The following is a 72089-nucleotide window of genomic DNA, read 5'->3' as shown; positions in this document are numbered from 1 at the left end:
AACCAGCGCAGGCTTCATAAATCACAAAAAGCGATTAAATAAATAAAATAATACTAAATAATACTTTTGAAGATCTTCCTTTGTTTGCAATCCCAAGGTGTCACGTTCCTGACCTTATTTCCTTTGTTCTGTATTGTTTAGTTGGTCAGGACGTGAGCTGGGTGGGCATTCTATGTTATGTGTTTCTATGTTGGGTTCATTGTTAATTAGCCTGATATGGTTCTCAATCAGGGGCAAGTGTTTTAGGTTTCCTCTGATTGAGAACCATATTAAGGTAGGCTGTTCTCACCGTTTGTTGGTGGGTGATTGTTCCTGTGTCAGTGTTTGTGCCACACGGGACTGTTTTCGTTGTTTTCGTTTATTTCATTCGTGTGTTCCTTCCTGTTCGTGCGTTCATTTTATATGTTCACAAGTTCAGGTCTGTTCTCGTCGTTTATTGTTTTGTAGTTTGTTTAAGAGTTTTTCAGTCTTCGTCTTTCTTAAATAAACAAATATGTATTCAACCCACGCTGCGTTTTGGTCCGATCATTGCTCCTCTTCAGACGAGGAGGAAGACGAGCGTTACACAAGGGTCCCAGCTACAACATGAATGGTCGTTTTGTTAGATAAAATCCTTCTTTATATCCCGTTTAGTTGGCACCATCAATTTCAGTAATCCACTTGTTCTACATGCAGACAAAGGAGTCTATAAAGCTACGGCTAAACTTCGATCAAACAAGTAAAACGACGTTTCTATTTAATCCTCAGGTACTCTTTGGTGCAGTCATACGCAGTGTTCTTGGTTGGTCATCAATCTACAAGATAATTGAAAAAAATCATGCTTATTTTATTTCATAATATACATCATTTAAAACGGCCAAGTTCTATTCACAACGGTATTCAGTTGGTACGAGACAGACATTCCGTAAATACTAGGAATAGATTGTCCTCCATCTATGCGTTATCCAGACAGAAAAGAGAAATAGGCAAAATAACATTTCGATTTAGAGCAATTAAGAAATTGAATAAATTAACTGAGCAAACTAGAAACGTTTCAATATATAAATGTAAACATTATTTTAAAACAATTTAAATATAATACATAGAAATGTTGTGGGACTATAGTAGATGAAGAATCAATATTTTTTAGATTGAGTATTTATTGGGTCATTATGTTAATATATTATGTATGCCTGTAATAGTATGTTATATGTGAAAATGTGTTTGTATTATAAATTGTATTTTAATGTTTAAGGACTCTTGGAAGAATAGTCCAAATGGGAACTAAAATCAAATCAAATAAATGCAATAAAATCAAATAAATTTTAAAAAAAGTAATAAAATCAAATAAATGTAATAAAACAATATTTCATACTGAAAGTAGTATCTTCAATAGGAAAGGAAAATTAGTAAGCGCACGCCCTCTCCCTCGCGCTCCGAAATGCTGAAATTGTTCCGGTGCTCTTCTCACCAAAACTCCAAATTCTTGCTTGTTTTTCAAAAACCAAGCCTGAAACCTTGAATAAAGACTCTCGACCTCTATTGGAAGCCATAGAAAATGCAATCTGGGAGACGGATTTACATAGGAACAATAGTTTTTCATTATAAGAGCCTGGGACCTCCCCAAAAATTATTCTGGTTGTATTTTTTGGGGATTTTCATCTGCCATATCAATTCTGTTATAGTCTCAGACATTATTTTAACAGTTTTAGAAATTTCAAAGTGTTTTCTATCCAATGCTCCCAATTATATGCATATCCTGGCTTCTGGGCCTGAATAACAGGGAGTTTACTTTGGGCACGTCAGTCAGGCGAAAATTCAGGAAACTAGACCCTATCCCAGAGAGGATTTATGACTAAGGAAATGAGTGGGCTTCTAGAAATCCTGGACAGAAGTGCTGTTCCTCAGAGTGGTGCTGCATTGAGCTGTGATGTACATGAACTTGGATCTGTTCAGTAGCCATGCATTGCATGACACTGTCCATGGTGCCCCTAACAGTGCCACAGACCCCTTGAAAGAAGTTTTGATTTAACTTCCTCAGTGTTGCTGTTTCAAGGTGTTGAAGACTGTGAAACTTGCCAAGTACATACTATCCATGGGTTTTAGTCAGTGATCATGGGATGAGGTTGTGGCTGACAATTCATCCAACCACCTTTTTATGGCTACACATACACTGAGTGTTCAAAACATTAGATACAGCTGCTCTTTTCATGACATAGACAGACCAGGTGCATTCAGGAGAAAGCTATGATCCCTTATTGATGTCACTTGTTAAATCTACTTCAATCAGTGTAGATAAAGATGAGGAGACAGGTTAAAGAAAGATATTTAAGCCTTGAGACAATTGAGACATGGATTGTGTATGTCTGCCATTCAGAGGGTGAATGACAAGACAAAATATTTAAGTGCCTTTGAATGGGGTATGGTACTAGGTGCCAGGCACATCAGTTTGAGTGTGTCAGGAATTAAAACGCTGCTGAGTTTTTCACGCTCAACAGTTTCCCGCGTGTATCAAGAATGGTCCACCACCCAAACGACATCCAGCTGTGGGAAGCATTGGAGTCACCATGGGCCACCATTCCTGTGGAATGCTATCAATACCTTATATTCCATGGCAGACGAACTGAGGCTGTTTTGAGGGCAAAAGGGTGTGCAGCTAAATATTAGAATGGTGTTCCTAATGTTTTGTACACTCAGTGTAGACCCAAACAGTACATTAAGTTGTTCTTTCACTATGCTGAAAACAACAATTGAGACGCAATGCAGTTGGGAGCTCTTACAGGAGAAGATCCCCCACCCACTATACACATTAAAAGGTAATGCCTTTTGTCAGCATTGGTTGCTTGCCTGCATCACAGACCTACATTTTCTTTCATCTTCCTCTGCTTTCCATCATGGAATCTCTATCCATAACCCTGTCGCTGTCTCTGCCTGACTTTATCAGACTAAATGGGCTAAAGGGACCAGACCCACTCATCCCGCTACCCTCAGCTTCTTATTGATAGTAATAACCACATGAATGTGTGTGCACTGGACTGCAGCACCATTAATCCAAACAAAGCATTCGGCAAATTCTGCATGCTTCTTTAATTTTCCAGTACTGACAAATTGAGATAATGGTAAGCCATACTTAATAGGCCTAAAGCTTATTTTCACGTTAAATGGGGACCCATACTGTGCAATGTTATTACAACCAAATAAAGGAAATATTTATGGAAATCGAAATGGGACAAGAAGTAACATTATACCGTGGTCATGTTAAGATCTGATTGTTTTTATTTACAAAATGTACTTTGCAGAGGATATTCTTGTATTGTAAAGGGGATGAATGAGGGGTACTGTATGTAAGTAATGCGTTGAGGGATCACTTTTTCAAAAACAGTAGGCAGTCTCAGAACACTATATGAATCAACACAAATTCTAGTGCACTGCAGGAGAGAAAGAGGGAAAAATACATACAGAGCTGTTCGGGATTTAGAATTTTAGTAAAATTGTGTTGTGTAAAATGGTCTACCTGAAAAGATATGATGATGGCCATGTTGACAAACAAAGCATCGTATTGATTGAATGAATGATACAGATTACTATAGCATGTCACATTTTCATTTACACTAAATACATTTACTCATAGAAATACAGGAGGATGAGTGGGAAACTTTAAGTTCTCAGATTACAGGTAACAAGACACATGGCCATGGTCATTTTGCATTCATAAATAGACATTTCTCCCTGTATCTGCCGTACTGTATGAATGACACAATAACAGTAATATCATGTTTTTCTAAATCACTGTAGGCTTGGGTCAATGGTAAGCAGTGAAGATTTTAGCATGTGAATCTTGGTGGGGGGAAAAAAAATCTAAGTGGGATGCATGCCAGCAAAGTCACTAAACAACACAACACTAAACAATACATTAATTGTGGTGACAAACAGTGCCCACAAACTGTTAGGGCCTACATAAAGCTGCCCCACCAGCAGTGTCCCAACAGCAGTCCCAACACCTGCTACACCTAGCTATCAGCGGAGCCTTGTCTGGCAGCAAAACAGTTCATTCAGCCTCATTTACTGGCTTTAAAAAAATATATATATATATATATATTTTTTTTTTTTTTTACCTTTATTTAACTAGGCAAGTCAGTTAAGAACAAATTCTTATTTTCAATGACAGCCTAGGAACAGTGGGTTAACTGCCTGTTCAGGGGCAGAACGACAGATTTGTACCTTGTCAGCTCGGGGATTTGAACTTGCAACCTTCCGGTTACTACTATGGCTGACTTGCTTAAACAAATGTGGTTTCTACTGACAATTGAGATGTGCAAACTATGGCAAAAGGGGACGGCAAGCGGATAAGAGGCAATCCATAATTTCGATTAAGACATTAATGAACGAGCCAGGACAGGCGTAGTCAATGTATCTGTATGTTCAGCACTTTTGAAATGTACAGCGACAGAATTCAGAACATGGGACGTTCTTACAGTGTTTTCCCTGTACACCAAGTCAGAACCGTAGGATAAATAAAGGGGGCATATAACCAGATAATGAAAGCTCTTACAATATGCAATGATTGCATTTCTCAAATCAGGTTAAAGGCTACATGTGCACCATTGAGTCAAAACAGTAACATTAGATGAAATTAAGAGGTGAAAACAGAACAAATTATTAGGGTGAAGCACATGTGCTACTAAAAGCTTACTACACAAGATACACTTAGTATTTCTATCTTATCTACAGTATAAATATCTCCCTTGCATATTACATAATTTATGCAGCAGCATATAAGAAATTTTTGGACTCACCTTGTTGTGATGTGCTCACTTGAACAGGAAGGTGGCGCAGCCGTACTTCATGGGGAAATTTTGTCGTCAAAGAAAGAAAAAGAGGCTAGATTTACAATTCCGGTTGGATTTGGATGACCGTTCAAAACGTATTTTCCCAGTCTGAGTTCATTTATTCCCGACATCCTAGTTGCAATGCTTGCAGTTAGCCACTGCGACCGATTCCTCCCAAACCCCTCATTGTTGAATTTGAGATTTCCAACTTGTTGTGTAAAGTTTATGTCCAATCTCAGTTGAGCACCGATACGTTTTATCTATAATTTCTCATCATTATTTATCTTCATATGACAAGGATTAAAAAGGATTTGCAAGTAGATTGTCGAGTTGATTCATGATGATGACTGCTAGCTAAGATTTTGAAAGTAAGATGTTGACATGATCAGTCCAATCAAAGCTACTGTACATATACTGTGATTTGACATCATTTTACCTGTGGCCTATGACCTTGAGGCTTTTTGGAAGGGCACTACTCATGTAATTCTACGGCAGGAGCCAAAGGGCTTGAATTTTCTATGTCCACCCTTACTACTTGGCCGTGACCTAGTGTCCCCATGAGTGTCAAAACACTGAGCCAATCATGGCGCAACGCTCCTATTTTCTGCTGGCTAGCCCCACCACAGAAAGCACTGAGGTAGGCTGAAACACTTGCATTTTGGAGCTGCCTTACTCATGCGGCTTTATTAACCCGATGATATATATTATTTTTTTACATTGTTTGCAAACTGACATGTGACCTGTATTAATGACAGTATTAATGCCAAAATAACGTGAAAAACAGGCAAGCCCCCCCCCCCCCCCCCCCCCACACACAATATTTATATTTTTTTACTGGAAAAATGTGGGGCTTAAAACAGGTGGGGCTCATGAAATGTAACACTTGTAAAACAAAGTAAACAAGGGCAGTAAATAAAGTGTTATTTTGTCTAAACAGTCCTTGATGTCCAAATGAAGATGCTCCTTATTGGGTTTCATATCTAGATTTCCTCTCCTCATTGTGCTCTTGGATCCATTGGCAGGCATTCCAGGAATCATAAGAACAATGGGTAAGTGTTCCAGGAAAAATAACTACCAGCCTACTGTATCTGCAGGTTTGGATATACTATATGGTATACTAGTTTGAAAAGCCATTGAAATATATTGACCCAGTGCTACTTCATTTGACACAGAATCCTGGAAAATGATGACAGGAGATGGACCAACATAGGATTTGTTAGGAGAATGTATGGCTGCAGCTGACGCTCAGTGATGCATTTGTAATAAAGCATTTGGTCAGAATAACAATATATCTGTAAAACAATATAGAAGTATTACTCTTTTTTCTCTGTTTTTACACTCTTTATTTTGGTATCTTACCTGGCCAGAAGCTTTCTCCGTGTCCAGTGGTGAAAATGTTTTGTCTATTCTCTCTGCGAGGCCCCTGGCTGGAGTTTGAGACATTCTAATTTCAGTCTGAGAGAGTATGAATGGGGAGGTGGACACAGCACTAGCTCAGGAAGATGGATTGTGGCTTCCTTGGGAACTAATTAGCCAATGTTTTTCAAGGGTCATGTTGAAATGCCAGGGCCTAGAACAGCATGTGAAGAATAGCTGGGGGAGAGATGGACAGGGGAAGGAATCACAAAATAGAGGCGAAGTACAGTATAACCTAATAGGAGTTACCAATTGCCCACTTTAAAAGGCCTCTGTACCAGTTAAGAGAGTTTGGAGGTTGGTTGATTCTGCTAACTCTGAGGTCCTGTACTGCCTTTAACAACTACACTTTCTGTACTATGTCAAGGAACTTGCAGGTAATCGATCTTGTATGGAGCAAATGAAAAGGTCATCGCTCCATCTGCAGCATTTAAACCCTCAGATTCCAGAACAGACGAATCATGATTTATCCTCATGAAGCCACCCATAATAACACATCAACAACACAAACTATAATTATATAAAACAAGAATTGTTCAAAGTTTACCAAAGTAAATCCCAGTGAAAATGTACACAATTTCCCTGTTGCAAGCAAGTACATGCAGTACATTATAAACTACATATTTAGTTATGTTTGTGGAAAGCAGAATGAACAATGCTAAGTACCTGAATGTATACATACCTGTACCCGTTACAAGGTCATTACATACAGTACCAGTCAAGTTTGGACAAACCTACACATTCAAAGGTTTTTCTTTATTTTGACTATTTTCTACATTGTAGAATAATAGTGAAGACTTCAAAACATAACACATATGGAATCATGTAGTAACCAAAAAAGTGTTAAACTAAAGATTTGAGATTCTTCAAAGTAGCCACCCTTTGCCTTGATGACAGCTTTGCACACTCTTGGCATTCTTTCAACCAGCTTCATGAGGTAGTCACCTGGAATGAATTTCAATTAACAGGAGTGCCTTGTTAAAAGTTAATTTGTGGAATTTCTTTCCTTCTTAATGCGTTTGAGCCAATCAGTTTTGTTGTGACAAGATTGGGGTGGTATACAGAAGATAGTCCTGTTTTGGTGAAAAACCAAGTCCATATTATGGCAAGAACAGCTCAAATAAGCATAGAGAAACAACAGTGCATCATTACTTTAAGACATGAAGGTCAGTCAATCTGCAGAATATCAAGAACTTTGAAAGTTTCTTCAAGTGCAGTCACAAAAAACAACAAGCGCTATGATGAAACTGGCTCTCTGGGTCTTCCTTTCCTGTGGCTGTCCTCAAGAGTCACCTCTGCTGCAGAGGTTAACCTGTCTAGAAAAGGTTAACTCGCCAACAGCCAATGAAATAGCAGGGCGCCAAATACAAATCAACAGAAATCTCATAAATCAAATTTCTCAAACATACAAGTATTAGGTACTATTTTAAAGATACAATTCTTGTTAATCCAGCCCCAGTGTCTGATTTCAAAAAATGCTTTACAGCGAAAGCTCCACAAACAATTATGTTAGGTCACCACCAAGTCACAGAAAATGCCAGCCATTTTTCCCGCCAAAAGAGAGGAGTCACAAAAAGCACAGAGATAAAATGAATCACTAACCTTTGATGATCTTCATCAGATGACACTCATAGGACTTCATGTTACACAATACATGTATGTTTTGTTCGATAAAGTGTATATTTATATCCAAACATCTCATTTTACATTGGTGCATTATGTTCAGTAGTTCAAAAACATTTTGCATTTTGCTATGATTTTGCAGAGAGCCACATGAATTCACAGAAATACTCATTACAAATGTTGATGAAAATTCAAGTGTTATGCATGGACCTTCAGATACACTTCTCCTTAACTCTTGACGCTAGGGGTCAGAATTTTTATTTTATTTTAAATAACGTTCCCAAGGTAAACGGACTGTTTCTCAGGTCCAGATCGTAGAATATGCATATAATTTATAGATTAGGATAGAAAACACTCCAAAGTTTCCAAAACTGTCAAAATATTGTCTGTGAGTATAACAAAACCGATTCTGCAGGCGAAAACCTGAGGAAATCTAACCCGGAAGTGATTTTTTAAATATTTATCTGTTTCCTGGCCCGTCTTTCTTCCATTTAAAGGGGTATCAACCATATTCTTTTTTCCAATGGCTTCCTCAGGCTGTGACCAGGCTTTAGACATAGTTTCAGGCTTTTATTTTGAAAAATGAGCGAGATTTTTCAAAACTAGTCAGTCCTATGATTAGTTCCTGTGTGCGAGAGGGGTAGCTCTTCCTTTTCTTTTTCTCTCTTATTGAATAGGTTACGGTCCGGTTGAAATACTATCGATTATGTTTGTTAAAAACAACCTAAGGATTGATTATAATAAACATTTGACATGTTTCTACGAACATTACGAATACTTTTTGGAATTTTCGTCGAACGGAACGAGGCTTTGGTTTTCTGAACATAACGCGCAACCCAAATTGCGTTTTTTGTTATAAAAGTAATATTTATCGAACAAAAATAACATTTGTTGTGTAACTGGGAGTCTCGTGAGTGCAAACATCCGAAGATTATCAAAGGTAAGCGATTAATTTTATTGCTTTTTAAATTTGGGGATAGCTGTTGTAGCATTGATTGATACACTCACAAAAGTTTGGATTGCTTTCGCTGCAAAGCATATTTTCAAAATCTGACACGACAGGTGGATTAACAACAAGCTAAGCTGTGTTTGGTAATGGTTGGAGTTCTACCCTGTTACTGTCATTTTGAGCTATGGCTAGGTTAAGCAAAGCAAAGCTACTATTTAATTGAGTTATTTCAAGTGTCTTTTTCATGAATTTCTAAATCAAGCCTGTGTGTTTTATGAACTGATTCTGGACCTTTCTTTGATAAGAAATAAAACAAAAAAAACTAAGGCACTTCTAGGATGAAGAAATGGCAGTAGGGCAAATTGGATAGCAATCTTGTGATTGCATGATTATAAATATTTTTTGTAATATTTTTGAATCTGTTATACGTTTGGGAATTTTCTTCTTCCTTTCAGGACCGGAACGAGGCTGTAGATTTCTGAACATAACGCGCAACCCAAATGGCGTTTTTTTTGTTATAAAAGTAATATTTATCGAACAAAAATAACATTTATTGTGTAACTGGGAGTCTCGTGAGTGCAAACATCCGAAGATTATCAAAGGTAAGCGATTAATTTTATTGCTTTTCTGACTTTTGTGACCATGCTAATTTGGGGCTAGCTGTTGTAGCATTGATTGATACACTCACAAAAGTTTGGATTGCTTTCGCTGCAAAGCATATTTTCACAATCTGACACGATAGGTGGATTAACAACAAGCTAAGCTGTGTTTTGGTATATTTCACTTGTGATTGCATGATTATAAATATTTTTAGTAATATTTTGCGCCCTGCAATTTAGCGGTTGTTTAGGAAAATGATCCCGTAAAAGGGATCCGTAGCGCAGAGAAGTTAATGAAACCGCTGTGTCAGATTTAAAAAAAACTTTACCGAAAAAGCATCATTTGAGAACGGCGCTCAGAGGAAAAACCAGCCAGAGAAATATCCGCCATGTTGGGTAGTCAACATTATTCATAAATAGCATTATAAATATTCACTTACCTTTGATGATCTTCATCAGAATGCACTCCCAGGAATCGCAGTTCCACAATAAATGCTTGTTTTGTTCGATAATGTCCATCATTTATGTCCATTTATGTCCAATAGCTTCTTTTGTTTGGGCGTTTGGTAAACAAATCCAGAAGCGCGATCTGGTCCATTCGGACGAAACGTTCAAAAAGTTATATTACAGGTCGAAGAAACTTCTCAAACTAGGTATAGAATCAATCTTTAGGATGTTTTTATCATAAAAGTTCAATAATGTTCCAACCGGAGAATTCCATTGTCTGTAGAGAAGCAATGGAACGAGAGCTAACTCTCAAGTGAAAGCGTGTGACTGAGAACGAGGCTGTAGGCAGACCCCATCCGAATGCGGGCTGTAGGCAGACCCCATCCGGCCCCATCAAACAGCTCCCATCCGGCCCCCCTTCATATGAGAAGCCTGAAACAACGTTCTAAATACGGTTGACATCTAGTAGAAGCCATAGGAAGTGAAAAATGAACCCATATCCCACTGTGTATTCGATAGGGGTGAGGTCAAAAACTACAAACCTCTGATTTCCCACTTCCTGTTTGGATTTCTTCTCAGGTTTTTGCCTGCCATATGAATTCTGTTATACTCACAGACGTCATTCAAACAGTTTTAGAAACTTGACCAAATGTATGTGGACACCCCTTCAAATTAGTTTATTTGGATATTTCAGCTACAACTGTTTCTGGCAGGTGTATAAAATTGAGCACACAGCTCAATGTAACTCTCAGGAACTTATCTTGTTTGGGATAGGGGGCAGCATTTTCACTTTTGGATGAATAGCGTACCCAGAGTGAACTGCCTCCTACTCAGTCCCAGATGCTAATATATGCATACTATTATTAGTATTGGATAGAAAACACTCTGAAGTTTCTAAAACTGCAATCACCATAGACAAATATTGACAATAGAATGAACTTACTGAAGAGCTCAGTTACTTTCAACGTGGAACCGTCATAGGATGCCACCATTCCAACAAGTCAGTTCGTCAAATTTCTGACATGCAAGAGCTGCCCCGGTCAACTGTAAGTGCTGTTATTGTGAAGTGGAAACATTTAGGAGCCACAAAGGCTCACGGCACGGCGAGTGCTGAAGGGCGTAGCACGTAAAAATAGTCTGTCCTCGGTTGCAACACTAACTGCCGAGTTCCAAACTGCCTCTGGAAGCAATGTCAGCACAAGAACTGTTCGTCGGGAGCTTCATGAAATGGGTTTCCATGGCCGAGCAGCTGCACACAAGCCTAACCTGTTGGGGATGGGGGCGCTGTTTAGACTATTTATGCTAATTGGGTAATTTTTGAAACGGCTTCCCACAAAATCCTTGATCGTACAATATGCATATTATTATTATTATTGGATAGAAAACAGTCTATAGTTTCTATAGGAGTTGAAATTTTGTCTCTAAGTGGAACAGAGCCCATTCTACAGCAATTTCCCTGACATGGATTCAGATTTCAGAAATGTTGGCCACTGTTCTGAAGTCAGTTAAAAGGGCACTGATATTGCTATGACTGTACGGACACTTCTTACGTCTTCCCCTGGATGCCTTTACGTGATGACGATTCCAATGGGGTCGATTGCGCGTTCACAGGCCCTATAAATCAAAAAACCCTGTAGCTAGCAAGTCTTTTCTTGGTGCGTCACGCGCGTGGAGGACACCGACCCTCTCCTGTTCCAAGCGTTAGTTTAGCCTGTTATATTTCTCCGGTCATCTTTTCACTCGTTATAGGAGTTAAAAACATCATAAGGTAGTTAATTTAAAGCGTTTTATAGCAATTTATATCCGTTTAGTGCGATTTTGGGACATTTATTTCTTTAACGCTGTGAATAGGTGGGCACGCTTTCAGTTCATCCCGAACGCAGTTGGCATTTCCACATGGCAAGAGGACAGCTTTCCACCAAAAGACGATTCCTCCCAAGAAAGGATCCTTTGCCCAAGATACTGATGGAAGAACAGCTCAAGGTAGGACATTTTTATTATGATAAATCGTGTTTCTGTCGAAACATTTTAGTGGCTTAGGACGCCATGTTTTTTGACGTAGCTTCGCTTGGCGCAAACTGTATTGAAAAGTAAGGATAAATTAAAAAATGTAATACCGCAATTGTATTAAGAATTAAATTGTCTATCAATCCCTGTCCACCCTATATTTTTTAGTCACGTTTATGAGTATTTATGTATAAGAGTAGATCACTGTCTAAGTGGCGCAAGGACATTTTCTGACCAGCTTGTCTACATTTCACATTGTCTAACCATGATTTTGGTGGCTAAATATAAACATTTTCGATCAAACTGTATATGCATGTTGTAATGTGATGTTACAGGAGTGTCATCGGAAGAATTCTGAGAAGGTTAGTGAAAAAATTAATATCTTTTGGCGATGTTGACTTTTATCGCTCACTTTGGCTAGAATCAATGCTGGGCTGCTATGTGGTATGTGCTATGCTAATATAACGATTTATTGTGTTTCCGCTGTAAGACACTTAGAAAATCTGAAATATTGTCTGTATTCACAGGATCTGTGTCTTTCGATTCGTGTATGCTGTGTATTTTTACGAAATGTTTGATGATTAGTAAGTAGGTAAACACGTTGCTTTAAGTAGTTTTTCTATTCCATTTGTGACGGTGGGTGCAATTGTAACCTATGCCATCTACCTGAAATATGCACTTTTTTCTAACAAAACCTATCCCATACCATAAATATGTTATCAGACTGTCATCTAATGAGTTTTTTTGTTGGTTAGGGGCTATAAATATCTTAGTTTAGCCGAATTGGTGATGGCTACTGGTGTTGGTGGACAAATAAAAGATGGTGGATTATGCTAATGTGTTTTTAGGTAATAGATGTACATCTTTACATATTGTGTCTTCCCTGTAAAACATTTTAAAAATCGGACATGTTGACTGGATTCACAAGATCTGTGTCTTTCATTAGCTGTATTGGACTTTAATGTGTGAAAGTTAAATATTTTAAAAAAATATATTTTTTGAATTTCGCGGCACTGGTTTTTCAGTGGGGGGGGGGGGGGGGGGGGGGTGTGCCGCTAGCGCCACGCTGATCCTAGACAGGCTAAGATCCCCTGGGACTGTTTTCATGGTTTGATCTAGGCCCCTTAGTTCCAGTGAAGGGAAATCTTAACGCTACAGCATACAATGACATTCTAGACAATTATGTGCTTCCAACTTTGTGGCAACAGTTTGGGGAAGGCCCTTTCTTGTTTCATTATGACAATGCCCCCGTGCACAAAGCGAGGTCGATACAGAAATGGTTTGTCAAGATCGGTGTGGAAGAACTTGACTGGCCTGCACAAAGCCCTGACCTCAACCACATCGATCACCTTTGAGATGAGATGGACATTTCCAAAATGTAGTGGAAAGCCTTCCCAGAAGAGTGGAGGCTGTTATAGCATCAAATCGGGGACCAACTCCATATTAATGCCCATGATTTTGGAATGTGATGTTCGACGAGCATGTGTCCACATACTTTTGGTTATGTATTGCTCGAACCTTGAGGGGTTGCCCCACGAAACTGTTCTACGCTACTGGTTTGCTGTGAACGTTTTTAATGACTGCTCATTTTTCACATACCTGTTACCCTTTTCTCTCCTTAATTGAGTTTTCGTAATGGCACATTGAATATCACTGAAAAGATAGTAAGTGTGCAATGAAATGCCTTTATGATCAGAAGGCTCACTCAATTAGCCATTGTGTCTCAGAGTGAGACATTCTTCTGCAGGGGAGTGGAGTTGAAAATGGTGTGTGTCGGAAAATACTGCCAATTAATTGCTGCAACCTGTTTCACAACCTTATATCTAATCCACTCACAAGGGTTGTCATACATCCCATGACCTGATTGGAAAGTCATGGGAAGCCCATGCCGTTGCCTACTGAATAGAAGACCCTCACGTGGGCTGGATTATAAATACCTCCCATAGTTTTCTGCTAAATTCAGCCAGGGCACATAATCACTCAAGCACCAACACCTGCTAGGGAATTCAAATGGGACTTATTTAGCTTTTCATTAGCTGTTGGAACATTTTAATGTATGAATCCTATGTTTAGAATATATATGTAATGCAGGGAGAGAACTGTGTGTGGTTGAAATCACTTTCCTTTTATACTTTTGTATTACACATTTGATATGATAATTACTCCAATTTGTGTTTTAGACTCAATCTGACCATTAATTACTGAGGCTCAACCCTAGTTAGCCTATACCTTCATCCGGTTTACTTTTATACCTTCCTCAAACTTTAAAGAGGATCTTAAGTCTCTATGAAAAATGGTAGTCTCCAGGCTCCGCAATGGTTTTTGATGTGCAGCGATGAGATGCTACTTCCATGGAAGGTCAGCCCAATGAGGACAGGCATACAATGACAAGCCATGATTGCTAATTTCTCTAAGAGCCTACTCCAACAGCGCTCTCTCCATATAGATGTGCATCCTCTCATCTCAACAGCTCCAATGACTCATAACAGAGCAAAAAATACAATGCTAGAAATAGGAAATGGGCAACACCACCTCTCCAAGACCCCACTAAGTGGGTTTTTGACTATCTACTCAATCATTGTTGCTGTTTTGAAAAAGTTATCATTCCAACTCTGTCTCTATATGGTCAGTTTATTACTATAGGAAGTAACAAATTGGTGATTTAACCCCTAAAAGTCTATGCTAACATATGGAATTGTTTTAAGATGGTCATACCATGGCTCATTTAGCTATTTGATTTAGAATAAGACCCTTGTAGTTATTGAATTTGGCCTTTTCCGCTATAGCCAATAGAAAAGCATTTAAATACACATTCATAAATGGCAAAACAGACAGTCCAAAAAATAAATCATAAGGAAAAAGGTTTTGAAGTGTCTGTCATATATCTAGGAGATATAAGAAAGCTCAGGATTTTTTTTTTTTACAAATATTTAACCCCTTTTTTGGGGGGGCACAAAACTACTTCCAACTTCCATATTTTTTAAAACTAGTACCGGGTTACCTTCAAACTAGTCCCGTGACACTTGTGAGGGTCGTAGAACAAAACGGACAACACCATTGTGTTCGTGAGAGTCTTATCTTCTCATAGAGTCATGTAAGTCAAACGGTTCAGAAGCTACAAATTGGTGATTTTCAGGAGAAGAGTGATTTTCAGGATGTCTACTGGTCTGACAAACTGCATTGTAGCTCTGCCACTTTCCACTGCAGATGCAGAAGGCCGACATAGGCGGATGGGGTGGATTGAGGTGCAGCCCACACCAAAAAAAACATATCACTATCTAAAAAGATGGATTTTGATTGAGATTTTTTTATTATGTTAAATGATTGACTCACGGGTGCGTCAATCAATTCTAGGAAGTTTTAATGTATTTCTGTGATTTGTTAAGCAAAATGTCCGACATACACTATTATAGTCTGAATGACTACATTTTCAGCTTACATAACAGGTCTTTTTATATACCTGAAATTGTAATTCCGCTGTTACCCATGCTGAAGTATTTCACCTTTTCACGTTGGCATTATTCACAAAAAGTAAATGATTCACAAAATAAAAATAAAGAGAGTGACGCACTCTATATTAACTCCCAGAAATAAATTACTGTGAGTTTATATATAGAGTGTGCGACTCTATTTATTTTTTTAAAGCTTACAGTTTATTTGGTGTTAGTAAGCACAAAATAATTTTCTCTGGGTGTGCGCCAGCTCATGCTTGTTGTTCGATTATTCATTCTAACATACTTTTTGTAATAACATAACACGCTCTGGTAGCTTGTTGTGCCTGTCTTTAGACTTGAACTCTACAGTTTCCACCCTGTAATGCACTAAGATGCTTCATAATGAAAACTTTGCTACTGAGCATAGTGTTAGCATACAACTGAGAACCTTGAGGAAAAACTTGATCTATACAGGCACTTACAGAACACTCAAAAAGGTAAATCTATACTCAAGCCCTTGACTTTTTCCACATTTTGTTACACTACTGCCTTATTCTAAAATTGATTAAATATTTTTTTCCACATCAAATCTACACAACCCAATACCCCATAATGACATTTCAAAAACAAATTTTTAGACATTTTTGCAAATGAATAAAAAAAAACACAATGAAATATAAATATATACATTTACATAAGCATTCAGACCCTTTACTCAGTACTTTGTTGAAGCTCCTTTAGCAGCGATTACAGCCTCTTCTTGGGTATGACGCTACAAGCTTGACACACCTATATTTGGGGAGTTTCTCCCATTCTTCTCTGCAGATCCTCTCAAGCTCTGTCAGGTTTGATGGAGAGCGTCGCTGCACAGCTATTTTCAGGTCTCTCCAGAGATGTTCGACCGGGTTCAAGCCCTGGCTCTGGCTGGGCCACTCAAGGACATTCAGGGACTTGTCCCAAAGCCACTACTGCATTGTCTTGGCTGTGTGCTTAGAGTCCTGTTAGAAGGTGAACCTTTGCCCCAGTCTGAGGTCCTGAGCGCTCTGGAGCAGGTTTTCATCAAGGATCTTTCTGTACTTTGTTCATCTTTCCCTTGATCCTGACGAGTCTCCCAGTCCCTGCCGCTGACAAACATGCCCACAGCATGATGTTGCAACCACCATGCTTCACCTAATTTATTATTATTTACTTTAAAAAAAAAAAAAAAACTTGATTTAACCAGGTAGGCTAGTTGAGAACAAGTTCTCATTTGCAACTGCGACCTGGCCAAGATAAAGCAAAGCAGTTTGACACATACAACAACACAGAGTAACACATGGAATAAACAAACATACAATCAGTAATACAGTAGAAAAATCTATATACAGCATGTGCAAATGAGGTAGGATAAGAGAGGTAAGGCAATAAATAGGCCATGGTGGCAAAGTAATTACAATGTAGCAATTAAACAATGGAATGGTAGGGTGTGCAGAAGATGAATGTGCAAGTTGAGATACTGGGTTGCAAAGGAGCAAGATAAATAAATACAGTATGGGGATGAGGTAGATTGGATGGGCTATTTACAGATGAGCTATGTACAGGTGCAGTGATCTATGAGCTGCTCTGACAGCTGGTGCTTAAAGCTAGTGAGGGAGGTAAGAGTCTCCAGCTTCAGAGATTTTTGCAGTTGGTTCCAGTCATTGGCAGCAGAGAACTGGAAGGAGAGGCGGCCAAAGAAAGAATTGGCTTTGGGGGTGACCAGTGAGATATACCTGCTGGAGCGCGTGCTATGGGTGGGTGCTGCTATGGTGACCAGTGAGCTGAGATAAGGTGGGGTTTTACCTAGCAGAGACTTGTAGATGACCTGGAGCCAGTGGGTTTGGCGATGAGTATGAAGCGAGGGCCAGACAACGAGATCATACAGTTCGCAGTGGTGGGTAGTATATGGGGCTTTGGTGACAAAACGGATGGCACTGTGATAGATTGCATCCAATTTGTTGAGTAGGGTGTTGGAGGCTATTTTGTAAATGACATCGCCGAAGTCGAGGATCGGTAGGATAGTCAGTTTTACGAGGGTATGTTTGGCAGCATGAGTGAAGGATGCTTTGTTGCGAAATAGAAAGCCGATTCTAGATTTCATTTTGGATTGGAGATGTTTCATGTGATTCTGGAAGGAGAGTTTACAGTCTAACCAGACAGCTAGGTATTTGTAGTTGTCCACATATTCTAAGTCAGAACCGTCCAGAGTAGTGATGCTGGACGGGCAGGCAGGTGCGGGCAGCAATCGGTTGAAGAACATGCATTTAGTTTTACTTGCATTTAAGAGCAGTTAGAGGCCACCGAAGGAGAGTTGTATGGCATTGAAGCTCATCTGGAGGTTAGTTAACACAGTGTCCAACGAAGGGCCAGAGGTTTATAGAATGGTGTCGTCTGCGTAGAGGTGGATCAAAGAATCACCAGCAGCGAGAGCGACATCATTGATGTATACAGAGAAGAGAGTCGGCCCGAGAATTGAACCCTGTGGCACCCCCATAGAGACTGCCAGAGGTCCGGACAACAGACCCTCCGATTTGACATACTGAACTTTATCTGAGAAGTAGTTGGTGAACCAAGCGATGCAATCATTTGAGAAACTAAGGCTGTTGAGTCTGCCAAGAAGAATGTTGTGATTGACAAAGTCAAAAGCCTTAGCCAAGTTGATAAATACGGCTGCACAGTAATGTCTCTTATCGATGGAGGTTATGATATCGTTTAGGACCTTGAGCGCGGCTGAGGTGCATCCATGACCAGCTCTGAAACCAGATTGCATAGCGGAGAAGGTACGGTGAGATTCAAAATGGTTGGTAATCTGTTTGTTAACTTGGTTGTCTAGCCCGGCTGATTTGTAGTAGTCCAGATTTTGCAGCTCTTTCAGAACATCCGCTATCTGGATTTGGGTGAAGGAGAAGTGGAGAGGTTTGGGCGAGTTGCTGTGGGGAGGGCAGGGCTGTTGACCAGGGTAGGGGTAGCCAGGTGGAAAGCATGGCCAGCTGTAGAAAAATGCTTATTGAAATTCTCAATTATTGTGGATTTATCGGTAGTGACAGTGTTTCCCAGCCTCAGTGCAGTGGGCAGATGGGAGGAGGTGCTCTTATTCTCCATGGACTTTACAGTGTTTAACCTTTATTTAAACTTTATTTAACCTGTTTGGGCTGCAAGGGGCAGTATTGAGTAGCCAGATAAAAGGTGTCCACTTCAAACGGCCTCGTACTCAATTCTTGCTCGTACAATATGCATATTATTATTACTATTGGATAGAAAACACTCTCTAGTTTCTAAAACCGTTTGAATTATTTCTCTGAGTGAAACAGAACTCATTCTGCAGCACATTTCCTGACCAGGGAGTGGAAAGTCTGAAATCGATGCTCTGTTCTTCTTCCTGCCTATAAATGGGCACAATACCTATTAGTATACATGCACGTCATACACCTTCCTCTGGGTGTCAAGAAGCTGTGAGAGAAGAAATGAGGTGATTATCTTGGTCTGAGATGGAACACATCATCTTGGAATGACGTGTCCCCCATTTTCGGTACTCTGAAGAGCGCAAGCTGGACAGTGGGATTGCCTTTTGTTTAGCTGCCGTTATAGGCGACTACAATCTCCGGCTTTGATTTTATTTGATACATGTCACCATATCATCGTAAAGTATGTTTTTTCAATATAGTTTCATCAGATTATTGAAATTTTTTCAGGAGTTTTGCCGTGTTCCGTTCTCTTCCGTTTGTTGACATGGAGAGTGTCGTGCCACCCGGCTAGCGCGCTTGCTAAATGAAGAGGGAAAGTGTCCGTTCTGAATCCAAACAATGACTGTTCTGGACAAAGGACACCTTGTCCAACATTCTGATGAAAGATCAGCAAAAGTAAGACCCATTTTATGATGTTATTTCACATATCTGTCGTAGTCGCCGGCGCCCAAGTGTTTCTGGCTATTGTGCTAAGCTAATATAACGCTACATTTTTTTTCACTGTAAAACACTTAATAAATCGGAAATATTGGCTGGAATCACAAGATGCCTGTCTTTCATTTGCTGTACACTATGTATTTTTCAGAAATGTTTTATGATGAGTAATTAGGTATTTGACGTTGGTGTCTAAGTTTTATGGCTGCTTTCGGTGCAATTTCTGACTGTAGCTGCAATGTAAACTATGATTTATACCTGAAATATGCAAATTTTTCTAACAAAACATATGCTATACAATAAATATGTTATCAGACAGTCATCTGATGAAGTTGTTTCTTGGTTAGTGGCTATTTATATCTTTATTTGGTCGAATTTGTGATAGCTACTGATGGAGTAAAAAACTGTTGGAGTAAAACAAGTGGTGTCTTTTGCTAACGTGGTTAGCTAATAGATTTACATATTGTGTCTTCCCTGTAAAACATTTTAAAAATCGGACATATTGGCTGGATTCACAAGATGTGTACCTTTCATATGCTGTATTGGACTTGTTAATGTGTGAAAGTTAAATATTAAAAAAAAATATATATTTGAATTTCGCGCCCTGCACTTGAGCTGGCTGTTGTCATAAGTGTACCGACGTCGGGCTTGCAGCCAGAAGAAGTTAACTAGGCAAGTCAGTTAAGAACAAATTGTTATTTACAATGATGGCCTACCAAAAGGCAAAAGTCCTTCTGCTGGGACGAGAGCTGGGATTAAAAATACAAATTGAATAAATATATAAATATAGGACAAAACACACATCACGACAAGAGATAAAATAACACCACATAAAGACAGACCTAAGAGGCAGCAACACAACATGACAACAACATGGTGGCAACACAACATGGTAGCAGCACAAAACATGGTACGAGCATTATTGGGCACAGACCACAGCACAAAGGGCAAGAAGGTAGAGACAACAACACATCAGGCAAAGCAGCCACAACTGTCAGTAAGAGTGTCCATGATTGAGTCTTTGAATGAAGAGATTGAGATAAAACTGTCCAGTTTGAGTGTTTGTTGCAGCTCGTTCCAGTCACTATTTGCAGCGAACTGAAAAGACAAGCGACCCATGGATGTGTGTGCTTTGGGGACCTTTAACAGAATGTGACTGGCAGAACAGGTGTTGTATGTGGAGGATGAAGGCTGCAGTACATATCTCAGATTAGGGGGGTGTGAGGCCTAAGAGGGTTTTATAAATATGCATCAACCAGTGGGTCTTGCGATGAGTATACAGAGATGACCAGTTTACACAGGAGTATAGAGTACAGTGATGTGTCCTATAAGGAGCATTGGTGGCAAATCTGATGACCGAATGTTAAAGACAATCTAGCCGTTCGAGAGCACCCTTAACTGCCGTTCTATAAATTACGTCTCTGTAATCTATTATGGGTAGGATGGTCATCTGAATCAGCGTTAGTTTGGCAGCTGGGGTGAAAGGAGTGATTATGAAAGAGGAAACCAAGTCTAGGTTTATCTTTAGCCTGCAGCTTTGATTTGTGCTGAGAGAAGGACAGTGTACCGTCTAGCCATACTCCCAAGCTCTACCTAAAACTCTAAAACCCCTCAGAGGTAGTAATCACACCTGTGGGGAGAGGGGCATTCTTCTTACCAAACCACATTGCCTTTGTTTTGGAGGTGTTCAGAACAAAGTTAAGGGTAGAGAAAGCTTGTTGAACACCAAGAAAGCTTTGTTGTAGAGCATTTAACACAACATCCGGGGAGGGGCCAGCTGAGGATAAGACTGTATCATCTGCATATAAATGGATGAGAGAGTTTCCTACTGCCTGAGCTATGTTGTTGATGTAAATTGAGAAGAACGTAGAGCCTAGGATCGAGCCTTGGGGTACCCCCTTGGTGACAAGCAGTGGCTGAGACAGCAGGCAGATGTTCTGACTTTATACACTGCACTCTTTGAGAGAGGTCGTTAGCCTTAGGGATGGTGCCAGGTTGCCTCCAGACGTGATACTTGGTATTCAGGCCAAAGAGTTCAGTCTTGGCTACATCAGACCAGAGAATCCTGTTTCTGATTGTATGAGAGTCCTTTAGGTGTCTTTTAGCAAACTCCAAGCGGGCTGTCATGTGCCTTTTGCTGAGGAGTGGCTTCTGTCTGGCCACTCTACCATAAAGGCCTGATTGGTGGAGTGCTGCAGAGATAGTTGTCCTTCAATGCTGCAGAATTCTTTTGGTACCCTTCCCCAGATCTGTGCCTCGACACAATCCCGTCTCGGAGCTCTACGGACAATTCCTTTGACCTCATGGCTTGGTTTTTGCTCTGACATGCAACTTCAAATGTGGGACCTTATATAGACAGGTGTGTGCCTTTACAATCATTAACCACATGTGGACTTCAATCAAGTTGAAGAAACATTTCAAGGATGATCAATGGAAACAGGATGCACCCGAGTTCAAGTTCGAGGCTCATAGCAAAGGGTTTGAATACTTATGTAAATACATTTTATATATACAGTAGATATATACATACACAATTCTTAAAACCTGTTTTCACTTTGTCATTATGGGGTATTGTGTATAGATTGATGAGGCAAAACAATTATTTTATACATTTTAGAATAAGGCTGTAAAGTAACAAAACGTGGAAAAAGTCAAAGGGTCTGAATGCTTTCCTAATGCACATGTATGTGATCGCTGAGTAAGCACTAAGAGCATTCATAGTTGCCATGAAAGTAACACTTTAAGTAAACTGGTATAATGTGGTTGAGAAGGAGGGGAATTACATTTTTGTTTAGAACATCTACTTAATTATAAGCCTCAGTAATAAAAAATTATTCAACTGAATTTTTACGTCTCTTAATCATAGCACTGCAAATATCATTCAAAATCCTTTTTTTAATCAAAAGCAAACTGAGGTAATGGACCACAGAGTCTCTTTCTCTCTTAATAAGGATGTAACCTTATAGCAAAAACTCCCAACCCAGTTTTGTTACACAAAAGAGGTGTGGAGAACAGTACACAAGATATGTGGAATTTCACATCAAAAACAAGGATACTCATCATTGTGGCACAATCCTAAGCTACGGATAGAAAAGTCTGTGTACTGAAAACAATGGCTAATGAAAGGAATTCATACTCTACAGTAGGTGATAAATACAATTAAGATGTTTTAATGTCATACTCAGATTTGGTACAAAAAGATGTGGGAAACAAGGGACATTTCTGGAAATATATAACCGGCTCTCAACAAAATCCAGGAAAGAACCCACTAGCGGAGCATTTGGAATTACCCACATATAAAGCAACCATGTTTTACTTAATATTCAATAATCTGCAGGGTAAAGACTAAAAACATCAGAACAATATGGCAAAATGACCTTAAGTGTGATATTGAGGATGATACCTGGTTGAAGATCTTGTCCAACTCAGGGAGGAAGACAAGCGATGTCAGGTGAACTTACTCAATAAGATACTTAGGTTTTATTGTACCCCAACAAGGCTTCATAAGATGGGGCTGACCAACAATTCTCTGTTGGAAATGCCAAAAAGACACTGGGACAGTTTCACATGCAGTTTGGGAATGTACATTAGTGCTGCCTTTCTGGAAGGATGTTTTGAAATATCTGGAGTAAAGGTTGGGGTTAATAATTCCAGTTTCACCAAGAATATGTCTCCTGGGCAATAGAACAGAGTTACCTAATATAACAAATGAGGAATTTGCACTGATGACTGTTGGTATTGTTACAGCAGCTAGAGTAATCCTAAGAATTTGGAAGGGTCATGCCACTCCTACTCTGAAACAGTGTTGGAGGGATCATCTTATTAACAAATGCTTGCTAGGCTCACTGGTAGAAATGACCGTTCAAGAATCTGGACACATTTTATTTGTCCTGCTCATTAAGACTCGGTAGGGATGAATTACACTTGTGAACCCATTTACTTCTGTATTGTAGCTTATAAGATATGATTTGACTGTGTATGTGTGCCATGTTGGCTGATTTGTCTGGATGTCATGCTCAATGTTATGTAATTCTTTTATTTTTTTTAACAAATACAAAATAAAACATAACTGAATTTTAAAAAAGATATACACACACACACTACGATGTTACTTTCTGCATCCGTATTTCTATGACAAACCCACCACTTGTGTGCCTGGGGCCCTTAAGGTCAACAGCATCATGAACTTTAATCAGAACCTGGACATTTTTACCAGAAACCTGGTTGCCTCTGAGAAGAGGCTGAAACTTGCCCGAAATCGGTCTTCACGAAAACCCGAGGAGAATCCATCTGGAAAAATTGTTTTTTTTGGAGGTGACACCATTTTAAATGCCTGTCTATGGGAAAATCAATGGAATACCTCCCAGATTGCAGTTCCTAGGGCTTCCAATAGATGTCAGTCTTTAGAAAGAGTTTCAGGCTTGTTTTTTGAAAAATGTGCTAGAATTTGTAGTTTTTCTAGGTGGCTCCCTTTTTGTCTGTAGTGTTGAGGCGTGCGTCGGTGAGGGCAGGGCGCGCACTTCGTTATTTATCTCCGGTAATGAACATACTATTCTCAGTCATACATTTTATTTACATATTAGGGCACCTGAGGATTGATTAGAAACGCTGTTTGACTTGTTTGGATGAAGTTTATTGGTAACCTTTGGGATTCATTTGTATGTGCTTTGAATGAGGGAAACCGGTGGATTACTGAGTCAAGCACACCAACTAAACTGACTTTTTGGGATATATAGGACTTTATCAGACAAAAGGACCATTTGTTATGTAGCTGGGACCCTTGCGATTGCAAACAGAGGAAGATCTTGTAAGGTAAGTGATTTATTTTATTGCTATTTCTGACTTTCGTGACGCCTCTGCTTGTTTGGAAAATGTTTGTAATTCTTTCGTATGCGGGACGCTGTCCTCAGATAATCGCATGGTATGCTTTCGCCGTAAAGCCTTTTTGAAATCTGACAAAGCGGCTGGATTAACAAGAAGTTAGGCTTTTAAACGATGTAAGACACTTGTATTTTCATGAATGTTAATATTTAGAATTTTGCGCTCTGCAACTCCACCGGACTTTGGGCAGGTGGGACGCTACCGAGGAAGTTTACCAAGGTTAAATGGAAGGTGCCCTTTTCAGTCTTCAAAGGTTATGGTCAAGGAGCCGTTGAAGAACCTTTTGCACATGCTGTATGTAAATTCAGGGAGTAAATCAGGATGTCATCAATGTAGACGATGAGAAAGCGATTGATCATATCCTGGAAAACCTCATTCATAAAGGATTGAAGACGGCGGGGGCAATTGGTAAGGCATGACCAGGTATTCGTAGTGCCTTCGTTCGGTGATAAAGGCTGTCTTCCATTCGTCACCTTCACGTATACGGACAAGGTTATATGCACTTCGCAGGTCGAGTTTTGTATAGATGTTGGTGCGGCCCACTTGTTCAAGGGTCGCTGGGATCAGAGGGAAACAGTTCTTAACTGTGACGTTATTCAGGGACGGTAAACAATACATGGACGAGACCACCGTATTTTTTTTCCACGCCAGGGAGCAAGTCAATTGCATAGTCCCCTGGGCGACTTTGCTGTACTGGCTGTATTCAGATGGCATGGTGGGTGGCACTGCAGAGGCAGAGTCCTCAATGGTGGTGGCTCTGCAGGGTATGCTGAGACAACTAGAATACCAGAGTAGTTCACCTGGTCGCCATGAGATGGCAGGGTCGTGACAACAAAGCCAAGGGTGTCTGAGGATGAGTGGCTGTTTGGGGGATAAGAGTTCCATGAGTTGAATGGTTTCGGTGTGGAAGACTCCAACCTGGAGGGTGACGCTCTGTGTCAGGTGCATGATGAAGCCTGTGCTCAATGTCTGCCCGTCCAGGGTGTTAATCCTTAAGGGAGGGGTGACAGGTGTTAGATCAATGTCAAGCTCTTGTACTAGCTGGTGATCAATAAAATTACTTGCTGCTCCCGAATCTATCAAGCCCTCTGCGTACTTAGCAACCCTCTTCACGGTTATCACGATGGAGAATTGCTTCTGGGAGATATTTAGAAGTAAGGACACGCCTACCTGCATGGCAGCGGAGGGACCCTTCTCATCTCTCCGTGGGGGGCGAACAGGGAAATGGTTGAGTAAATGATCTTTCCTTCCACAGTATAGGCAGAGCCCTTCTTGAATCTGCCTTTGACGTCCGATACCCGGGAGAGGAGCATGGCCCAACTGCATGGGCTCTGGAAGACTCAGACGGGATGACGGAATAATGAAAAAATAAGGTTCCGGGTTCCTGGGTGGCAGAGTTCTTTGGCGGTCGCCGATGACGTGGTCGATGGACATACGAATGTAATGATTTAAACTCTGAAGGTCACCTCTACATGCCAGCTCCGCCTGAAGTTCCCGGTTGAGCCCTCTTCGTTAGACGGTAAGTAAAGCAGCCTCACTCCATCCACTCCCTGCAGCCATGGTGCGGAACTCGAGGGCATACTCGGCAGCTGAATTGCGTACTTGTTGTTCTATGAGGTCTCGTATTGGACGACCGGAAGGAGAGTGATCAAATACCTCTTTGAAGAAGGAGTGGAAATGGGTCTCGGATCCAAGTTCTGTGCTGTTGGCAGTCCATATGGTTATGGCCCAATCCAGGGCTTTGCCTGCGAGTAGAGACAACAAAATCCACCTTGCTCTTGTCAGTGGCGAAGTTAGTGGGACTGTGCTCAATGCATTGCATCAGAAATCCCTGTAATTTCCCAGGTGAACCGTCATATTCTCTTGGCATGGATATGAATGGAAGGCTATGGGTTACAATACCTGGCATCGGAGGAGTAGGCTGGTGGAGAAGATGTTAGATTTCCTCCATATGCTCCTCTTGCTGGGTTAGGCACCGCTGTAGCTCCACTGAATCATTCCGCTTTTAGGTGAGGTATTCTGTAATGAATACTCAGGGAGAAAGAGGTGTAGATTCACACGCAGAGCGTGGCAGGTGTTTATTTCGCCTTCGCAGAAGGCAGGAATCGTGGTCACAGGCAGGCAATGGTCATTCACAGGTAGGCAAACAGGCAGGTGAATCAAAACTAGGAATGAAGGCTATAGTCAAAACAAACAATACCTCACAAAGGCACAAACAGAATGAACTGAACTAAATAAGGAGCTGATGAGTAACTAACACGTGAAATCAATGAACAAAAATGAAAGACAGGGCTACGTTCAAGAACACAAAGGAACAGAACACAAGGTTGACTAAGAACATAAATACAGAACCTTACACAGGGTAGACAATGTAGTATTGTATTGTAAATGTCAACGTCATTATGAGCAATGGTAAACCACAAAGTATCAGCCACAGTCAGTCTATTACTGTATATATCATTCATTCCTGTAAACAGGACGTGGATAGGAGTGTTTTCAGTTTTCAGTGTTTTCAGCATGATTCCAGGTGACACTGAGGGGAAGAATACCATTTATGATTTAATCAAGGAAGTTTCCATAGCGTCTTTGAAGCCCAAATGTATTATTCTGACCAATAAATTAGAGTCACTCATGACTCAAACATGGCTCAAAGGTAAGCTAGTTACAACGCAAATCTTCAGCTGTTAAATCATTGTAAAGTATCTTGCTTTATTGGTATCTTATTACTTGCATACTAGACATACAACACATCCCAAGGGACAGATGGAAGAGTATAATGACAACAGGGACACAATTCCTCCATCCGATTATTGTGTGCATCCATCTAACCCCTCAATCGTATGCCATTTAAACATGCAGGTTGATACGATAGATTTCAGGCCAGAAAATGCAAGGGAAACTAGCTTGAAGATCTCACTCCCCCTCCATGTTGTATACAGTTGTAATGGATGTTTACCGGGTTGGAAGAAATGTAACCTTCCTCTGCACACTTCAGTGTGCCGTTCTCAGTTGTTTTGCCCTTAGGCAGAGTTGATGCTGAAGATGGGGGTATAGGGCCCTGGAGACAGTCACGCTACACTTTCATTCATTTGTGTTTCATGTACAGATCCTTATCCACCCGTGTTCCCCCTCAGAGAACACAGTCGTTGAGGATAGCCACGGAATATTCATTAGGACGGGGAATAGACACAAAAATAATCAGCTTGGGTGATTTTGTTTTTCTAATCCAACAGATGGATCATGCATCTGACCTGAGAGTTTAACACAAACCTCTAGATTGTAGATGTAATTTGGGATTAAATGCAGTAAATCCAATGAACTTCATTGATACATTCTACAGATGGACTTTGTACTACAGGGAGAGCGGGTAACATTTGATTTATCAGACTGAAAGTTATTGTGTCAATGTCCAGAGTGCTCTCCGCATGTATAGAGAAAGTATGACCAGGACATGAGATCATCATCAGAAGGCATTAACCATTAATAACATGTATGAGTGAGTGTGTCTGTGTGTGTGTCAGTGTCACAGTTTGAAACTTCAAGAGCAGCAACCACTCTGAATACTGCACCCATGCAGGACTTTATCCCTTGGGTTCCCAATAGACACAGAAGATCAGGACAAAAGGTAGGAACAACGAAAGTAGTTTATTGCCTAAATGAATAGGGTTACAGAAAATGTGTACGGCCTCCTGCTTCCACGGCTGCATACCACCCCCGCTGGCTAACCTTTACCCTTTCCAGGACAATGGAAAACTCTGGCTCAGGGAGAAATCACTGTGCCCACAAAATATGAATATATATTAGATTGATAAGAGGAATAAAAATGCTAATGCTAAAAAAAACACAATCTACTGCAAGCGGTATAAAGATTGTGCTCGGTCACTGCAAACTGTTTTCACTGGTTCTCTGTCACTGCAAACTGTTTTCGACTGGTTCTCTGTCACTGCAAACTGTTTTCGACTGGTTCTCTGTCACTGCAAACTCTAGCTGCTGCTGTTGCTTGGTTAAGGAAAGTCCTTCTCCAGGCTGAATGCCTTCAGGGGGCTTGGGAGCTTTGGGAACTAGGTATAGTCTGGACGGCCACTTCCACTTGGCCTGGGTAAAGGGTCCGCAGTACCAGGGCTTAGGTGCCAAAAACCTGGGAGCCAGCGATGAGGGTTACAGAAGTCAGCGGGTGTCGGCACGGCACTTTCAGGGTATATGGGTTACTGTTCAAAAGGCCTTACTGCTGCTTGGGCCAATTGCCATTTGTCCCCATCTCCTTACCCTTCTACCAGGGCATAGTAGTTATCAGTGGGCGCAGACACTTCAACACAGGCACATAGAATCTTCTTGGACTTGGCAGTGATGCTGTTGGGCTCCTCTGTTAGCCCTTGTGCCCTCAGCGTGGCCTGCATCCGAGCCCGCCTCTCGCTGAAGTTTGGGTCACTACTCTTACGCAAATATTTAGGCACCCAGGGGGTATACATGAACCAGGGCATGCTAACTGATGCTATTTGGGGGAAAGCCTCATTAAGGCCACTGCTACCTGCCTCTGAATCCATGACTTCCAGTATAGGACGAGAACACCAAAGCAGTCCGACGAACTGCACCAAAATGTCAGTGTCACAGTTTGAAACTTCAAGAGCTGTAACACCTCTGAATACTCCACCCATGCAGGACTTTACCCCCCAGGATCCCAAACCACACAGAAGATCAGGACAAGAAGTAAGAACAAACAAAATTGTGTTGTGCCTAAATTAATAGGGTTACAGAAAATGTGTATGGCCTCCTGCTTCCACAGCTGCCTACCACCCCCACTGGATAAACATTACCCTCCCCAGGACAACGGAATACTCAGGCTTAGGGAGAAATCACTACAAACTGTGCCCACACAATATGAATATATAATTAGTTTGATAAGAGGAATAAATATGCTAATGTTAGACAACAGACTCCACTGCAAACGGTGTAAAAATGGTGTTCCATCACTACAAACTGTTTTAGACTGATGCTCACTGTAAACTGTTTCAATGGTGTTCTCAAACAAAAGCCTCACACCAGAATAACCACTGCCTTAATGGGACCCACTGTACTACTTTTTGGGGGACTATAATGGCCCAGTAGACAGGGTCGGGGAATACATGCAACTGATTACAAAAAAACGGTAAGTGTAATCCATTATGTTACCAGCAAAAATATTGCAATTAGATTACAGATACTTTGAAGAAACTAGATGATTCCATCTAGAATTACTTTAAATTCAGAAAGGATGTTTGCGAAAACAATTTCTTTGACACCTTTCTGTTTTCTTAATGACATTCAAATCAGCATTGAAAAAAGGCACAAGTTTAAGTTTGTTCCACTTGAGCGAGTCTGACCACAATTCAGAGACCACAATGATGACACACCAAATGCATTTGATGGATCGTGGGAAAAGAGCAGGTATAGGCTTTTCTATGTCTTCCAATGGTGCGACTGTTGGCCAGCATCCAAAGATGATCCAACTTAAATAAACGCTTGGAGGTAGGGACGACAGCAGTGGTGTGGTCTACGGGCGATGCGGATATCACTTATCATTAAAATCTATATAGTGCATGGATGTGAATCACACTGCTGGTCTCTCATTTAACTATTTGCACTTTACAGATTATGGTTGTTGTTTTGGATGGCTGTTCACAAATGTGTATGTTTATTTTAACCCAATAATGGTTGAATTGAAGAAGTTTAAGCCGCCTATCAATCATTTGTTTCGGCGACCAGTGCACAGCCAGTGAAAATGCACTCTTGCAACGGCTGCACAGTGCAGATCCCAGCCTATGGAATAAAAGGTTGAGGGAGTTTCTCCCTTCTAAAGTCATTCGAGGTCTTGTGCTCCATACTGTCAAAAACGTATTTAATTTAAGAACACCATGAGTGAGGCTTTTATTGCTCAATCTAATTCTTGCTGATTCAGTACATAGGCCTAACGGACACATGCTCAAACTAGTGCAATTCTGATGGACTTACACATCTAAAATTATAGAGATATCAATGTATCACCAACAAAAACATAAACAATAGGCCTATAACAAATGCAGCATATGGCATACATTCTTAACATGCAAATGGCACTTTACGTTAGTCCTCAAAGCATGCCATTCCGTGAGAGCAGCATTTCTTTTTCAACTTGAAGCAATGAGCCCAATCAGTGCAGAATAGCGTTTTTTGCCATTAATCTTGTTCAGGAGGCAGTTCTGCAGTGGTCATTAGCTGCACAGCCACAAACTCATACAATCTGCTAACCATAATGCCTAAGCCTAACCTTAAACGAAGACCAAAAAGCACATTTTTGTTTTCACAATATAGCAAATTTTGACTTTGCAGCTGGCCCATCTAGTAGAAATCCTTCAGTTCTGGCTCAAGGACAAGACTCAACCTGCCTAATAAGTCCTCCATGTAACGACTCCCACCGAAGGTGGCTCCCCTTCCTGTTCGGGTGGTGCTCGGCGGTCGTCGTCACCGGCCTACTAGCTGCTACTGACTTTTCCTCCCGCTCCCTTTTTGTTTATTAGGGACACCTGTTTGTGGTTAGGGTGATTTGTGGGGCTTTATTACCCAGCAGCCCGGCCTGCTGGGTGTGCGGGATTGTTTTGTGTACAGGTTGTACATGCTTGTGTGTCACGGTTCGTGTACGTTGTCTCATGGTATTTCGTGTTCTCGTTTATGTGGTGGAGCATTCATTTTAGAGTGGCGTCGTGTTCACCTGTTTGTGGTATTAAATTAGACCGCTACTCTGAACTCTCTGTCTCCTGCGTGTGACTCTTTCCTCCACTACACCCCGGGCATTACAGAATCCCGCACCATCATCTCAAGAATGGTGTCAGCAGGAGCAGCGGCCAGCCCCCTCCCATCTATGGAGGAACGGGTTCTCCACCACACTACCGTCCTCCATCGCATCGGTTCCGCCACGGATCAAATGATGGAGAGAATGGACCGATGGGAGAGGAGTGGTCTCCTCTCTCCACCTGCAGTCTCTCCAGCTCAGGATTCCTCCTCTCCTCTCTCACCATCCTCCGGCTCCAGCGCTCTCCGTCTTGCGCTCCCGAGGGAGTATGATGGAGCGGCAGTGGGATGTCAGGGGTTCTTATTACAAATAGAACTGTACCTGGCAACCGTGAGACCCACTCCCTCGGGAGCGGAGAAAGTGAGTGTCCTCATCTCCTGCCTAACGGGTCGTGCTCTGGAGTGGGCTAACGCTGTCTGGAATGGCCCAGATTCAGCAAAGGAGCGACTGGTTCATCTCAGGCAGGAGAAGAGGAGCGCCCAGGATTACGCGTTGGAGTTTCGGACCTTGGCCGCGGGGTCTGGGTGGAACGACAGGGCCCTTATAGATCATTACAGATGTAGTTTCCGGGAGGATGTCCGCAGGGAGCCAGCGTGCCGGGACGAAGCTCTCTCCCTGGATGAGCTTATTGATATGTCCATCCGGCTGGACAATCTGCTGGCTTCCCGCGGCCGTTCGGAGAGAGTCCTGTGCGTTCCACCACCCAGCACCCCTGCACCCATTCCCATGGAGTTGGGAGGAGCCGTGCTGAGGGGTACCGGAGGAGGAGGCTCCCCCTGCACCAGCTGTGGTCGGAGAGGATACACGGCCGATCGGTGCTGGGGGGGGTCCATCTGGGGGTCGAGAAGGCAGGCGGAACATTTCTCGGTCACCTCAGGTGAGTAAGCACCAGACTCACCCAGAACCCCCTGTTTGTCATATGTTTGTCTTAATTTTTTTTCTTAAGTTTTTTCCCTCTTCCCAGCATAAGGCACTAGTTGATTCAGGTGCAGCTGGGAACTTTATGGATCGCGGACTCGCCATCAAGCTAGGTGTTCCGCTTGTGCCGATAGATTCTCCTTTTCCCGTGCACTCCCTAGATAGCCGGCCATTAGGGTCAGGTTTGGTCCGGGAGGCCACGGTTCCACTGGACATGGTGACGCAGGGGGATCATAAGGAACGTCTAAGTTTTTTCATTATCGATTCGCCTGCGTTTCCAGTGGTACTGGGGATTCCCTGGCTGGCTAGTCACAATCCTACTATTTCGTGGAAACAGGGGGTTCTCCAGGGGTGGTCAGAGGAGTGTTCTGGAAGGTGTCTGGGAGTTTCCATCGGTGCCACGTCGGTGGAGAGTTCAGACCAGGTGTCCACGGTTCGTATTCCCCCCGAGTATGCCGATTTGGCAATCGCTTTTAGTAAAAAGAAAGCGACTAAATTACCACCTTATCGACCGGGTAGGGATTGTGCGATAGATCTCCAGGTGGACGCTGCGCTTCCCAAGAGTCATGTGTACCCTTTGTCCCAAGAGGAAACGGTGGCTATGGAGACATATGTCACTGAGTCTCTGGGACAGGGGTACATTCGGTCCTCCATCTCACCCGTCTCCTCGAGTTTCTTTTTTGTGAAGGAAAACGAGGGAGGTTTGCGTCCGTGTATTGATTATAGAGGTCTAAATGCCGTCACAGTGGGGTTTAGTTACCCACTACCTCTAATTGCTACGGCAATGGAATCATTTCACGGAGCGCAGTTTTTCACAAAACTGGATCTCAGGAGCGCGTACAGTCTGGTGCGTATTCGGAAGGGAGACGAGTGGAAAACCGCATTAAGTACCACATCGGGCCATTATGAGTACTGCGTCATGCCATATGGGTTAAAGAATGCTCCCGCCGTTTTCCAATCCTTTGTAGATGATATTCTCAGGGACCTGCACGGGCAGGGAGTGGTTGTTTATATCGATGACATTCTGATCTACTCAACCACTCACGCTGCGCATGTGTCTCTAGTACGCAAAGTGCTTGGTAGACTGCTGGAGCATGACCTATATGTCAAGGCTGAGAAGTGTGTGTTTTCCAAACGAGCCGTCTCCTTTCTGGGTTATCGCATTTCCACCTCGGGGGTGGTGATGGAGGATGAACGCATTAAGGCCGACTCCGACCACGGTAAAAGAGGTGCAGCGGTTTTTGGGGTTTGCCAACTACTACCGGAGGTTTATCCGGGGTTTTAGCCAGGTAGCAGCTCCCATTACCTCACTGCTGAAGGGGGGTCCGGTGCGTTTGCAGTGGTCAGTGGTCAGCAAAAGCGAACGGAGCTTTCAACAGGTTGAAGGCGCTGTTCACGGATGCGCCCATGTTGGCACATCCGGATCCCTCTCTAGCATTTATAGTGGAGGTGGACACGTCCGAGGCTGGGGTAGGTGCCGTGCTATAACAGCGCTCAGGTACGCCACCAAAACTCCACCCCTGCGCTTTTTTCTCTAAAAAGCTCAGCCCAACGGAGCGTAACTATGATGTGGGGGACCGGGAGTTGTTAGCGGTGGTCAGTGCTCTGAAGGTGTGGAGACACTGGCTTGAGGGGGCTAAGCACCCTTTTCTCATCTGGACCGACCACCGGAATCTGAAGTATATTCGGGCAGCTAGGAGACTGAACCCACGTCAGGCAAGGTGGGCCATGTTCTTCACCCGATTCCAGTTTACTCTGTCATACAGACCGGGCTCCCAAAACATAAAGGCGGATGCTCTATCCCGTTGTTTTGACACGGAGGATCGGCCCACCGAACCTACCCACATCCTTCCCGCCTCAAGGCTTATAGCACCAGTGGTGTGGGAAGTGGACTCGGACATCGAGCAGGCATTAAGGGCGGAACCCGCTCCTCCTCAGTGTCCGGCGGGGCGGAAGTACGTGCCGCTTGGTGTTCGGGACAAATTGATTCGGTGGGCTCACGTCCTACCCTCCTCGGGTCACCCTGGGGTGAAGAGGACAGTGGGGAGCCTTCGGGGGAGGTATTTGTGGCCTACTTTGACTAAGGATGTTGGGTTTTATGTCTCCTCCTGTTCGGTATGCGCTCAGAGTAAGGCTCCTAGGCACCTTCCTAGAGGGAAGTTACAACCCCTTCCCGTTCCACAACGGCCTTGGTCACATCTATCTGTAGATTTCCTGACCGACCTTCCCCCATCTCAAGGGAATACTACGGTGCTGGTGATTGTGGATCGGTTTTCTAAGTCCTGCCGTCTCCTCCCGTTGCCCGGTATCCCTACAGCCCTGCAGACTGCGGAGGCATTATTCACCCACGTCTTCCGGCACTACGGGGTGCCGGAGGACATCGTTTCTGATCGGGGCCCCCAGTTCACGTCCCGAGTATGGAGGGCGTTTATGGAGCGTTTGGGGGTCTCGGTCAGCCTTACCTCCGGTTATCACCCTGAGAGTAATGGGCAGGTGGAGAGAGTGAACCAGGAGGTGGGTAGGTTTCTGCGGTCGTATTGCCAGGACCTGCCAGGGGAGTGGGCGAGATATATCCCTTGGGCCGAAATGGCCCAGAACTCTCTACGCCACTCCTCTACTAACATGTCCCCCTTTCAGTGTGTATTGGGGTACCAGCCGGTCCTGGCACCATGGCATCCGAGCCAGACCGAGGCTCCTGCAGTGGAGGAATGGGTGCAGCGCTCCAAGGAGACATGGAGGGCCGTCCAGGAATCACTTCAACAAGCTAGTGGACGGCAGAAGAGGAGTGCTGACCGCCACCGCAGTGAGGCCCCCGTGTTTGTGCCGGGGGACAGGGTCTGGCTCTCGACCCGAAACCTGCCCCTCTGCTTGCCCTGCCGGAAGCTTGGTCCGCAGTGTGTAGGGCCCTTCAAAGTCCTGAGGAGAATAAATGAGGTGTGTTATCGATTACAACTCCCTTCCTATTATCGTATTAACCCCTCGTTTCATGTGTCTCTCCTCAGGCCGGTGGTAGCTGGTCCCCTGCAGGACGGTGAGGTACCGGAGGTCCCTCCTCCCCCTCTCGACATCGAGGGGTCCCCGGCGTATAGGATACGAGCCATTCTGGACTCAAGACGCCGGGTGAGGGGCCTGCAGTACCTCGTGGACTGGGAGGGGTCCGGTCCGGAGGAGCGGTGCTGGGTCCCGGTTGGGGACATTCTGGACCCATCGATGTTGAGGGATTTCCATCGCCTCCATCCGGATCGCCCTGCGCCTCGCCCTCCGGGTCGTCCTCGAGGCCGGTGTCGGCGCGCTGCGGGAGACGCTCGTCGGGGGGGGGGGGTACTGAAACGACTCCCACCGAAGGTGGCTCCCCTTCCTGTTCGGGTGGTGCTCGGCGGTCGTCGTCACCGGCCTACTTGCTGCTACTGACTTTTCCTCCCCCTCCCTTTTTGTTTATTAGAGACACCTGTTTGTGGTTAGGGTGATTTGTGGGGCTTTATTACCCAGCAGCCCGGCCTCTAACATTGATTTATCCTGCAATAGATGTCGTTCAAATTGTAATATTCTAAAAGTAACTGAAAGTAATCAGATTACTTTACTGAGTTTGGTTAATCCAAAAGTTACGCCACTGATTACCATTTTGGACAGGTAACTAGTAACTGAACGGATTACATTTAGAAAGTAACCTCCCCCATCCTGCCAGTAGAAATGACAAAGCACTGGAGGCACACAGACACACAGGACAAACAGTTTAGGGATAATGGGGATACGTTTTCTTCCCTCTCATTCAACCGGCCGCACTTGTGGAAGAGAACCGTATCCCCAAAATAAAATATTCTGAACCAAAATATAAATGCAACATGCAACCATTTCAATGATTTTACACCCACTTGGGAGCCAGGCCCAACCAATCAGAATTTGTTTTTCCCCACAAAAGGAATTTATTACAGACAGAAATACTCATCAGTTTCATCAGCTGTCCGGGTGGTTGGTCTCAGACGATCCCGCAGGTGAAGAAGTCGGAAGTGGAGGTCCTTGGCTGACATGGATACACGTGGTTTGCAGTCAGCATGCCAATTTCAGGCTCCATCAAAACTTGAGACATCTGTAGCATTGTGTTGTGTGACAAAACTGCACATTTTAGAGGTGTCTTTTATTTCCCCCAGCACAAGGTGCACCTGTGTAATGATCATGCTGTTTAAACAGGTTCTTGATATGCCACACCTGTCAGGTGGAATGGATTATCTTGGCAAAGGAGAAATGCACACTAACAAGGAATTAAACTAATTTGTGCACAAAATCTGAGAGAAATAAGCTTTGTGTGTATCGACAATTTCTGGGATCTTTTATTTCAGTTCTTGAAACATGGGACAAACACTTTACACAAATATTTTTGTTCAGTATAAAAAGAAATAAAGAAGGGAGAAATCTTGAGCTCCGGCCCCTGGTGTGGATTATTTCAGATTGCGCCTGGTCTGGTCCAAGTCATAGACTGTTTTCTCTGCTACTGCATGGCAAGGGGTACCGGAGCGCCAAGTCTAGGACCAAAAGGCTCCTTAACAGCTTCTACCCCCAAGTCATAAGACTGCTGAATAATTAATCAAATTGACCCCCCCCCCCATTTGTTTTGTACACTGCTTCTACTTGCTGTTTATTATGTATGCATAGTCACTTCACCCCTGCCTACATGTACAAATTACCTCAACTAACCTGTACCCCCGCACACTGACTCGGTATCGGTACTCCCTCTATATAGCCTCGTTATTGTTATGTTATTGTGCTACTTTTTATTATTTACTTTTGTTTATTTGGTAAATACTTTCTTAACTCTTCTTGAACTGCACTGTTGTTAAGGGCTTGTAAGTAAGCATTTCACGGTAAGGTCTACACTTGTTGTATTCGGCGCATGTGACAAATAAAGTTTGATTTTGGCCTCGTCCGGGTCCGCCTCTGCTCTATAAACAACAGCGGCAATCGGCGTTGCTTTCAGTTATCAAATCAAATGTTCTTTGTCACATGCGCCGAACACAACAGGTGTAGACCTTACAGTGAAATGCTTACTTACAAGCCCTTAACCAACAATGCAGTTTTAAGAAAAAAATATGAAATAAAAGTAACAAATAATTAAAGAGCAGCAGTAAAATAACAATAGTGAGGCTATATACAGGGGGTACCGGTACAGAGTCAATGTGCGGGTGCACTTGTTAGTCGAGGTAATTGAGGTAATATGTACATGTAGGTAGAGTTAAAGTGACTATGCATAGATAATAAACAGAGAATAGCAGCAGCGTATAAGAAGGGGGGGACAATGCAAATAGTCTGGGTAGCCATTTGATTAGCTGTTCAGGGGTCTTATGGCTTGGGGATCGAAGCTGTTGAGAAGCCTTTTGGACCGAGACTTGGTGCTCCGGTACCGCTTGTCATGCGGCAGCAGAGAGAACAGTCCATGACTAGGGTGGCTGGAGTCTTTTTAGTGCTTTCTTCTGACACCGCCTGGTATAGAGGTCTTGGACGGCAGGAAGCTTGGACCCAGTGATGTACTGGGCCATACGCACTACCCTCTAGCGCTTTGCGGTCGGAGTCAGAGCAATTGCCATACCAGGCAGTGATGCAACCAGTCAGAATGTTCTTGATGGTGCAGCTGTAGAACTTTTTGAGGATCTGAGGACCGATGCCACATCTTTTCAGTCTCCTGAGGGGGAATAGGTTTTGTTGTGCCCTCTTCACAACTGTCTTGGTGTGTTTGGACCATGATAGTTTGTTGGTGATGTGGACACCAAGGAATTTTAAGCTCTCAACCTGCTCCATTACAGCCCCGTTGGTCAGGTACAGCAAAACAGATAATATAATTAACCCAGCAGAGGATCCTCCATAAGCACACGAATAAGGTAATTATCACATCCCTTATCTGTGTCTTGGTGTGTAGCCGTATCAGTAAATCTTGCAGTTGTTGGACTGTCTGCATCAGGATGTTGCCTGGAAAACTGATGTAGAATTGCATTGAATTCTATGTCGGGCAGAAATGAGCATTGGAATCAGAAATGTTCCCTCGAATGACCTCTACAAGCCAGAATGTTGAATAAAATTACATTATTTACCGGCTGTCCATGCAGTTGTGTTCCCGAGTGGCGCAGTGGTCTAAGGCACGGCATCTCAGTGCTAGAGGCATCGCTACAGAACACGGTTCGATTCCAGGCTGTATCACAACCGGCTGTGATTGAGAGTCACATAGGGCGGTGCACAATTGGCCCAGTGTCGTCCGGGTTAGGGTTTGCCCCAGGGTAGGCCGTCATTGTAAATAAGAATTTGTTCTAATTGACTTGCCTAGTTAAATAAAGGTTAAATAAAAAAATACAGTTTGTCCTATTGGAGGTAGGAATGTGGGAAAATATATCCATATATATATAGTATAATTACATAATCTTTTCAAAGTGCTGGTAGTGTGTTCAGCTTTCTATCACCTGAAGCTCACACCAGGCAGGCAGGAAGGCAATCAACCTTCTCCCTCTCTCACACTCTCTCCGATCTGATCGCTGCACCCCAAAGTGTTCAGCTTCTCGGTCCCTTCCTACTATACCGATCCGAGCATGAGGAATAACCTTCCTATTTATCCCTAGTTCCCTTCCAGTTTCAGCTGGCTCAATATGCTACAGGTGTGCCACATTCACTACACTTCCCTGTGTCTCCTGTCAACCTATGACGTGAACTTTAAAAAACAGGTAAAAAAAAGTAACAGTATGTTACCATAAATTCCAAAGAAACTTTGGATTAACAGTACATTACTGTTAAACGTTACGGTAACATAAATACACTTTTTTACAGTAACTTATAGGTAACTGGCTGCCAGTAAGTTACCGTAAAACAACAGGATCTTTTTACAGCGTATGTGTGCATGTGAGCGTGTGGGTGGAATGTGGATTAGTTTGAGTGAATACTGTGTAGCTAAACCCTTCAATTGGATTAATTCAAGGTGGGCCCGGGGAAGATGCCAATTTAACCCACTTAAAATGCCCACAACCTATACTTCTGTGGTTTAGAAAATGTACTGTTGTTATGCATAGTTTATAATGACATAGAAAAGGAGATGAATGTAGTAAGAGTAACTTTTGTAAAGTAAATGACTTTACATTTTGAATTGATAAATTCATTCAATATTTGGGATTCTTTAATTCAGGCTCCAGTGGGAGCCTTTGGATGCGTCACACTACTTTAGAGGCTTTATTTAAATCGGATTTCAGTCACGCCTTAAAACTGACCTTTTCTGCCAAATGTTGAAATATTTATTGCAGGACCCAAGGGTTCGCCAAGCTCAGGGGAGGCCTTGCTCCAGAGAGTATACTATACCTACAGTACCACTTCCAGTACTTTGCAAATCAACAGTGATGCCATCGTATGTCATTATTTCTTCTCATTACGCCTGTATCCTCAATCAGTTATCTGAATGATACAATGTTTTATATTGTCCTTAGGGAGACCATCTCAGTTCTAATGAAAAGTATCTCTGCTATTGCATCGGAGTAGATTCAAATCAAATTGTATTGGTCACATACACGTGGTTAGCGGATGTTAATGCGAGTGTAGCGAAATGCTTGTGCTTCTAGTCCGACAGTGCAGTAATAGCTAACAAGTAATCTTGTTAAACAAATTCACAACGACTACCTTATACGAACAATGTAAGGGGATGGAATAAGAATATGAACATGGAATGCGCGATGGCCGTAGGCAAGAAGCAATAGATGGTATAAAATACAGTATATACATATAAGATGAGTAATGTAGGATATGTAAACATTATTACACTGGCATTATTTGAAGTGACTAGTGATACCATTATTAAATCCATTACTTAAAGTGGCCAGTGATTTGAGTTTGCATGTTGGCAGCAGCCTCTCTATGTTAGTGATGGCTGTTTAACAGTCTGATGACCTTGCGATATAAGCTGTTCGGTTTGGACCATCAGCATACTTACAACTGTTGGAGAGGAGATGAGCTGCTCTCGTATACATTTACCCCTCAACCTGAATATGAACCTTGGAGTTTGGGCTGGAAACTGAAGATTATTTACTTAGCAAGTGAAAGCTACAGTTGAAGTCGGAAGTTTACATACACCTTAGCCACATACATTTAAACTCAGTTTTTCACAATTCCTGACATTCAAACCTAGTAAAAAGTCCCTGTCTTAGGTCAGTTAGGATCACCACTTTATTTTAAGAATGTGAAATGTCAGAATGATAGTAGAGAGAATGATTTATTTCAGCTTTTATTTCTTTCATCACATTCCCAGTGGATCAGAAGTTTACATACACTCGATTAGTATTTGGTAGCATTGCCTTTAAATTGTTTAACTTGGGTCAAACGTTTCAGCTAGCCTTCCACAAGCTTCCCACAATAAGTTGGGTGAATTTTGGCCCATTCCTACTGACAGACCTGGTGTAACTGAGTCAGGTTTGTAGGCCTCCTTGCTCGCACACGCTTTTTCAGTTCTGCCACAAATTTTCTATAGGATTGAGGTCAGGGCTTTGTGATGTTCACTCCAATACCTTAACTGTGATGTCCTTAAGCCATTTTCCCACAATTTTGGAAGTATGCTTGGGGTCATTGTTTATTTGGAAGACCCATTTGCGACCAAGCTTTAACTTCCTGACTGATGTCTTGAGATGTTTCTTCAATATATCCACATAATTTTCCATCCTCATGATGCCATCTATTTTGTGAAGTGCACCAGTCCCTCCGTAGCAAAGCACCCCCAAAATATGATGCTGCCACCCCCGTGCTTCACGGTTGGGATGGTGTTCTTTGGCTTGCAAGCATCCCCCTTTTTCCTCCAAACATAACAATGGTCATTATGGCCAAACAGTTCTAATTTTGGTTTCATCAGACCAGAGGACATTTCTCCAAAAAGTATTATCGTTGTCCCTATGTGCAGTTGCAAACCGTATTCTGGATTTTTTATTGCAGTTTTGGAGCAGTGGCTTCTTCCTTGCTGAGCGGCTTTTCAGGTTATGTCGATATAGGACTCCTTTTACTGTGGATATAGATGCTTTGTACCTGTTTCCTCCAGCATCTTCACACGGGCCTTTGCTGTTGTTCTGGGATTGATTTGCACTTTTCGCACCAAAGTACGTTCATCTCTAGGAGACAGAACGCATCTCCTTCCTGAGCGGTTTGACGTCTGTGTGGTCCCATGGTGTATGTACTTGCGTACTATTGTTTGTACAGATGAATGTGGTACCTTCAGGCGTTTGGAAATTGCTCCCAAGGATGAACCAGACTTGTAGATGTCTACAATTTTTTTCTGAGGTCTTGGCTGATATCTTTTGATTTTCCCATGATGTCAAGCAAAGAGGCACTGCATTTGAAGGTAGGCCTTGAAATACATCCACAGGTACACTTCCAATTGACTCAAATTATGTAAGTTAGCCTATCAGAAGCTTCTAAAGCCATGACAACATTTTCTGGAATTTGCCAAGCTGTTTAAAGACACAGTCAACTTAGTGTATGTTAACTTCTGACCCACTAGAATTGTGATACAGTGAATTATAAGTGAAATATTCTGTCTGTAAACAATTGTTGGACAAAGTAGATGTCCTAATTGACATGCCAAAACTATAGTTTGTTAACAAGACATTTGTGGAGTGGTTGAAAAATGAGTTTTAATGACTCCAACCTAAGTGTATGTAAACTTCCGACTTCAACTGTAAGTAATTTTCAGTCATTTCCAGTGTGATTTTGTCTGCTGCTTTTGCCAAGGATAAAGCAACTGATTAAATAAATGTAATCCCGGGTGGCCGGCTTTTGACTTTGACAATGGAATGATATTAAGTGACACATGCCAGGACCCAGAGAACTGTCCGGGTTGACACCCACAACTTGAGTTTAACATGATAGAGCGGTGATCGATGAGTACCATCTGGACCAGATGATTAAAGGAGACGTTTTCATTTTTTACATCCAAATCTCAATTTTTTTTTATTATTTTATTTTTTTTCTTAACGTTTTCTCCCCTTTTCTCCCCAATTTTCGTGGTATCCAATCGCTAGTAATTACTATCTTGTCTCATCGCTACAACTCCCGTACGGGCTCGGGAGAGACGAAGGTCGAAAGTCATGCGTCCTCCGAAGCACAACCCAACCAAGCCGCACTGCTTCTTCAACACAGCGCGCCTCCAACCCGGAAGCCAGCCGCACCAATGTGTCGGAGGAAACACCGTGCACCTGGCCCCCTTGGTTAGCACGCACTGCGCCCAGCCCGCCACAGGAGTCGCTGGAGCGCGATGAGACAAGGAAATCCCTACCGGCCAAACCCTCCCTTACCCGGACGACGCTAGCCCAATTGTGCGTCGCCCCACGGACCTCCCGGTCGCGGCCGGCTGCGACAGAGCCTGGGGGCGAACCCAGAGACTCTCACCCGGGAGGCTCTATTTTTGATATAAATAGAATGGGTCCAGACACCAACTTTGTGATTTCACGTTTTTGAGAAACTTTCCTAAAACAGCCAAGGCACATTGATCAACCTAATGAATTTTTAAAGTCGTTTTTATATCAGCAGATGTCACAAAGTGCTTATACAGAAACTCAGCCTAAAACCCCAAAGAGTAAACAATGCAGATGTAGATGCACAGTGAATAGGAAAACTCCCTAGAAAGGCAGGAACCTAGGAAGAAACCCAGAGAGGAACCAGGCTCGGAGAAGTGTCCAGTAATCTTCTGGCGATTATAAGAGTACATGGGCATTAGGGCTAGATCGTTCTTCAAGATGTTCAAACGTTCATTGATGACCAGCAAGGTCAAATAATAATCACAGTGGTTATAGAGGGTGCAACAGGTCAGAACCTCAGGAGTAAATGTCAGTTGGCTTTTCATAGACGAGCATTCAGAGGTCGAGACAGCAGGTGCAATAAAGAGAGAGAGGGTCAAAACAGTAGGTCCGGGATATAGGTAGCATGTCCAGTGAACTAGTCAGGGTTCCATAGCCACAGGCAGAACAGCAGAAACTGTATCAGCAGCACGACCAGGTGGACAGGGGACGGGGACAGCCAGGAGTCGTCAGGCCAGGTAGTCCTGAGGCATGGCCGTAGGGCTCAGGTCCTCTGGGAGGGGAGACAGCGAAGGCGAGAGAGTGAGATGGTAGAATTAGAGGAAGCATACTTAAGATCACACAGGACACCAGATAAGATAGGAGAAGTACACCAAATAGGGCAGACTAACCCTAGCCCCCTAGCACATGGGGACTGAGACAGCATTGATACTGGGGAATGAGAACTGAAGCTGTTCTGGCAGCTTGTGGTGGCCCAACGCCCTATTAAGACACTTTATGTTAGTGTTTCCTTTATTTTGCCAGTTACCTGTAGCAGCAGACTACATGGAGAATGGAACATATGGATAGGGGAAACGGCACGAGACACGCAAAACTAAATATAACATTGAGGATAAAGTTAGAAGGAATGACACAATTTTATGTGTACAACATCTAAAGACCTGCATGACTATGCTGTTTCTTTCTTGGGTGATTTTGAGCCTTTGGTCATTTTTTTTCGGGGCCCCCATACTCTTCTATAACATGCTATTTATATCAGAAATAGAGATTTGGTTGCAAAAAATAAATACAAATTAAAAGTGCAAACCTCAACTCCCTGGAAGCTTCCATATAAAGTTAGAAGTTAACCAGACATTGAGGGAATGGGAAACCTAAAATGTTCTATGTGATTTTCTGGGAGACTCTTCAATGTCTCTATTTTGCTCCTGTAGGCATGTACTGTAACACCCAGCATATGTGGCCGAGCTCTAGCCAAGGAACTGAGGAGTGTAAGCGTTCCCTCTTGGAGGCAGTTAGCTGCTGAAGCAGGGTTATTTACGGACTACAGTGACTCTCACTGATGTGTCATGGCCCCTGCATGGATACTTTGACATCCACATAAAGGACAAGCTTAGTAAAGCCGGTTATCTCTCAGTCCAGTGACAGGAATGGCTGTGTGGCCAGGACGAGATGAAGGCCTCCCTCAGCAGTGTTTGTGAGTCTCTGTTATAGGGGTTAATAAAGATGCAGGCTCATCCTCATCCGGGGGTGGGAGTGGGCTGAGGTGTTTTTATTACTGGACCCAGCAGCAAGCAAAGCATGTTCTAAAATCCACTTGATTTACAGATTGTACTGCTTTGCCCAAAGTCTCAGTGAACAGAGGTATAGTAGATCATGGAGTGTGGACAATGTGTACCACCAACAGCAGCATGACCGACAACAATCTGTGCAAAATATTTTTAAATATAAATCTTGTCTTCCTTTGCCACATCCAAGTATGATGATCATACAACTGTGGTGAAAGTGTGAAAGTGATTCCAGTCAAGGCAGATTTCCAAAAGACCTGTATCCATAGTCAAAAGGGACACTTTGACCTTCTAAGATCCTGTTAGTGTCACTAAAATCCAGGTGGTGTAACTGTGCTGAGATAGGAAAAGGTCAAAAGAGCCATGAGGTCTCAAAATGCTCACCATTACTGTACATTCTCAGCCTATTTTCTTTACATTCTGCACACAGCCTACTGCATTTCTGGCAAAACACTCTGTGGTTGACAGATTGAGGGGAAATACATTCTGGAACAGAAGCTAATAGTTTATTATTTAAAAGTTCATGAAGCCTGCTTTGAAGTTGCTGTTACCATGGTAAAGGAGAAGAGCCTGCATTGTTTTAATAAAACAGGCTTTCCAGTGCAGCTCCGTCCACTGTGCTCCATCTTTATTATAACAATCTGTCATGGTGCATCAAACAGCTCCTGGCTTATAAATTATAAAGATTATTTATAATGTATCTTTCGTCAGAGTGCGGCTGCAGCAGCACCTCCAGGCTCCTTGTTTTCAACCACATCATTGCCACAGGAAGTCACACAGGGAGGTAATCATTTATCACCGAATACTTTTAATCAGCCCACTTGACAAGCTTTCCATGTAGGGATGATTCAGCCCATGGGATCAAAGTACTTAAAAAGAAGGAGGGGGGATCCTCCAATACTCAATACTAAATTCCGTTTCACTACAAACATCTGACATGTATGTGCTTTTAGAAGTCATTTCCATGTCATTATTAGAAAAAACAAGTAATACCCTGATAAGCAAAAGCCTTGAACCACCTCAACTAGGTCATACACACTAATCATTTCCTTTGTCTGTATTTGACACAGTCTTGGATTGTTTGAAACGCATATGATCACTATCAGATTGTTTTGGACAAGGTTGAAATAAATCAATAGATTTACTATAACATGTTATGAATGTCAATTGGAATAGTCATTGATAACCGAAGGCCCTGACGATGGACTGGGCTCTGGCCTAGCTGGATGGTTCTCCATGGGGTTCTGGACACAATTGGATCAGTGAAGATCTTTGCTTTGGAGAAGTGAGGATGCTGGGGTTTCCTCCAGTGTCCAGTGCCACTGTGTAGAACAGGAGATAATGTCAACACTGTCGGGATTAATCTGTCTCAGCTAAGGGCAGAGATTAAGGCCACCTATGTATCTGGGCCAAATGTGGCACCGATGCTTAGCGGGATGGGTTAGAGTAGAGTCCCACCATCTGGAACAGCACAGCCTAGTGTAGGGAGTAGGAGCGACTCATTAATCCTACTATATGAAAGAATGCCTTTAGGACTGAAAAACATTATTTGTAAAAATGTTTCCTTTGCTCAATGCTTAGGGCCCCCTTTTGGGGACAAAACATTTTGGTGGCCCCCCTCTTGAAGGCTGGAGAAACATTTCAGTCTTAACCCTCATACTACCAACATAATTTAAATACATGGATTACCAACTGACTCCAAGAGGAAACTATTGGAAAAAGTAACAATCATAGCAAAATATCAACGTAAATTCTTTAAAAAACATAATTACACATAATGTTATTTCAAATATTTTATGTGGTATAAAACGACTGCTATTTAAATTCCGGTACACCAACATTTTAAGTATACTTCATATTATTGACAAAACGTGATTCAATACATTGATCCTGAGAGACATTGATCAATAATATGGCTTTGTTTTCTTTATTTACTTACCCCACAGCCAGCATTAGCATCACTTCTAGAGAACAATGGGAATGGTAGGGCCTATGGCAAGATGCTTCAAAAAGCATGCCCTCCTCAGTCACAAATGTTATAGCAACCCAAATACCATAAGAAGTTGCACATATAGAATATTGGAGGACATTATATGAATTCTGGTATTTATGTAACATTTCCCATAGAATTAAAAAAAAATCCCGGAGAATGCTCACTAGTATAGCACTATGAGTACATTTAGAGGGTAGCTGGTGTCACGATCGTGTGGAGGATTGACGGACCAAAACGCAGCAGTAGGAAAGTAAGCCATATTCCTTTTAATGAATATGAAGGCAAAACGAAACAAAAACACTTACACACTAAACAAAACAAGAAAACGATCGTGAAGCTAATAACGAAGTGCACACACAGGCTACAAACGTATAACATAGACACAGCTAGACACATGCACTCAACACAAACCCATACACTACACCCAACACCCCCTTTACCATATAACCACCCAAAACCTATAAAACACAAACATTCCCCATGTCACACCCTGACCTAACTAAAATAATAAAGAAAACAAATAATACTAAGGCCAGGGCGTGACATAACCCCCCCCTTAAGGTGCGAACTCCGGGCGCACCATTACACAGTCTAGGGGAGGGTCTGGGTGGGCTTCCTTCCACGGTGGCGGCTCCGGCACTGGTCGTGGTCCCCACCCCACCACAGTCACTAACCGCCTCCTTAGCTTCCTCCAAATGACCCCCCTCCACATTAACCCCACTGAATTAAGGGGCAGCTCCGGACTAAGGGGCAGCTCCGGACTAAGGGGCAGCTCCGGACTAAGGGGAAGCTCCGGACTAAGGGGCAGCTCCGGACTAAGGGGCAGTACCAGGGTAAGGGGCAGCACCAGGATAAGGGAGAGCACCAGGATAAGGGGCAGCTCCGGACTGAGGAACGGCAGCTCCGGACTGAGGGACTGCAGCTCCGGACTGAGGGACGGCCCATGGCTGGCTGACGGATCTGGCTGCTCATGGCTAGCTGACGGATCTGGCTGCTCATGGCTGGCTGACGGATCTGGCTGCTCATGGCTGGCTGACTGATCTGGCTGCTCATGGCTGGCTAACGGATCTGGCTGCTCATGGCTGGCTAACGGATCTGGCTGCTCATGGCTGGCTAACGGATCTGGCTGCTCATGGCTGGCTGACTGATCTGGCTGCTCATGGCTGGCTGGCGGATCTGGTAGATCCTGTCTGGTTGGCGGCTCTGGCAGATCCTGTCTGGTTGGCGGCTCTGGCAGATCCTGTCTGGTTCGCAGCTCTGGCAGATCCTGTCTGACGAATGGCTCTAGCGGCTCCTGACTGACGAACGGCTCTGACGGCTCGGGACAGACGGGCGGCTCTAATGGCTCGGGGCAGACGGATGGCTCAGATGGCGCTGGGTAGACGGATGGCTCAGATGGCGCTTGGCAGACGACAGGCTCTTGCCGGCTGAGGCGCACTGTAGGCCTGGTGCGTGGTGCCGGAACTGGTGGTACCGGGCTGGGGACACGCATCTCAGGGCTAGTGCGGGGAGCAGCAACAGGGCATACTGGACCCTGGGAGCGCACATTAGGCCTAGTGCGTGGTGCCGGAACTGGTGGTACCGGACTGGGGACATGCATCTCAGGGCTAGTGCGGGGAGCAGCAACAGGACGCACAGGACTCTGGGGACACACAGGAGGCTTGGTGCGTGGTTTATGCACTGGTGGTAAAGGGCTGGAGACACGCACCATAGGGCTAGTGCATGGAGGAGGCACTGGTGGTACTGGGTAGGGGCGGGGAGGTGGTGCCGGAAATACCGGACCGTGCATGCGTACTGGCTCCCTTGAGCGCCGAGCCTGCCCAACCTTACCTGGTTGTATGCTCCCCGTCGCCTGACCAGTGCGGGGAGGTGGAATAACCCGCACCGGCCTATGTAGGCGAACCGGGGACACCATGCGTAAGGCTGGTGCCATGTACGCCGGCCCGAGGAGACGCACTGGTGACCAGATGCGTTGGGCCGGCTTCATGACATACGGCTCAACGCTCAGTCTAGCCCGGCCGATACGTGGAGCTGAAATGTACCGAACCGGGCTATGCACGCGTACAGGAGACACCGTGCGCTCTACTGCGTAACACGGTGTCTGCCCGTACTCTCGCTCTCCACGGTAAGTACAGGGAGTAGGCGCAGGTTTCCTACCTGACTTTGCCACACTCCCTTTAAGCCCCCCCCCCCCCCCCCCCCCCCCCCCCCCCCCCCCCCCAAGAAATGTTTGGGTTGTACTCACGGGCTTCCAGCCTTGTCTCCGTGCTGCCTCCTCATATCGCCTCCTCTCGGCTTTAGCTGCCTCCAGCTCTTCACGAGGAAGGCGATATTCTCCCGGTTGTGCCCACGGCCCTTACCATCCAGTATCTCCTCCCATGTCCAAGAATCCTGTGTAGGTGGGTCCTGTTGCCGCTTTACATGCCGCTTGGTCCTGTATTGGTGGGTAATTCTGTCACGATCGTGTGGAGGATTGACGGACCAAAACGCAGCAGTAGGAAAGTAAGCCATATTCCTTTTAATGAATATGAAGGCAAAACGAAACAAAAACACTTACACACTAAACAAAACAAGAAAACGATCGTGAAGCTAATAACGAAGTGCACACACAGGCTACAAACGTATAACATAGACACAGCTAGACACATGCACTCAACACAAACCCATACACTACACCCAACACCCCCTTTACCATATAACCACCCAAAACCTATAAAACACAAACATTCCCCATGTCACACCCTGACCTAACTAAAATAATAAAGAAAACAAATAATACTAAGGCCAGGGCGTGACAGCTGGTTTCTATATTACAGTTCTAACAGGTATTCATACCACTGACAGACTTTTATGAGCTGTTTTGACTGCAGCTAAACATAAATGTCAGGATATTTTGATTTTGTACTCGGCGGTACCTAGTTGTAGCCAATTATATATAACAATTATATCATCTCTGCAGGTGATCTGTCTTTCTGGTCAAAATCACTGATACAAGTCTCCCTCACCTTCTGAGGATATGTATAACTCAGTGGTTCTTAACCTTGTTGGAGGTACTGAACCCCACCAGTTTCATATGCGCATTCACCAAACCCTTCTTAATTGGAAAAATAAAATATGATTTTTTCAAATTCAAAACATAGGTATATATTTTACTGGTGCACAAAATGAACCGTACATCAACACCGTGTGTTCAAAGAACAAAATCATCAAAACATGATTTTCACACAAAAACATAATAATGAATATTTACTGCAAATCAGTGTGACTTCTGCTGTTGCCTTTCAGAGACCAGTTCAGAAATGCGCAGCTTCACCTTGGCAAGTGCCACCGTCATGTCATTTTCGCAACAAAGTCTGTTCCTTTTCTTCATTTTTATGTCCAGCATCCTCGAAAAGGATTGCTCGCAAAGATATGTTGTAACAAACGGTATGAAAATCTCCAGAGCTTTCTTAGCAATAACAGGGTACGTTACCATTTGTTGACACCAAAACGTTGAAAGCATTGTTGTTCTGAAGAGTTGCTGTTGAACCTGGCTCTGCTGAATTTCAATGATTTCATCGAGGTATTCATCATTGACATCTGTTGTCTCAACACTAAACGTGAACGGCTGTCTCACCCATGCTGGATATGACTCTCTTGTAGGGAAGTATCCGTCGAGAGACTTTGCAAGCTCATCTAAGTGCGTGGCAATTGCTTGCTTCAGTTCCGCGGGTACAGAAATGTCTCCGATTCCAGATACATCTTCGATCTTACTTACACAGTCGTCCAGCAGGGGAAAGTTTGAAGTTATCGTTCTCTGTTCGTCGTTTCCATAACGATAGCTTTTTTGAAAAGCCTTCAGGTTTTCCTCCGCATCGATGATGTTGACTCCACCGCTCTGCATCTTTTGATTGAGATGATTGAGAGCTGCGAAGATATCAGCCATGTACGCTAAAATGAGAATGAACTCAGAATTTTTGAAGCGATCTGCATGATAATGTTGGTGTTCTTGCAAAAACAGGGCTAATTCCACACGGCAAGAAAACGATTCAGCACCTGTCCCCGGGATAACCAACGAACGTTAGAATAGTACAGAAGTACCTCGAATTCAGAGCCCATTTCTTTACACAGCTCACTGAAGATGCGGTGCCTCAGAGCACTAGTTCACGCATTCCACTACAATTTTTAATACTTCTGCCAGTTTTGGAGGCAAGGTTTTTGTTGCCAACGCATGCCTGTGCAGAATATGATGTGTGGTGCATCGGCTTTCACTAGCGCACCAAAACCAGACTTTCTTCCCAGCATGACTGGAGCTCCGTCCGAACAAACTGCAGAAACCATATCCCACGAAAGATTTTTGTCTTTGAAGAAGTCATCCACAAGTTTCTTCACATCGGCTGCCTTAGTTGTTGTTGTAAGAGGCTTACAAAATAAAAAATCTTCCTTTATCACGTCGTCTTTCACATAGCGCACGAATGCAGCAAGCTGGCTTAGATTGGAAACGTCTGTGGTCTCGTCGAGTTGAAGGCTGAATTTTGCCGGGTTTGAAATCAGATCTGCAACTACTTGAGCCAAGATGTCTTTGCTCATGTCCTGTATTCTGTCACTGATGGTGTCATTTGAAAGAGGAATTTGGGATAACTTAACCTGTCTAGGATCAGCGTGGCGCTAGCGGCACCCCCCCCCCCCCCCCCACTGAAAAACCAGTGCCGCGAAATTCAAAAAAAATATTTTTTTAAAATATTTAACTTTCACACATTAAAGTCCAATACAGCTAATGAAAGACACAGATCTTATGAATCCAGTCAACATTTCCGATTTTTAAAATGTTTTACAGGGAAGACACAATATGTAAAGATGTACATCTATTACCTAAAAACACATTAGCATAATCCACCATCTTTTATTTGTCCACCAACACCAGTAGCCATCACCAATTCGGCTAAACTAAGATATTTATAGCCCCTAACCAACAAAAAAACTCATTAGATGACAGTCTGATAACATATTTATGGTATGGGATAGGTTTTGTTAGAAAAAAGTGCATATTTCAGGTATATGGCATAGTTTACAATTGCACCCACCATCACAAATGGACTAGAATAATTACAATGAGCAACGTGTTTACCTAACTACTAATCATCAAACATTTCGTAAAAATACACAGCATACACGAATCGAAAGACACAGATCCTGTGAATACAGACAATATTTCAGATTTTCTAAGTGTCTTACAGCGAAAACACAATAAATCGTTATATTAGCTTAGCACATAGCAATTAGCAGCCCAGCATTGATTCTAGCCAAAGTGAGCGATAAAAGTCAACATCGCCAAAAGATATTAATTTTTTCACTAACCTTCTCAGAATTCTTCCGATGACACTCCTGTAACATCACATTACAACATGCATATACAGTTTGATCGAAAATGTTTATATTTAGCCACCAAAATCATGGTTAGACAATGTGAAATGTAGACAAGCTGGTAAAGAAAACGTCCTTGCGCCACTTAGACAGTGATCTACTCTTATACATAAATACTCATAAACGTGACTAAAAAATATAGGGTGGACAGGGATTGATAGACAATTTAATTCTTAATACAATTGCGTTATTACATTTTTTAATTTATCCTTACTTTTCAATACAGTTTGCGCCAAGCGAAGCTACGTCAAAAAACATGGCGTCCTAAGCCACTAAAATGTTTCGACAGAAACACGATTTATCATAATAAAAATGTCCTACCTTGAGCTGTTCTTCCATCAGTATCTTGGGCAAAGGATCCTTTCTTGGGAGAAATCGTCTTTTGGTGGAAAGCTGTCCTCTTGCCATGTGGAAATGTCAACTACGTTCGGGATGAACTGAAAAGCGCACCCAACTTTTCACATCGTTGCAAAAATAAATGTCCCAAAATCGCACTAAACGGATATAAATTGCTATAAAACGCTTTAAATTAACTACTTTGTGATGTTTGTAACTCCTATAACGAGTGAAAAGATGACCGGAGAAATATAACAGGCTAAACTATCGCTTGGAACAGGAGAGGGTCGGTGTCTTCCACGCGCGTTACGCAGCAAGAAAAGACTTGCTAGCTAAAGGTTTTTTTCATTTGTAGGGCCTGTGAACGAGCAATCGAGCCCGTTGGAATCGTCATCACGTAAAGGCATCCAGGGGAAGACGTAAGAAGTGTCCGTATAGTCATAGCAACGACAGAGCCCTTTTAAATGACTTCAGAAAAGTGGCCAACGTTTCTCAAATCTGACTCCATGTCAGGGAAATTGCTGTAGAATGGGCTCTGTTCCACTTAGAGACAAAATTTCAACTCCTATAGAAACTATAGACTGTTTTCTATCCAATAATAATAATAATATGCATATTGTACGATCAAGGATTTTGTGGGAAGCCGTTTAAAAAATTAGCCACATTAGCATAAATAGTCTAAACAGCGCCCCCATCCCCAACAGGTTAACTTCAGCCTCTTTTCCCAGCATGATATTCGCCATCTTCAACACAGCTGGTTTTATGAGTGTTTCACCAATGGTGTGTGGTTTGCCCTGCTTTGCGATCAGGTAAGCAACTTCGTACGATGCTGTGAGGATCGGTTTGTTGATGGGTACAAAGCCGAGAACAGGCAGAGTAGCCTTTTCATCGAATCTGGCTCTCTTCACCTTGAATTCAGCGAGCGTTGTGTTCTTGTATTTTCCAGTTCCATGCAGCTTAAGGAAGTGTTCTCTTAGTTTTGCCGGTGCTAGACTAGAATTGCTCAACTTGGCATTGCAAATCATGCAGTTAAGACGATGACTCCCATCACGTTCTGTTATACATGTGAATCCATATTGTACATATTCGTCCGACCACTTTCTTTTTTTGCTCGACATAGTAAGTATGAAGGGATTAAAATATTAAGAAAGAAATCACAAGACGTACCATCACGACAGTCACAAGTCGACTACTGAGCGCACCAAATTCCCTTCAGCACAGATAGGCCAAGCGATGTAGCGTGATCACCTGCAGCCAATGATGGCCAAGCGGGGCGTGTCATCACGAATCATATGAGTCGGATGTGTGTCTTGACCTCCGCCGAACCCCTGAGACTGACTCACCGAACCCCTGGGGTTCGATCGAACCCAGGTTAAGAACCACTGGTATAACTTAATATTAAGTCTCCAAAGAAACCTGGATTCAAATTTGTATATATATGTTTTCCTACACACACAAAAAAGGTGCTATCTAGAACTTAAATGGGTTCTTCAGCTGTCCCCATAGGATAACCCTTTGAATAACCTTTTTGGTTGCAGGTAGAACCTTTTTGGGTTCCATGTAGAACTTTTTCCACAAAGGGTTTTACCCGAAACCAAAAAGGGTTCTACTTGAAACCAAGAAGAGTTATCCTATGGGTACAGCCAAAGAACCATTTTGGAACTTTTTTTATAAGAGTGTAAAATAACTACTTTTCACGGAATACACACTGATACTGCTCTCTTTGTAGATTCAGAGTGTATTTTAGTTATCCATAGAAGTTTTATCAATTATTGAAAACCATTGGCATATTTTGTATACAATTGGCATATTTTTATATGCACCAAAATATGTTTTGGTTTTGTACAGTCATACGATACATGGTATAGAAAAGGTACAATCTTGGGCGAGTACCTGGGGAACTATATCTCTGCAGATGACCTGTCTATCTGGTCAAAATCACTGATGTAGGTCCCCCTCCACCCTCTGGTGGTATGGATGACTTGTTATTATGTCTCCAGAGTAACCTAAATTCAAATAAAGGTCCTATCTATCAAATTACTATAGGTGGAATGAGGTGTTTTTATGAAGAATTTGAAGAATTGAATAAACCACCGTTGGGCTATGATAAAAATATATGTCAGTAGTATCAGGATTAAAGTCAATTTTCAGCAATTCTATATACACTGCTCAAAAAAATAAAGGGAACACTTAAACAACACAATGTAACTCCAAGTCAATCACACTTCTGTGAGATCAAACTGTCCACTTAGGAAGCAACACTGATTGACAATAAATTTCACATGCTGTTGTGCAAACCCAGCAGCAGGACCGCTACCTCCGCCTTTGTGCAAGGAGGAGCACTGACAGAGCCCTGCAAAATGACCTCCAGCAGGCCACAAATGTGCATGTGTCTGCTCAAACGGTCAGAAACAGACTCCATGAGGGTCCGACGTCCACAGGTGTGGGTTGTGCTTACAGCCCAAAACCGTGCAGGACGTTTGGCATTTGCCAGAGAACACCAAGAGTGGCAAATTCGCCACTGGCGCCCTGTGCTCTTCACAGATGAAAGCAGGTTCACACTGAGCACATGAGCACATGTGACAGATGTGACAGAGTCTGGAGACGCCGTGGAGAACGTTCTGCTGCATGCAACATCCTCCAGCATGACCGGTTTGGCGGTGGGTCAGTCATGGTGTGGGGTGGCATTTCTTTGTGGGGCCGCCAGCCCTCCATGTGCTCGCCAGAGGTAGCCTGACTGCCATTAGGTACCGAGATGAGATCCTCAGAGCCCTTGTGAGACCATATGCTGACACATGCACATTTGTGGCCTGCTGGAGGTCATTTTGCAGGGCTCCGGCAGTGCACTTCCTTGCACAAAGGCGGAGGTAGCGGTCCTGCTGCTGGGATGTTGCCCTCCTACGGCCTTCTCCACGTCTCCTGATGTACTGGCCTGTCTCCTGGTAGCGCCTCCATGCTCTGGACACTACGCTGACAGACACAGCAAACCTTCTTGCCACAGCTCGCATTTGTTACGTTCCCCAGGTTCTGTGTTCTGTTTTGTATTTGAGTGTGTGTTTCAGGAGATGGCTTCCTGAAGTACTCCCCAACCAGCTGATTGGTCAACCCCAGGCTAATTGGTGATTGGAGCTGACCCCGCCCCCTCGTCAAGAAGCAGCTGACTCTAATCACCATTGCCACCTGAAGATAAAAGCCAGTGTTCTGCCCCAGGAGTTTTGTAGAGAGAGGAGAGAGATTGAGATTGAGGAGAGAAGAGAGAGGAGATGAGATTTGGAGTAGAGATTTGGAGATTGAGAGAGAAAAATTAGATTGTGATATAGTGTGGGTTGTGTATCAGAAAGTGTGGTATGTAATGTTGTTGTTGGTAGCAGTTTTTCTATGTCCTGTGTTTGTGAGTGTTTGTGAAATCATTAATAATTACTCTGTTTCATTTGTTCCCAGGGGGGAAGGAGAAGGCACTTTGGGAGTGCTTAGGCAAGAGGCCCGCGGGCATACATATACCCGTAGTATATTTACTGTCTAGGCACACTAGGTAAGACCTGGGCGGACCACCCCCTGTATTTTGGTTAGGGCACCAGACGGTGCTAAGTTAGGTAAGTTAAGTGGGTAGGCAGGTTAGATAGGAGAGGGGGAACTTTGATATTTACTTTCTTTGCTTTGGTTCCGTCCAGCCCCTTTTCCCCATATTACCGTGTAAGAAAATAAATTCTAATAACGGTAAATTCTGCTTTTGTGTCATCCTTACTCGCACCTACAGTCCATACCTCTTGCACTTCAGGGAGTTGAGTTGTAGCAGGGAGTTGCGTTCCCTCTTCTCAGAGGCGTGCGTAACAGCATTGATGTGCCATCCTGGATGAGCTGCACTACCTGAGCCACTTGTGTGGGTTGTAGACTCCGTCTCATGCTACTACTAGAGTGAAAGCACCGCCAGCATTCAAAAGGGACCAAAACATCAGCCAGGAAGCATAGGAACTGAGAAGCTGTGGTCACCACCTGCAGAACCACTCCTATATTGGGGGTGTCTTGCTAATTGCCTATAATTTCCACCTTTTGTCTATTCCATTTGCACAACAGCATGTGAAATTTATTGTCAATCAGTGTTGCTTCCTAAGTGGACAGTTTGATTTCACAGAAGTGTGATTGACTTGGACTTACATTGTGTTTTTTAAGTTTTCCCTTTATTTTTTTTGCAGTTGTACAACTAATTTCCTGCAATTCTACCCATTTTGCCATGGGGAGGAGAGAAATATTTTCAGTTTGGAAGCAGATTTCCATGTCTTCAGCTGAGGTGGTCACAATCAAGATAACAAGGATTCTTATTTGTGGAACTGAGACTTAAATTCAACGTTTTATGGACGATTGTCTATTTTTGACACATCAATTCCGCGTGGTTACAGGGTAAATTCTGTGTGGTTACAGGGTTTAAACAGAAACAACTAAAAAAGTTAACAGTTTAGACATTAATTCCGAGTGGTTAATTGTCACGTTCCTGAACTGTTTTCTCTTGTTTTTGTATGTGTTTAGTTGGTCAGGGTGTGAGTTGGGGTGGGCATTCTATGTTATGTGTTTCTATGTTTAGGTTCATTGTCATTTAGCCTGATATGGTTCTCAATCAGGGACAGGTGTTTTACGTTTCCTCTGATTGAGAACCATATTAAGGTAGGTTGTTCACACTGTTTGTTGGTGGGTGGTTGTCTTCCGTGTTTGTGTCTGTGCACCACACGGGACTGTTTCGGTTTGTTCGTTCGTTTTAGGTAGTCGGTTCCTGTTTCATGCGTTCTTCGTGTTTATGTAAGTTCTCTCGTTCAGGTCTGTCTACATCATTCATTTGTTTTGGAGTTTGTTGAAGTATTTTCGTGTTTCGTTTTTACTTTAATAAATTTCATTATGTTATATCACAACGCTGCGCTTTGGTCCAATCCCTACTCCTCCTCTTCGGACGAAGAGGAGGAGGACAACCGTTACATTAATCAATGTCTATTTCCAGTGATCAGGCTGCTCCCATACCAAAGTATCTCAATCTGCCCTTACGTCATATTCAGCACCATAGTGTAAATTACAGTCTATGTGATATGTAAGGTGTTTGCATTTTAGGAGTGTATAATGAGTGCAGAACTAATGGTTAACATGTGAATAATAAGAACTGTTACTGTAGGAGCTGACTGTGTGGAGGGATGCCTCCATCCCCTTCTCTTACGCCCACAGAAAGCCCCACTACCGCTCTCATTGTTGTGGGGAGCACCTGAAAATCATCTGCCTGCTTAATTAGAAAGCTTGCAGTAGCTAAATCAGTAGTGACTGTCATTAATGGGACCATGCTACTATACGTCTCAGAAACACTGCATGTGACACTTTTATTAGGTCCTGCTGACAAATAGGAATCAGAGCTGCCTTCTGGCATTTACTAAATGGCTCTTCAAGTGCCTTCTAACAATATAATAAGCTCTGTATATGAAACTGGACAGCAATATGTCACCCATGATGGTGTTATTTCTTAATAACACTTTGTGTAAAACAGTGTATGAACAGATTTAGGATGGATTTACATCAATAAGACGGCTGGATTGTGTTCAAATAGCATATACAGCCATTAGTGTTGCTTTAGCCATGCATGCACTCTATTTGAATTGTTTGTATTTCAAATCATTTAATTGCTGAAAATTATTTCCCATAGTGATAGTGTTATGATGTAGGTGTGACAAAATTAAAGTCAAGTACTTGATAGCCTACATTTCTCGTGTCAATGAATTAACACCATATATTATAGCTACACCTGCATAGTATCAAGTACGTATCATCTGTTACTTTCCAATTTGAACCACCTCTAATAACGTGTTTGCTGCAACAATAGGCCAAAGGTTACTACAAATGTACATGTCAGCTCATAGTGATATGAGACTAATTACATTCCTGTCATTGTATGTGAAATGTTTCTTTTAATTAGAGTATTAATGAGGGAGCAACATCATTACCATCAACAGCAGTGGCGACCCATCTTTTCAGGGCAGGTGGGGGGGTTGCCAGTTTTGCATGTTATTTTGGTATTAATGTGTCACATATCAGTTTGCAAACAATGTCAAAAAATATATAAATAATCATTGGGTTAATAAGAAACATATTAAGCTTTATTGAGTAAGGCAGCTCCAAAATGCAGGTGTTTCAGCCTAGCTCAGTGCTTACTGTGGTGGTGGGGCAGCCAGCGGACAATACGGAGCATAGGGGGTGGTAATGCTCTCTAGTTGCGCCGTGATTGGTTCAGTGTTCAGTCACTCATGTGGACACTACATCACAGACAAATCTAAGGGTAGAGCTCGAAAATTCAAGACCCTTGGCTGCTGCCATAGAGTTACATTAGAAGTGTCCACCCAAGAAGACTCAAGGTCATTGGCAACAGATAAAACTACATCAAATCACATATCTACAGTAGCTTTGATTGGACTGATCATGTCAACATCCTACTTTCAAAATCTTAGCTAGCAGTCATCATCATGAATCAAGTTGACAATCTACTGGCAAATGCTTTTTAATCCGTGTCATATGAAGAGAAATAATGAAGAGAAATTATAGATGAAACGTATCGGTTCTCATCGGCCATTTGACATAAACATTACACAACAAGTTGGAAATCGCAAATTCAACAATGAGTGGTTTGGAAGAAATCAGTGGCTAACTGCAAGCATTGCAAAACAATCACTACCCTGCTGTTCAGTGGAGTGGATGTGTGGTACCAAGTCTGGGTATAAGGGTCTCTCAACATGTCCCCTTTATTTGGCCATGCTGTCAATCCATGATGATTTCTGCCATGCTCAAACAACTGTTAACTCGGAACTGGGACATCTGACTTCAGTGAGATTAAGACAGTGGAACTCTGGGGAAAAAAACTAGCTCTGACTGGGAAAATACGTTTTGAATGGTCATCCAACTCGGAATTGTAATACGGGAAATCTAGCTTCTTTATTGAGCTACGACCTGAAGATCACTGACGTCATCATGATTCAACATAGTTTTTTTAAATTCTGAGTTCCCAGTTGTTTTTAAAACACATAGGCACTAGGGTAGCCAAGTGGTTAGAGCGTTGGACTAGTTACCAAAAGGTTGCAAGATCGAATCCCCGAGCTGACAAGGAATAAAATTGTCCTTCTACCCCTGAACAAGGTAGTTAACCCACTGTTCCTAGGCTGTCATTGAAAATAAGAATTTGTTCTTAACTGACTTTCCTAGTTAAAAAACAATCCAAAGAATGACATAGTTGGATGTCAAAATTTGCCCATGAAGGACTGCTGCACCACCTTCCTGTGAGCATAGCACAACAAGGAGAGTCCAAAAAGTGTATTGTATGCTGTTGCATAAATTATGTGATATGCCAGAGAGATATGTGTAACGTAGCTAAGAAAGTAATACTATGTGTATGTTTTGTAATAGGCTGTTCGTAATCTGTGCCTCACCCTAAAAATGTGGTCTATTTTCCCCTCTTAATTTTGGCAACTGTTTTGAGTTGGTGGTACACATGTAGCCTATAACCTGTTTCAGAGAAATGTAATCATTGAATATCGTAAGAGTTTTCATTGTCTGCTTATTTGCCCCCTTCATTTAACCTACGGTTCTGACTTGGTATACAAGGAGAACACTGTAAGAACGCCCCATGTTCTGAATTCTGTCGCTGTACATTTCAAAAGTGGTGAGTTATATTGACTACGTCCGTTCTAACTCACTCATTAATGTCTTACTCTAAATTACGGATTGCCTCTTATGCGACTTTTAACGCATTAAGAAGGAATGAAATTCGACAAATGCACTTTTAACAAGGCACACCTGTTAATTGAAATGCATTCCAGGTGACTACCTCATGAAGCTGGTTGAGAGAATGCCAGGAGTGTGCAAAGCTGTCATCAAGGCAAAGGGTGGTTACTTTGTAGAATGTCAAATATAAAATCTATATTCTTTTGTGGTTATAACATGATTCCACATGTGTTATTTCGTAGCATTGATCTCTTCAATGTGGAAAAAGTAAAAATATAGAAAAACCCTTGAATGAGTATGTGTGTCCAAACTTTTGACTGGTAATGTATATACACACTACATTACCAAAAGTATGTGGACACCTGCTCGTCGAACATCTCATTCCAATGTCATGGGCATTAATATGAAGTTGGTCCTCCCTTCGCTGCTATAACAGACTCCACTCTTCTGGGAAGGCTTTCCACTCGATGTTGGAAAATTGCTGCGGGGACTTGCTTCCATTCAGCCACAAGAGCATTAGTGAGGCCGGGCACCGATGTTGGGTCTGGCTCACAGTCGGCATTCCAATTCATCCTAAAGGTGTTCGATGAGGTTGAGGTCAGGGCTTTGTGCAGGCAAGTCAAGTTCTTCCACACTGATCTCAACAAATAATTTCTGTATGGGCCTCGCTTCCTGCTTGGGGCATTGTCATGCTGAAACAGGAAAGGGCCTTCCCCAAACTTTTGCCACAAATTTGGAAGCACAAAATTGTCTAATGTCATTGTAAGCTGTAGCTAAAGGGCCTAGGCCGAAATAAGAAGACAGCTCCAGGCCATTATTCCTCCTCCACAAAACTTTACAATTGGCACTATGTATTGGGGCAGATAGCGTTCTGATGGCAAAATTTGATTTGATATGTTGTTGTCTCACTGAGCTATCTTAATACGAATACACTTACAGTAAGTCACTCTGGATAAGAACATCAGCTAAATGACTAAAATATCAAATGTAAATGTTTTATGTACAGATCTCATATTACTGTAGGCCTATTTATTTTTTATTTTAAATATTGATGTCAGGAATGTATCATTTCTACAGTTCTTTATTAAAACATTTGTTATTTGTTACATTTGACATCAAACCTAGCAGTAATATTTTTCACTGAGAGTGAGGTAGATATATTGCAATTAGCAAAAAAACATGATTATTATCTCTACAGTATGAAAGGAAAACATTAAGTGAGAGATTTTAAACAAATACATGTCTCTCATTGAACAACTTCATGACATGATTAGATGGTGAAAAAACTCACCAATGTCTTTTATAATGTCTTTAAACAATAAAAGGTAATAGCCCAACATTTATGAAAATGGTAATATAGGTGTTATGGAATTCAACTCTTCAAATGTTTAGTGTATTAGGTAATAATATGTAATCAGTCCAAGATCATCTAGTCTTTAGGCTACATAAAATTAACTCATATGGTCTCTATTAGTCTTTCTACACACAAAGTCTCCCGCAGTGTCATTTTGTGTCCAATGGCCATTGTATAGCCACCATCCAGGGTATTGTCATGAGCATCACTCTCTCCACTGGGATCTACTGTGATTGCTGGAAGGAAGAGGAAGATAGAGGAAGTTCTGCAAATTTGGGATGATTGAGTGTGTGAAAGAGTGTGCCAGACTTCTAATTAGTAATTATGGGGCATTCTTCTGGTACTACTCAACAGTCCTATTGGCTACAAGCCTCTTTAAAGACTCTCACAATCACCTATTAATTGCCAGAACACACTGGCTTCATTTTTCTCTTCTAATTACTATGCCCCAAAATCTGCAAACATCTACAAAAAATAACTCAGCTCAGCGCTAAATCACATTTTTGATGCCTTTACAGTAAGTACAATAGACACATTTGTTTGGTGCCAAGCTGATCATAAGGCATTCCTTATCCAAAATATCTTACACAGCACTGGCCCCTGAAAATAGAAAAGTCCAGAACTGAGCTCCGTATGCTCTAACTAACTGTATCCTCTGACTCCATACACACCCATACACACGCCTTATCCTGGGCCAACGTCCAACCTGTTGTACAGTGTACTTCTGTTCAGAACATCAACCATTTGAAGATGTAGTGCTAATATATTCCTACAGTATAGGCTACAGCATGAGAGAGTTGGATATTAAGTTCATCAATAATTGGGAGAAATAATTGAATTCTGAAGTGGAACCATGTTTGTCATGTATCACATTTTGCAAGTGTTACTGTATTCAAGTGGTGTCCATTAGGCTCTTTCTGATAACTGTTTATCATTTGTATTCATGCCTTCTATCTGTGTGCAACAAATGACGGCATCAAGCCTGTATATGGTTAATTAATGCACATGTTTTCCCATTACAAAAGACTCAAATCATGGCTCATGTCATTTTTACCAAAGCTCATTTTTAACCTTATGTTTCTACGTTGCAAATCTGCAGATCTTCCATACTATATAACTAATATATGTGCCAAACACGCCACAATGATCAAGATCCTTCAATTATCTTGTTTGTGCAGGAAAAACCTTACTAAAAGAAACTGATTGTAACGGCTGTCTAATTCCTCCTCCTCGGATGAGGAGGAGTAAGGGTCGGACCAAAACGCAGCGTTGAATGAAGACATAATGAATATTTATTAACGTAAAGACGAACACGAAAAAACACTTCGAAAATACAAAACAACAAAACGACGTAGACAGACCTGAACTTACATATACACGAAGAACGCACGAACAGGTACAGACTACACAAACGAACGAAAACACGAAACAGTCCCGTGTGGTGCAACAGATACAGACACACCCACAAACAAACAGTGAGAACAGCCTACCTTAATATGGTTCTCAATCAGAGGAAACGTCAAACACCTGCGTCTAATTGAGAACCGTATCAGGCAACACATTTATCCCAACATAGAAACACTTAACATAGAATGCCCACCCCAACTCACGCCCTGACCAACTAAACACATACAAAAACAAGGAAAACAGGTCAGGAACGTGACACTGATACTCAAGGTTTTGCTCGCCTGAGGTAGAGTATATCATGATAAGTTGTAGACGTCACTATTTACCAATAGAGTTTATCTATATTTTTCGTAGCTGTTTATTTACCACCACAAACCAATGGTGGCACTAAGACAGCACACAACAAGCTGTATAAGGCCAGAAGCAAACAAGAAAATGCTCATCCAGAGGCGGTGCTCCTAGTGGCCGGGGACTAGGGAAACTTAAATCTGTTTTACCTCATTTCTACCAGCATAATAACTGTGCAACCAGAGGAAAAAAACTCTAGACCACCTTTACTCCACACACAGAGACGCGTACAAATCTCTCACTCACAAGCAAAAATGAAAGCAGGAAGTACCAGTGACTCGCTCAATAAGGAAGTGGTCAGATGACGCAGATACTAAGCTACAGGACTGTTTTGCTAGCACACACTGGAATATGTTCCCGGATTCGTTTGATGGCATTGAGGAGTACACTGGCTCCGACGCTTGCAAACTATTACGGACGACAAAGGGAAGCACAGCCGCGAGCTGCCCAGTGACACAAGCCTACCAGACGAGCTAAATAATTTCTACGCTCGCTTTGAGGCAAGCAACACTGAAGCATGCCTGAGAGCATCAGCTGTTCCGGATGACTGTGTGATCTCTCCAACAGAAACAAACTTTCCAACAGAGATCACAACATCATATTGATTGCAATTATTCCCGAATGAGTGAGCCTTCATGTGCAAAGGATTAGCATTTCAATTGTTAGAATTATCAAGTGTGTAGTGATTAATTTGCGTAATCCCGCCTTTCTCAGTCTACACCCACTTCCCTTTTGTCTACCAAGCCGCCTTACCGGTTTAGCCCACTAGGGCACATCCCCTATAATTTTCTTGTAACCATATCTACTTTGTTTGTGTGTGCATTTCTGTGATTATTTAGTTAGTTAATAAATAAATGATTGAGACAATTGATGTATGGATGATTCTTAGTGAAGACTGGGTTCGTGCAGATAACCAACAATTTACGACGTTTGGAACGAGACTAACGTGAGGTAAAGAATAATTCATTAATTAGAAGACTAATTGATCAGATATTAAAATATCTGAAAGTAATATTAGGAAAATTATAACTTTGTAATCTGAATATTTTCCTTGGTGCCCTGACTTCCTAGTTAATTATATTTATATGAGTAGTTAATCACGTAATAATAATTACAGAGAATGTATTTGATAAAGTAACAGTCTTCAGTTTAATGATGCCAAAGACACGACATGAGACACAAAAACGCTGGTTGACTTGACAAACAAGACGAACTGGCACAAAGAGACAGGAAACACAGGGATAAATACACCAGGGATAATAAGCGACACCTAGAGGGGGCGGAGACAAGCACAAGGACAGGTGAAACAGACCAGGGCGTGACACAGTTCACTTCAATGTACTAAAGAGCGGAGAAGAAACACACCGTAGGTTAGTCACCTGGAAATATACTTCAAAGGTTGAGAGAGTATTTACACTGTTTATTTCTGAATCTGCCAAACAAAATAATTGAAATACAGTGCCCAAGGGACTTTGTATACACATATTTATATCAAGTGTTTAAAGGTGAAGGATGTAAAGTATATTTTACTGATAAACGACTGTCAGGTTGATTGCCAGAAAAAGTAAGGAGATGACTGTAATTGTCCTTTGTGTGTCTTTCTAACAGTGCCAAAGAGTGTATTCCTTTGCACTTTTACTGCAACTTCACACATACACTATTTTACTTTCCTCTGAAAATCACCCTGCTAGCGTTATATTCAACATCTTCATTAAGCATAATTAGTGCACCTTTAGCTAGCTCTCATACAAATACTTTCTGATTTTAGGTTTTCACCCACATTTCTGGTTTCATGCCACTAAAAAGCTATTAACTGCATTCAGCAGGTCTTCGGCTTTTGATTATTTTCTGGATAGGATTTCATTGAAAGAACAGGGTCAGCTGCAAAAGCTCCCATTAATGAAGATGCTGGGATAGCCTATTCATAACAAGAAAGATTTCTGTAAAAAGTGCTGCATCTCCTCAAGTCTCCTAATTGTCTTCAAATAAAAAAAACAGACACCTCTTAAGTCCTCAACTGGCAATTTCATTAAACAGTACCCAACAAAACACCAGTCTCAACGTCAACAGTGAAGAGGCGACTACAGGATGCTGGCCTTCTTGGCAGAGTTCCTCTGTCCAGTGTCTGTGTTCTTTTGCCCATCTTAATTTTACATTTTTATTGGCCAGTCTGAGATATGGCTCTGCCCAGAAAGCCAGCATCCCGGAGTCGCCTCTTCACTGTTGATGTTGAGACTAGTGTTTTGAAGGTACTATTTAATTAAGCTGCCAGTTGAGAACTTGTGAGGCGTCTGTTCCTCAAACTAGACACTCTAATGTACTTGTCCTCTTGCTCAGTTGTGCACCGGGGCCTCCCACTCCTATTTCTATTCTGGTTAGAGTCAGTATGCGCTGTTCTGTGAAGTTAGTAGTACACAGCGTTGTACGAGATCTTCAGTTTCTTGGCAGTTACTTGCATGGAATAGCCTTCATTTCTTAGAACAAGAATAGACTGACGAGTTTCAGAAGAAAGTTTTTTGTTTCTGGCCATTTTGAGCCTGTAATCGAACCCACAAATGCTGACGCTCCAGATACTCAACTAGTCTAAAGAAGGTCAGTTATATTGCTTCTTTAACCAGAACAACAGTTTTCAGCTGTGCTAACATAATTGCAAAAGGGTTTTCCAATGATAAATTAGCCATTTAAAATGATAAACTTGGATTAGCTAACACAATGTGCCATTGGAACACAGGCGTGATGGTTCCTGAAAATGGGCCTTATGTAATGTACGCCTAATGTACGCTTATGTAGATATTCCATAAAAATTTGCCGTTTCCAGCTAGTCATTTACAATATTAACAATGCCTGCACTGTATTTCTGATCAATTTGATGTTATTTTAATGGACAAAAAATGGTCTTTTCTTTAAAAAATGAGAATATTTCTAAGTGACCCCAAACTTTTGAACAGTAGTGTAAGTCTATAGAAAACAGAGTTACACAATATGAACAATTTTCCCTAAATCCTCCTTTAATTGCAAATAAGTGAAAGCAGGAACATTTTGTGTTTGGTGAGTTTTGTAAACCTACTTATACAGTGATAACCTCCACTCACCATTGTTTAAAAGTGGGCCTTCTGCAAAAAGCCTCAATAAAACACACCATTCAGACACACAGGATACTTTCATAGTGTGAGTGGAGTTAGATTTGATTTGCATTAGTCTGTAGCGTATGTTCAGAAAATGTGTTTATTATCCCCTGCGCTGTCAACATAATTACACAAGATAATCTTGTCTTGTGTGGCTACATGCCATGCCATTTTGATGTCTTAATGGTAATTTTTTTTGTCTTTTCACGTCTAGGTTGAGCAAAAGTGACACAGAGTTGAACCCCTCCCATATAAATTTGTTGGGGCATGGACTCTACAAGGTGTCAAAAACGTTCCACAGGGATGCTGGCCTATGTTGACTCCAGTGCTTCTCATGCTTTTGTCAAGTTGGTATGATGTCCTTTGGGTGGTGGACCATTCTTGATACACAAGGGAAACTGTTGAGCGTGAAAAACCCAGCAGCGTTGCAGTTCTTGACAAAATCCGGTACACCTTGCAACTACTGTACTACCATACCCCGTTCTTCATTTACACTGATTGAAGTGGATTTAACAAGTGACATAAATAAGGGATTATAGCTTTCACCTGCATTTATCTGGTCAGTCAATGTTATGGAAAGAACAGGTGTTCATAATGTTTTGAATAGAATAAGAATCACAGAACGTCTCAGGGATAAAATAAATACATACATTTTCAGTTTTTAACAAATTGCACTGTCACAAATAACACTGAAATAATGATATATGAACAAAAAGGAAAAAGACAAAAAGACAATTTCATTGATGCTAAATCTGTCTAATTACACTTTGGAATCAGATATGTATTTGGCTTACAATGACTAATGCCTTTCTATTCAATCACAGATACACAGACTGTCAAAACTCCCTCTAGCCAAAAATACCTTGATGGGTGTCATTTTTCCCACTGACACATTCAACGTTCATGCCTCTTTTCTTTGGCTCAGACATGGGGTGTCAGTCTCCTTTGCCAGGATTTAATGGAATTCCTGCTGCCATCCAGAGTAATTTATCTGGTTGCAGATGGCTTTCCTCATTTCATTAATGTTTAATTTGTTCACAGGCCACCTTGAGCACCCCCAAAATTACCAACATGAATAATAGGGTGGCTAAAAGATCTATATTTAAAATTGAAGGATTTTTGATGAGCGGTATACATACTGTAGGCTACAGTACATTCGTACATGCATACTACTTGCAGTACAAATGCATAATATTGTTTGCCTGGCATGTTAGTATATCATCTTTGAATTTAATTCACACCTAGTGCATTGGCAACTTGTTCATATAATTTATATGGCATCCCGTGACACACCACCATGCAAGATGTGGGGATCACTGGGGAAGTCTTAAGAGCTTTTAAAGAAGGGCTCCACATCATTGCAGGTCAAAGAGATACAGATCGTACAGTGCGTATACTTCCATTGATAATGTCAAAATAATTCAATAAGTTATCAAAGCACCATTGGGTACAGGCCCCTTTTCAGGCTGAATTCTTTGGACATATGTCATTCTTTGTCACAGATTATTTATCTTGGAAACACAGATGTAAATCTGCTTTCAAACGTTTTTCAAATCTGGCATTCTTTTTTGCTGAGCTGTCACTTGTTCATTGCGTAATCTCTGCTTGAATGGAAATCTCTTTTTAAAGACACCTTTCCTTGTCTCCATTCTACTAAAACAAGGTCTTGAAATTGTCTGAAACATCTGTCTTGGTCCCAGCAACCAAAAGTAATTCAAACTATTTAAACTATAGAAAAGGGATCCTAACATTTGAAGGCAAGTGAAAGACACAAGAGGAGAGTTGGGTTGGAATGATCCATGAGTTTGCCAACATCTGATAGAATCAATCCATGTTCCTTTATTGAAGAATGAGATTTCTCCACTCTGTAGAGCTTTGGCTCTATTACAAGTACCAACCTCCATGAGTAATGGCCCACTAGACTGGTGATCCCCCTGCAGTCGTCAGTCAGGTGATAGAACACAGGGAGTGTGGTTGGATAGATCTGGCTCTGGGCAGTAATTACATAGGCTTGGTGTCCATACAGAGCTGCTGTATGGACCGTATTGACTCAGAGAAATGATTGTGCGGCCAAGGGAGCTAACGCATGGGCCTGCGAGTTAAAATGAAACGGTTAAAAGGAAAAGGAAATCAATGAGTCAGTCAAGCCAGAGACATAGCTCTCTCCCTCTGGGCCTCGTCCCCCGTGTTTGTTTCAGTGACACATCTGTCAGAAGGAGTAAAAGTCACAGAAATATTGTTCTACTCATTGGATCGAATGAAATAAAAAAAAACACTTCACTGCCATCTGTCATATGTCACAGTCATCTGTCACATGTTTTGTAGACATAATTATATTTCTTTTGACATTAATCATTTGGATGAGTCTAATTAAAAGTCAACATTCATACTAGGTCATTAGAGGTTCAAGTTATGACTTGGTGGCTGGAAGAGAGTTCTATACAAAAGGAATGATTAATGATTCCTTTAAGTATTTAAATGCAGGAGCATCCCTATGTACCAAGTTGTTTATCCCTGACTGAAGAAATTATCCCCATCAGGCAAGTTTCTTAACTTCTCTGTGTCCAGACTGTCTGCTGGTGCTACAGCTGCTGCTAACGTGGTGACACTGATTAAAGTGTCAGCTGGAAATGGTGGGCAACAGTGAGAGGTGCTGGAGGTTAACCTGGGTCAGCCCGCTCAACCCACACCATAATGAGACGCAGCCATATAGGTCCCTCTGTTTCTACAGGCTACTCTGTGACAGTTCAATTGTTTAATCTTAAGGAAGGTCTGAGTGAATTTCCATAGCCACTCTTGCCAGGGGCAAGGCCGTGTATTTGTGTGAACTGAGGGACACCTGCATTACCAATGTTTTGTTCAGGTCCATACAAGTATATTCAATATTATCTGCCAAAAGAGGGGGGACATTAACAACATGCCCAATGGCAAGTAAAGTTTTTTTTAAGTACAGCTCTAAACAGATATTAAAACACTGAGTCCCTCTCTAATCAAATCTTCTTTCACGACTCTGACGAGCCAGAGGTGGAGGATATACGGCTCCCTCGGGAACAGGCCCTCTGACCCCAGTGATCTGCATGAAGAGGAGGTGAAGAAAGAGAGGCCGGAGGGCGGGCTGCCTTCTGAGGTGTAGGAGGCGATCGAATAAACCCCCACTCCCCTCAATTCTGCTCGCAAACATGCAATCTTTGGACAATAAAATGGACAAGTTATTGGGAAGATTAAACTACCAACGGGACATTAAAACCTCTTTGGGCTTGGTGTCCTGCTAGCGTGCCACTACAACAACATCCGGTGAAATTGCAGAGCGCGAAATTCAAAATACAAAAATCGTAATATTAAACATTCATAAAAATACAAGTGTCATACATCATTCTTTAGCTTAGAATCTAGGTAATCGAACCACTTTGTCCGGATTACAATAGGCTTTATGGCGAAAGGATAGCATTTGATTGCCTGAGGACAGCGCCCCGCATACACCCCGCATTAAAATATTTTTCAAACCAGCAGAGGCGTCACAAATAGCGATAAAATAAATCACTTACCTTTGAAGATCTTCCTCTGTTTGCAATCCCAAGGGTCCCAGCTACACAACAACTGGTTGTTTTGTTCGATAAAGTCCTTTTTTATATCGCAAAAAAGTCAGTTTAGTTGGCGTGTTTGATTCAGTAATCCACCCGTTCAACTCGTTCAACATGCAGACAAAGGAATCCCAAAAGTTATCGGTAAACTTCGTCCAAAAAAGTCAAACAACGTTTCTAACCAATCCTCAGGTACCTTAATATGTAAATAAACAATAAAATCTCAGACGGAATGTAGTATGTTCAATACCGGAGATAAATAATGAAGTGCGCCCTCATTCACCACAAGACTAGAGTCCTAATGAGGGACACCTTGGCTCAACTACAACTACTTGTTCATTTTTCAAAAAACAAGCCTGAAACCTTTTATAACGACTGTTAACATCCAGTGGAAGCCATGGGTACTGCAATCTGGGTCCTTTTTGGTTGGAAATTCAATAGGCCAACATAGGAATGGCTTGGGAGCTCAAAAAACAAATTTTCCGGATGAATTTTCCACGGGTTTCGCCTGCCATATCAGTTCTGTTATACTCACAGACATTATTTTAACAGTTTTAGAAACTTCAAAGTGTTTTCCATCAAATACACAAATTCATATCCTAGCTTCTGGGCCTGAGTAACAGGCAGTTTACTTCGGGTATGTCAGACTATCAAAACTTCCGAACACTGCCCACTAGCCCAAAGAGGTTTTTAATTAAAAACTGTAACATCTTATGCTTCATGGAGTCGTGACTGGACAATGACAACATCACCATACAGCTGGCTGTTTTTTTTATTTGACCTTTATTTAACTAGGCAAGTCAGTTAAGAACACATTCTCATTTTCAATGACAGCCTAGGAACAGTGGGTTAACTGCCCTGTTCAGGGGCAGAACAACAGATTTGTACCTTGTCAGCTCGGGGATTTGGTCTTGCAACCTTCCGGTTACTAGTCCAACGCTCTAACCACTAGGCTACCTGCTGGCCCAATAAATTATACGATGTACCAACAGGATACAACAGTGGCGTCTGGTAAGACATGGGGCGGCGGTCTACGTATTTTTGTAAACAACAGCTGGTGCATGATATCTAAGGAAGTGTTTGAGCTACTGCTTGCCTGAGGTAGAGTTTCTCATGATAAGCTGCAGACCACATTACCTACCGAGAGAGTTTTCATCTATATTCTTTGTAGCTGTTTACATACCACCACAGTCAGAGGCTGGCACTAAGATAGCATTGAATGAGCTGTATTCCGCCATAAGCAAACAAGAAAATGCTCAACCAGAGGCGGCGCTCCTAGTAACCTGCCTAAATGACTACCGACCCGTAGCACTCACATCTGTAGCCATGAAGTGCGTTGAAAGGCTGGTCATGGCTCACATCAACACCATCATCCCAGAAACCCTAGACCCACTCCAATTTGCATACAGATTCACAGATGATGCAGTCTCTATTGCACTCCACACCGCCCTTTCCCACCTGGACCAAAGGAACACCTATGTGAGAATGCTATTCATTGACTACAGCTCAGCATTCAACACCATAGTGCCCTCAAAGCTCATCAATAAGCTAAGAACCCTGTTGACTAAACACCTCCCTCTGCAACTAGATCATGGACTTCCTGACGGGCCGCCCCCAGGTGGTAAGGGTAGGTAACAACACAAGCACCACGCTGATCCTCAAAACATCGGCCCCTCAGGGGTGCGTGCTCAGTCCCCTCCTGTACTCCCTGTTCACTCATGACATCACGGCCAGGCACGACACCAACACCATCATTAAGTTTGCCGATGACACAACAGTGGAAGGCCACGGACAACAACAAGACAGCCTTTAGGGAGGAGGTCAGAGACCTGACCATGTGGTGCCAGGACAACAACCTCTCCCTCAACATGATCAAGACAAAGGAGATGATTGTGGACTACAGGAAAAAGAGGACCGAGCCCACACCCATTCCAATCGACGGGGCTGCAGTGGAGAAGGTTGAGAGCTTCAAGTTCCTTAGTGTCCAAACTAACATAGTCCAAGCACACCATGACAGTCGTGAAGAGGGCACGACAAAACCTATTCCCCCTCAGGAGACTGAAAAGATTTGTCATGGGTCCTCAGATCCTTAAAAGGTTCTACAGCTGCACCATCGAGAGCATCCTGACTGGTTGCATCGCTGCCTGGTATGGGAACTTATCGGCCTTCGACCGCAAGGCACTACAGAGGGTAGTGCGAACGGCCCAGTACATCACTGTACTGCTTCCTGCCATCCAGGACCTAGCGGACCAGGACCAGGCGACGTCAGGGAAAGGCCCTAAAACTTGTCAAAGACTCCAGCCACCCTAGTCAAAGACTGTTCTCTCTGCTGCCACACGGCAAGCGGTACCAGAGCACCAAGTCTACGTCCAAGAGGCTTCTAAACAGCTTCTACCCCCAAGCCATAAGACTCCTGAACATCTAGTCAAATGTCTACCCAGACTATTCACATTGCCTCCCCCCTCCACTCTCCACACCACTCTCTGTTGTCATCTATGCATAGTCACTTTAATTAACTCTACCTACATGTACATACTATCTCAACAAACCGGTGCCCCCACACATTGACTCAGCTGTACCAGCACCCCTCTGTATATATTGTTATTTTTTACTGCTCCTCCTTTACTCCTCCTCCTTTAAATTACTTGTTACTTTTGTTTCTTATTCTTGCACTGTCGGTTAGGGGCTCGTAAGTAAGCATTTCACTGTAAGGTCAACACCTGTTGTATTCGGCGCATGTGACTAATACAATTTGATTTGATAAAATGTCTATTCCAATTTTTAAGCTGCAATATGTCACTTTTTGGGCAACATCCCCAAATTCACATAGAAATGTGAGTTATATATCTGTCATTCTCATTGAAAGGAAGTCTAAGAAGTAGTAGATCTGTTCTATGTGCGCTATTCCAATGCTTC

Source organism: Salvelinus fontinalis, chromosome 3, assembly GCF_029448725.1.
Source record: "Salvelinus fontinalis isolate EN_2023a chromosome 3, ASM2944872v1, whole genome shotgun sequence".
Classification (NCBI taxonomy): domain Eukaryota; kingdom Metazoa; phylum Chordata; class Actinopteri; order Salmoniformes; family Salmonidae; genus Salvelinus; species Salvelinus fontinalis.
Note: the sequence above shows the minus strand (reverse complement) of the source record.